The sequence below is a fragment of the Nycticebus coucang genome, chromosome 19 (genome assembly GCF_027406575.1).
Source record: "Nycticebus coucang isolate mNycCou1 chromosome 19, mNycCou1.pri, whole genome shotgun sequence".
NCBI lineage: Eukaryota > Metazoa > Chordata > Mammalia > Primates > Lorisidae > Nycticebus > Nycticebus coucang.
In genome coordinates, this window is record NC_069798.1 from 36,435,777 (window position 1) to 36,507,865 (window position 72,089).

Below are 72,089 nucleotides of genomic sequence, written 5' to 3' on the forward strand. Positions count from 1 at the left end.
CAGTAACATAAACTAAGGGTGGGGCTGGAACTGAGTGAACACCTCCAGCCTCCATCAAATGCCCGAGGTTGACAGGCCACACCACTCCCTACTGGATAAAGACAGAGAATAGCGGCCTAGTTGAGCAGACACAGACTACCCTGTGACTTAGGCAGGTGCAAACCCCTGGAGTATCTGCTTACTGCGAACAACTGACTGGGTCACAGCCCTGTGGGGCTAGCAGCGACTGGGTGTGACAGAGCAGCAAGGTGGGGAAGGAGGCATCATTCTTCCCAGAATGATCTATTTACTGGTGGCTCTTCCTGACTCCACGCAGCACTGGAGCAAGCCATTTTAGAGCAGTCACCAGACCACTGTGACCCAGTTCCCAGGGACCTCTTGAACTCTCCCACCCGAGGCAGCTGCTGACTGAGACAATTGACTTGGACCTTTTGAACTGAGTCACTCACCTGGGGACTATCCAGGTGGTGCCCTGGGTGTGTGGTTGTAGGAAGGTTTGATTTTCCTTTTCCGTTTGTTGCCTGTGGTGGGTGGGGTGACTTAATTGCTGGTATTTCTCCACAGCTGAGACTTCAACCCAGAGTAACTGTTTCACTAGGGTCACATAGAAACCAGCAGAAAACAAGTCAGAACCACTTAGGCCCTCTACACCAAACAGGGCCCCAGTTTCTCAGGCCACAGCACTGTACGGGTCCTCGACAAAACACCAGAGGAAAATCAAAGGGAGTAAAACAATCATGGGGTGGAATCAGCGAAAAAACTCTGGTAACATGAATAAACAGAATAGATCAACCCCCCCAAGGAAAGATACGGCAGATGTAATTGAAGATCCCATTCACAAACAACTGGCTGAGACGTCAGAAATTGAATTCAGAATTTGGATGGCAAACAAGATTAACAAAATGGAATTAGGAATTCATGGAGAAACTCAAAAGCTGTCTCAAGAATTTAACGAATTTGGGCGGCGCCTGTGGCTCAGTCGGTGGGGCGCCGGCCCCATGTACTCAGGGTGGTGGGTTCGGGCCCGGCCCTGGCTGAACTGCAACCAAGAAATAGCTGGGCATTGTGGCGGGCGCCTGTAGTCCAAGCTGCTTGGGAGGCTGAGGCAGGAGAATCGCTTGAGCCCGGGAGTTGGAGGTTGCTGTGAGCTGTGTGATGCTACAGCACTCTGAAGAGGGCCATAAAGTGAGACTCTGTCTCTACAAAAAAAAAAAAAAAAAAGAATTTAACGAATTTAAAGACAAAACCACCAAAGACTTAGACACACTGAAACAAGAATTTGCAGCCCTCAAAGATATGAAAAATACAGTGGAATCCCTTCGCAACAGAATGGACCAAGCAGAAGAAAGGACCTCTGACATCGAAGATAAAGCCTTTGAACGCTCCCAAACTCTCAAAGAGGAAGAGAAATGGAGAGCAAAAATGGATCACTCACTCAGAGAGCTCTGGGATAACTCGAAGAAGACAAATATCCATCTCATAGAAACTCCTGAAACAGATGAAGGGCCTCACTGGGCGCAGAGGCCCTTCCGCATGAAACTATGAAAGAGAATTTTCCAGACATGCCTAGAGAACCTGAAATTCAGATAGCAGATAGCTTCAGAACCCCAGCACGACTGAACCCCAATAAGACATCCCCCAGGCATATCATAATTAACTTCACTAAAGTTAATATGAAGGAGAAAATTCTCAAAGCGGCCAGGAGAAAGAAATCTATTACCTTCAAAGGGAAGAACATTAGAATGACTGCAGATCTCTCTGCTGAAACTTTTCAAGCCAGAAGAGGGTGGTCATCAACGTTTAATCTCCTCAAGCAAAATAACTTTCAACCCCGGATCTTGTACCCAGCTAAACTGAGTTTCATTTACGATGGAGAAATTAAATACTTTAATGACATACATATGCTAAAGAAATTTGCCATAACTAAACCAGCTCTTCAGGATATTCTCAGACCTACCCACCATAATAACCAACCCAATCCTCTACTACAAAAGTAAACTAACTCAGAAACTTCTGATCAAACTCTAACTTCCACAATGGCAAAAGGATTAAAAATGCCCACTGGACTTTCAAAAAACTCAATACCCCAAATTTCACCAAACTTATCAATGCTCTCCATTAATGTGAATGGCTTAAATTGTCCTCTAAAGAGACATAGGTTAGGTGACTGGATACAAAAACTCAGGCCAGACATTTGTTGCATACAAGAGTCACATCTTAACTTAAAAGACAAATACAGACTCAGGGTGAAAGGATGGTCATCCATATTTCAGGCAAATGGTATCTAGAAAAAAGCAGGAGTTGCAATTTTATTTGCGGACAAATAGGCTTTAAACCAACAAAGTAAGGAAGGACAAAAATGGTCACTTCATATTTGTTAAGGGTAAGACTCAATATGATGAGATTTCAATTATTAATATCTATGCACCCAACCAGAATGTACCTCAATTTATAAGAGAAATTCTAACAGACATGAGCAACTTGATTTCCTCCAACTCTATGATAGTCGGAGATTTTAACACTCCTTTGGCAGTGATGGATAGATCCTCCAACAAAAAGCTGAGTAAAGAAATTCTAGATTTAAATCTAACCATCCAGCATTTAGATTTAGCAGACATCTACAGAACATTTCATTCCAACAAAACTGAATACACATACTTCTCATCAGCCCACGGAACTTACTCCAGAATCGATCACATCTTAGGTCACAAGTCTAACCTCAGCAAATTTAAAGGAATAGAAATTATTCCATGCATCTTCTCGGACCATCATGGAATAAAACTTGAGATGAGTAACAACAGGAAATCTGCATACACATACAAAAACATGGAAGTTAAATAACCTTATGATGAATGATAGCTGGGTCAGAGATGAGATCAAGAAGGAAATTGCCAAATTTCTGGAACAAAACGACAATGAAGACATGAACTATCAGAACCTCTGGGACACAGCAAAGGCAGTTCTCAGAGGGAAATTTATAGCACTGCAAGCCTTCCTCAGGAGAACGGAAAAAGAGGAAGTAAGCAACTTAATGGGACATCTCAAGAGACTGGAAATGGAAGAACAATCCAACCCCAAATCCAGTAAAAGAAAAGAAATAACCAAAATCAGAGCAGAAATAAATGAAATTGAAAACAAAAGAATAATACTACAGATCAATAAATCAAAAAGCTGGTTTTTTGAAAAGATCAACAAAATAGATAAACCTTTGGCCAACCTAATCAGGAAAAAAAGAGTAAAATCTCTAATCTCATCAATGAGAAATAACAAAGACGAAATAACAACAGACTCCTCAGAAATCCAAACACTCCTTAAGGAATATTACAAGAAACTATACTCTCAGAAATACGAAAATCCGAAGGAAATCGACCGTTACTTGGAAACACGTCACCTTCCAAGACTCAATCAAAAACAAGTGGAAATGTTGAACAGGCCCATTTCAAGTTCAGAAATATCATCAACCATACAAAACCTCCCCAAAAAGAAAAGCCCGGGACCAGATGGTTTCACGTCAGAATTCTACTAAACCTTTAAAGAGGATTTATTACCTTTATTACTCAACCTGTTCCAAAAGGTAGAAAAAGAAGGAAGATTACCCAACACATTCTATGAAGCAAACTTCACCCTGATACCCAAACCAGGAAAAGACCCAACAAGAAAAGAAAATTATAGACCAATATCACTAATGAATATAGACGCAAAAATATTCAACAAGATTCTAACAAACAGAATCCAGCAACATATCAAACAAATCATACATCATGACCAAGTGGGTTTTATCCCAGGGTCTCAAGGCTGGTTCAATATACGTAAATCTGTAAATGTAATACAGCACATAAACAAATTAAAAAACAAAGACCATATGATTCTCTCAATCGATGCAGAAAAAGCTTTAGATAACATCCAACATCCATTCATGATTAGAACACTTAACTAAATTGGTATAGAAGGGACATTTTTTAAACTGATAGAGGACATCTACAGCAAACCCACAGCTCATATCGTATTGAATGGAGTTAAATTGGAATCATTTCCACTTAGATCTGGAACCAGACAAGGCTGCCCATTGTCTCCATTGCTCTTTAACATTGTAATGGAAGTTTTAGCCACCGCAATTAGGGAAGAAAAGGCGATCAAGGGTATCCACATAGGGTCAGAAGAGATCAAACTTTCGCTCTTTGCAGATGATATGACTGTATATCTGGAAAATGCTAGGCACTCTACTACAAAACTCTTAGAAGTGATTAAGGAATACAGCAGTGTCTCAGGTTACAAAATCAACATTCATAAATCTGTAGCCTTTATATATACCAACAGTAGTCAAGTTGAAAAAACAGTTAAGGACTCTATCCCATTCACAGTAGTGCCAAAGAAGATGAAATACTTGGGAGTTTATCTAACAAAGGACGTGAAAGATCTATATAAAGAGCACTATGAAACTCTTAGAAAAGAGATAGCTGAGAATGTTAACAAATGGAAAAAATACAATGCTCATGGTTGGGAAGAATCAACATTGTTAAAATGTCCATACTACCCAAAGCAATATATAATTTCAACACAATCCCCATTAAAGCTCCACTGTCATACTTTACAGATCTTGAAAAAATAATACTTCATTTTATATGGAATCAGAAAAAACCTCAAATAGCCAAGACATTACTCAAAAATAAAAACAAAGCAGGAGGAATCACACTACCAGACCTCAGACTATACTACAAATCGATAGTGATCAAAACAGCATGGTACTGGCACAAAAACAGAGAAGTAGATGTCTGGAGCAGAATAGAGAACCAAGGGATGAATCCAGCTACTTACCGTTATTTAATCTTTGACAAGCCAATTAAAAACATTCAGTGGGGAAAAGATTACCTATTTAACAAATGGTGCTGGGTGAACTGGCTGGCAACCTGTAGAAGACTGAAACTGGACCCACACCTCTCACCATTAACCAAGATAGACTCTCACTGGATTAAAGATTTAAACCTAAGACATGAAACTATAAAAATACTAGAAGAGAGTGCAGGGAAAACCCTTGAAGACATTGGGTTGGGCGAGTTTGTTATGAGAAGGACCGCCCGGGCAATTGAAGCTGCTTCAAAAATACACTATTGGGACTTGATCAAACTAAAAGGCTTCTGCACAGCCAAGAACACAGTAAGTAAAGCAAGCAAACAGCCCTCAGAATGGGAGAAGATATCTGCAGGTTATGTCTCTGACAAAGGTTTAATAACCAGAATCCACAGAGAACTCAAACGCATTAGCAAGAAAAGAACAAGGGATCCCATTGCAGGCTGGGCAAGGGACTTGAAGAGAAACTTCTCTGAAGAAGACAGGCGCACGGCCTTCAGACATATGAAAAATGCTCATCATCTTTAATCATCAGAGAAATGCAAATCAAAACTACTTTGAAATATCATCTAACTCCAGTGAGACTAGCCTGTATCACAAAATCCCAAGACCAGAGATGTTGGCGTGGATGTGGAGAAAAGGGAACACTTTTGCACTGCTGGTGGGAATGCAAATTAATACATTCTTTTGGGAAGAGATATGGAGAACACTTAGAGATCTAAAAATAGATCTGCCATTCAATCCTGTAATCCCCCTATTGGGCATACACCCAGAAGACTAAAAATCACACCATAACAAAGATATTTGTATCAGAATATTTATTGCAGCCCTATTCATAATTTCTAAGTCATGGAAAAAGCTCAAGTGCCCATCGATCCACGAATGGATCAATAAATTGTGGTATGGGAGAGGGAGACAAGATGGCGGACTGAAGCCAGCTTTCAACAAAGGCTCCCGTCCAGAAGGAGAGTTAAGGGACAGGAATTTAGTAAGTATCCTGGTGGACTTGAGCCTCACCAAGAGAGAAGGCTGAAGAACGCACATCAACACCGCTGAGGCAAGTTGTGATCACAAGGACGCAAACAAAAGGTACAAAATCCACCACCAAGCGGACGGGAGTCCCCCTCCCCCATGAGACCGGCTCTGGAGCCCCACAATTTAACAAGCGGGCAGAAATTAAAGGCCCTCCCACTACACTCCACAGGAAAGACCTTCTAAAAACTGGACCTACCTCCCCTACTGGGGTGCCGTGGCGTTCTCCTGCCGGACATAGGGCTGAATAAAACTTTGGGAATCCTTTGCCGGCAACCCTGAATCCCCGGCGCTCCCCTCCCGCCCACTGAGGTCTGGAGGCCTGTCCCCCAGGACTTCAGATCCTTGGGTGATTTCTCAAGGGGAGTGGACAGTCCCCGAGTTGCGACTGGTAGCATTGACTCTGAGGCCCGCGAGTGAGGAGAGGGCACCGGGCTGAGGGGGAGTCACGCCTCGCGGCACTTCCCTGCAGTGCAGTGCACCAACTCTCCCCGGGCATACGGGGCCCAAGACTGAATAAGACTCTGGCCTCCCCGCTGAGAGCTGAGAACCCCTACTCTCACTCGGGGTCTGAGGGCCTATCCCCCAGGAGTTCGGCTCCTTGGGTGATTTCTCGAGGGGAGTGCACAGTGCCTGAGCTGCGTCAGGTCAGCGCTGACTCTGGGATACGTGAGCGAGGAGAGGGCACTCCGCTGAGGGGAAATCAAGCCTTGGCGGCACTTCCCTGCGGTGCAGTGCAGGAGCCCTCCCCGGGCACAAGACTGAATAAGACTCTGGCCTCCCCGCTGAGAGCTGAGAGCCCCTACTCTCACTCGGGGTCTGAGGGCCTATCCCTCCGGAGTTCGGCTCCTTGGGTGATTTCTCGAGGGGAGTGCACAGTGCCTGAGCTGCGTCAGGTCAGCGCTGACTCTGGGACACGTGAGCAAGGAGAGGGCACTCCGCTGAGGGGAAATCAAGCCTTGGCGGCACTTCCCTGCGGTGCAGTGCAGGAGCCCTCCCCGGACCGTAGTATTGCGTGAAACTGAATGAAACTCTAGCTTCCCCCCGCCCCACTCCCAATCCGGGTCTGGGGGCCCATCCCCCAAGAGTTCTGATTCTTGGGGGATCTCTTAAGGGGTGTGGACCCAGCACAAACTGCAGCCGCTCAGTGCTGACTCTGGGGCGCGGGACAGAGGAGAAAAGGGTCGCCTGAGTGCCCACACCAGAGCAGCAGTTCCCTGGAGGTAGATCAACAGCCGTTTTTTCTTTAACGGCAGAACGCTCACTTCTGGATATTCTGAGGCCACACCCCCTGTCTCCCTGGGCAACCAGAGGAGGCCACCGGTGTCACGGCTCACAAACCCAGAAGCCTCCAGGGCGGGGCCGACCCAGAGAGGTGTTCAGACGCAATTCTCCAGCAGCAAAGACGTTTGAACTCAAAACAGCCCGTCTCCTGTAGGCGATGACAGGAACAGAGACAGAACCTCACAAAGTTGTCTGTTCTGTTCTGTTCTGTTAGCAGCATCCATCAGGGACGGGGCTAAGCCTGAGTGAACACCTCCTTCCCATCACCTGCATCAAACACTCAAAGATGTCAGGCCCCATCTCCTCCTGCTAGATAGCGGCAGTCTGCGGGGGCCTGGCAGACTTCCTCGCGATTCAGGCAGGTGCAAACCCCTGGAGTGTCTGTTCACTGCAGGCAACTGGGTTAGCCATCTGCAGAGATACCAGTGACTGGGTCCGACGGAGGGGCAAAGTGGGGAAGGAGACGTCAACCTTCCCAGACTGCTCTGTTTGCGGGGTGGCTCCTCCTGATTCCACGCTGCACTGGGGTGAGCTGTCTCAGAGGAGTCACCAGGCCCCTGTGATCCAGTTCCCAGAGACCTCTTGAACCCTTCCACCTGAGACAAGTGCCGATTGAGACAGTTGATTCGGACCTTTTGAAGTGGGCTAATAGACTGAGGACTTTTCAGGTGGTGCCCTGGGTGTGCGATTGTAGGAAGGTTTGATTCTCCTTTTCCAACTGGGGCCAGAGGTGGGCAGGCGGGGTGACTTAATTGCTGATTTTTTCACACAGCTGAGACTTCAAGCCAGAGTAGAAGTTGCAATAGGATCGAACAGAAACCAGCTGAAAACAAGACAGAACCACTTTGCTCCACCACACCAGACAGGGCCCCAGTTTCTCAGGCCACAACACTGTACGGGCCCTCGATAAAACCCCAGGGGAAAAACCAAAGGGAGTAAACCATGGGGCGGAATCAGCGGAAAAACACTGGTAACATGAATAACCAGAATAGATCAACCCCCCCAAGAAAAGATACGGCAGATGTGATTGAAGATCCCATTCATAAACAACTGGCTGAGATGTCAGAAGTCGAATTCAGAATTTGGTTTGTAGACAAGATTAATAAAATGGAATTAGGAATTCGAGGAGAAATTCAAAAGTTGTCTCAAGAATTTAACGAATTTAAAGACAAAACCACCAAAGACTTAGACACACTGAAACAAGAACTTACAGCCCTCAAAGATATGAAAAATACAGTAGAATCCCTCAGTAACAGAATGGAGCAAGCAGAAGAAAGGATTTCTGACATTGAAGATAAAGTCTTCGAACGCTCCCAATCTCTCAAAGAGGAAGAGAAATGGAGAGCAAAAACGGATCACTCACTCAGAGAGCTCTCAGATAATTCGAAAAAACATAACATAAGGGTTATAGGAATTTCGGAGGCTGATGATGTGGCAGCCAAGGGCACAGAGGCCCTTCTACATGAAATTATGAAAGAAAATTTTCCAGACATGCCTAGAGAATCTGAAATTCAGATAGCAGACAGCTTCAGAACCCCAGCACGATTCAACCCCAAAAAGCCATCTCCCAGACATATCATAATTAGCTTCACTAAAGTTAACATGAAAGAGAAGATTCTCAAAGCAGCCCGGCGAAAGAAAACTATAACGTACAAAGGTAAGAATATTAGAATAACTGCAGATCTCTCTGCTGAAACTTTTCAAGCAAGAAGAGGCTGGTCATCAACTTTTAATCTCCTAAAGCAAAAAAACTTTCAACCCAGGATCTTGTATCCAGCTAAACTGAGTTTCATCTATGATGGAGAAATTAAATACTTCAATGACATTCATATGTTGAAAAAATTTGCCATAAGTAAACCAGCTCTTCAGGATGTTCTCAGACCTATCCTCCACAATGACCAACCCAATCCTATACCACAAAAGTAAACTCACTCAGAAACTTCGGATCAAACTCCAACTTCCACACTGGCGAAAGGATTAAAAATGTCCACTGGACCTTTGAAAAACTCGATACCCAAAATTCCACCAGACTTATCCTTACTCTCCATCAATGTGAATGGCTTAAACTGTCCTCTAAAGAGGCATAGGTTAGCTGACTGGATACAAAAACTTAAGCCAGATATTTGTTGCATACAAGAGTCACATCTCAACTTAAAAGACAAATACAGACTCAGGGTGAAAGGATGGTCATCCATATTTCAGGCAAATGGTAATCAGAAAAAAGCAGGTGTTGCAATTTTATTTGCAGATACAGTAGGCTTTAAACCATCAAAAGTAAGGAAGGACAAGAATGGTCACTTCATATTTGTTAAGGGTAATACTCAATATGACGAAATCTCAATTATTAATATCTATGCACCCAACCAGAATGCACCTCAATTTATAAGAGAAACTCTAACAGACATGAGTAACTTGATTTCCTCCAGCTCCATAATCGTTGGAGATTTCAACACTCCCTTGGCAGTGTTGGATCGATCCTCCAGAAAGAAGCTGAGCAAAGAAATCTTAGATTTAAACCTAACCATCCAGTATTTAGATTTAGCAGACATCTACAGAACATTTCATCCCAACAAAACTGAATACACATACTTCTCATCAGCCCACGGAACTTACTCCAAAATTGATCACATTTTAGGTCACAAGTCTAACCTCAGTAAATTTAAAGGAATAGAAATTATTCCATGCATCTTCTCGGACCATCATGGAATAAAACTTGAATTGAGTAACAACAGGAATCTGCATACCCATACAAAAACATGGAAGTTAAATAACCTTATGCTGAATGATAGCTGGGTCAGAGATGAGATTAAGAAAGAAATCACCAATTTTTTGGAACAAAATGACAATGAAGACACAAGCTATCAGAACCTCTGGGACACTGCAAAGGCAGTTCTAAGAGGGAAATTTATAGCACTGCAAGCCTTCCTCAAGAGAACGGAAAGAGAGGAAGTTAACAACTTAATGGGACATCTCACGCAACTGGAAAAGGAAGAACATTCCAACCCCAAACCCAGTAGAAGAAAAGAAATAACCAAAATTAGAGCAGAATTAAATGAAATTGAAAACAAAAGAATAATACAACAGATCAATAAATCAAAAAGCTGGTTTTTTGAAAAGGTCAATAAAATAGATAAACCTCTGGCCAACCTAATCAGGAAAAAAAGAGTAAAATCTCTAATATCATCAATCAGAAACAACAAAGACAAAATAACCACAGACTCATCAGAAATCCAAAAAATCCTTAATGAATATTACAAGAAACTTTATTCTCAGAAATATGAAAATCTGAAGGAAATAGACCGGTACTTGGAAGCACGCCACCTTCCAAGACTTAACCAGAATCAAGTGGAAATGTTGAACAGACCCATAACAAGTTCAGAAATAGCATCAACTATACAAAACCTCCCTAAAAAGAAAAGCCCGGGACCAGATGGTTTCACGTCAGAATTCTACCAAACCTTTAAAGAGGAATTAGTACCTATATTACTCAACCTGTTCCAAAATGTAGAAAAAGAAGGAAGACTACCCAACACGTTCTATGAAGCAAATATCACCCTGATCCCCAAACCAGGAAAAGACCCAACAAGAAAAGAAAATTATATACCAATATCACTAATGAATATAGATGCAAAAATATTCAACAAGATCCTAACAAACAGAATCCAGCAACACATCAAACAAATTATACATCATGACCAAGTTGGTTTTATCCCAGGGTCTCAAGGCTGGTTCAATATACGTAAATCTATAAATGTAATTCAGCACATAAACAAATTAAAAAACAAAGACCATATGATTCTCTCAATTGATGCAGAAAAAGCTTTTGATAATATCCAGCATCCCTTCATGATCAGAACACTCAAGAAAATTGGTCTAGAAGGGACTTTTCTTAAACTGATAGAGGCTATCTACAGCAAACCCACAGCCAATATCACATTGAATGGAGTTAAATTGGAATCATTTCCACTCAGATCAGGAACCAGACAAGGCTGCCCATTGTCTCCATTGCTTTTCAACATTGTAATGGAAGTTTTAGCCACCGCAATTAGGGAAGAAAAGGCGATCAAGGGTATCCATATAGGGTCAGAAGAGATCAAACTCTCGCTCTTCGCAGATGATATGATTGTGTATCTGGAAAACACTAGGGACTCTACTACAAAACTCCTAGAAGTGATCAAGGAATACAGCAGCGTCTCAGGTTACAAAATCAACATTCATAAATCGGTAGCCTTTATATACACCAACAACAGTCAAATTGAAAAAGCAGTTAAGGACTCTATCCCATTCACAGTAGTGCCAAAGAAGATGAAATATTTGGGAATTTACCTAACAAAAGACGTGAAAGATCTCTATAAAGAGAACTATGAAACTCTAAGAAAAGAAATAGCTGAAAATGTTAACAAATGGAAAAACATACCATGCTCATGGCTAGGAAGAATCAACATTATCAAAATGTCCATACTACCCAAAGCAATATATACTTTCAACGCACTCCCTATTAAAGCTCCACTGTCATATTTTAAAGATCTTGAAAAAACATTACTTCATTTTATATGGAATCAGAAAAAACCTCGAATAGCCAAGACATTACTCAGAAATAAAAACAAAACAGGAGGAATCACACTACCAGACCTCAGACTTTACTACAAATCGATAGTGATCAAAACAGCATGGTATTGGCACAAAAACAGAGAAGTAGATATCTGGAATAGAATAGAGAACCAAGAGATGAATCCAGCTACTTACCGCTATTTGATTTTTGACAAGCCAATTAAAAACATTCAGTGGGGAAAAGATTCCCTATTTAACAAATGGTGCTGGGTGAACTGGCTGGCAACCTGCAGAAGACTGAAATTAGACCCACACCTTTCACCATTAACTAAGATAGACTCTCATTGGATTAAAGATTTAAACTTAAGACATGAAACTATAAAAATACTAGAGGAGAATGCAGGGAAAACCCTTGAAGAAATTGGTCTGGGTGAGTATTTCATGAGGAGAACTCCCCGGGCAATTGAAGCAGCTTCAAAAATACACTACTGGGACTTGATCAAACTAAAAAGCTTCTGCACAGCTAAGAACACAGTAAGCAGAGCAAGCAGACAGCCCTCAGAATGGGAGAAAATATTTGCAGGGTATAACTCTGACAAAGGTTTAATAACCAGAATCCACAGAGAACTCAAACGCATCAGCAAGAAAAAAACAAGGGATCCCATCGCAGGCTGGGCAAGGGATTTGAAGAGAAACTTCTCTGAAGAAGACAGGCGCACGGCCTTCAGACATATGAAAAAATGCTCATCATCTTTAATCATCAGAGAAATGCAAATCAAAACTACTTTGAGATATCATCTAACTCCAATGAGACTAGCCTATATCACAAAATCTCAAGACCAGAGATGTTGGCGTGGATGCGGAGAAAAGGGAACACTTCTGCACTGCTGGTGGGAATGCAAATTAATACATTCCTTTTGGAGGGATATATGGAGAACACTCAGAGATCTAAAAATAGATCTGCCATTCAATCCTGTAATTCCTCTGCTGGGCATATACCCAGAAGACCAAAAATCACAACATAACAAAGATATTTGTACCAGAATGTTTATTGCAGCCCAATTCATAATTGCTAAGTCATGGAAAAAGCCGAAGTGCCCATCGATCCACGAATGGATTAATAAATTGTGGTATATGTATACCATGGAATACTATGCAGCCTTAAAGAAAGATGGAGACTTTACCTCTTTCATGTTTACATGGATGGAGCTGGAACATATTCTTCTTAGTAAAGTATCCCAAGAATGGAAGAAAAAATATCCAATGTACACAGCCCTACTATGAAACTAATTTGGGACTCTCACATGAAAGCTATAACCCAACTACAACTTAACAATAGGGGGAAGTGGGAAAGGGGGGGGGTGGGTAGAGGGAGGGGAATCGGTGGGATCACACCTGTGGTGCATATTACAGGGGTATTTGCGAAACTTGGTAAATGTAGAATATAAATGTTTTGGCACAGTAACTGAGATAACGCCGGAAAGGCTATGTTAACCACTGGGATAAAAATGTGTCAAATGGTTTATGAAGTGAGTGTATGATGCCCCATAATCATATCATTGTATACACTTATGATTTAATAAAAAAATTAAAAAAAAAAAATAAAAAAAAAAAATAAATTGTGGTATATGTATGCCATGGAATGTTATGCAGCCTCAAAGAAAGATGGAGACTTTACCTCTTTCATGTTTACGTGGATGGAGCTGGAACATATTCTTCTTAGTAAAGTGTCTCAAGAATGGAAGAAAAAGTACCCAATGTACTCACCCTTATTATGAAACTAATGTTGGACCTTCACATGAAAGCTATATCCCAGTTAGAACCTAAGAATAGGGAGAAAGGGGAAAAGGAGGGAGGGGGGAGGGAAGGGGAAGGAGGGGGTTAATGGGATTACACCTGCGGTGCATCTTACAAGGGTATACGCGAATCCTAGTAAATGTGGAATGTAAAGGTCTTAGCAAAATAACTAAGAAAATGCTACAAAAGCTATGTTAACTAATGTGATGAAAATGTGTCAAACGATCTATGAACCAAGTGTATGGTGCCCCGCGATCATACTAATGTACACAGCTATGGTTTAATAAAAATAAATAAAAAAAGAAAGAAAGAAATCAGCGGAGGCCTCCAGTCGTATCGGCATTGTACTTAACATCTCATACCCCAGAAGACCACCTGTTGACCAGACAATATTCAATAACATATCATACTGCTTTGTTTTTGGTTGTGTTTTTTTTTTGGGGGGGGGGTTGGTTGTTTTTTTTGTTTATTTTGATGTTGTCAATGTTGTTTTGTTTTTTAAGTTCAACCTTTTCCATACAGATCCTTTTTCTTTCTCAATTGTTCTAGTTTAATTATAATTTCCCATTGCTGCCTTTTTCAATAATTAGAACTTCATTTCTGCTAGTGTTTCTACCGCTATTATTTGGTTTTCCACCCAATTTTATCCCGTAAAGTTTCTGTGTGCTTGTTTTGGTTTGATTTATAGCATTTTTGTCTTTCCTCTCTACTTGGTGGAGGTGGGGTACTGTGCCTGATCAGGTTAGCAAAGAGCTGCTGACCTCAAGAGAACCACCCAACTGGGCACCCCCAGAAGGTGGGTTTTTTTAAGGTTGTGTCAAAGTACCTACTGTACACCTACATTGCTCTGTCTCCCTGTTTCTCTGCCTCTCTTCTTTTTGTCAATATTCCTTTTACCCACCCCCTCTCCTTTCTCTATTTTTCTTTGTTTTTCTCATCACTCGGTCCTACTTTCTTTCATCCCTTTCTTCCTCTTCAACCTTCTCACCCTTCTGGTCCTGTAACCCTTAGTCCACATGCACAAGAACTTAAAGAGCAAGAGGAAGTGAAAAGAAAATTAGGGCAATGAAACAGGTAAAAGAAATCACCCATGAGGAAGAATCAGCAGAAAATCCAGGCAACATGAAGAACCAGTCCAGAACAACCCCGCCAAGGGACCATGAGGTACCTACTGCAGACGATTCCACCTATAAAGAAATGTTAGGAATGACAGAAAGGGAATTTAGAATACACATGTTGAAAACAATGAAAGAAATGATGAAAACAATGAAGGAAACTGCTAATAAAGTGGAAAATAACAAAGAGGAAATCCAAAAACAGAAACGAATAAGAGATGAACGATATGAAGAATATAAAAAGGATATAGCAGTCAATTAGGGAACTTGAAGATGCAATGGAAAGTATCAGCAACAGGTTAGACCATGCAGAAGAAAGAATTTCATAGGTAGAAGACAAAGTTCTTGAGATAACTCAGATAGCAAAACAGACAGAAAAGAAGAGAGAGGAAGGAGAACGTTCACTGACAGAATTATGGGACCTTATGAAGCGTTCCAACATACGCATTATTGGAATCCCAGAAGGGGTAGAAGAATGCCCCAAAGGAATAGAAGCCATACTAGACATATTATAAAAGAAAATTTCCCAAATATAACCAAAGATTCTGACACACTGCTTTCAGAGGGATATCGGACCCCAGGTCGCCTCAACTCTAACCGAGCTTCTCCAAGACATATTGTTATGAAATTGTCCAAAGTCAAGACAAAAGAAAAGATTCTTCAAGTTCCCACAAGTAAGCGACAGTTGACCTACAGGAGCAAATACATCAGAGTGACTACATACTTTTCTAATGAAACTTTCCAAGCAAGAAGACAATGGTCATCTACCTTTAATCTACTTAAATAGAACAATTTCCATCCCAGAATTTTGTATCCTGCTAAACTAAGCTTTAAAATTGATGAAGAAATCAAATCATTTATGCATATACAAACATTGAGGAAATTCGCCACCACAAGACCAGCTCTACAGGAAATATTTCAACCTGTTCTACACACTGACCATCACAATGGATCAGCAGCAAAGTAAGAACTCAGAAATTAAAGGACAAAACCAACCTCCACACTGAAGCAAAAGATAAAACTAAGCAATGGACTCTCACAAAATAAGACGAATAGAACACTACCACACTTATCAATTATCTCAATAAATATTAATGGCTTGAATTCCCCACTGAAGAGACATAGATTGGCTGACTGCATTAAAAAACACAAGCCATCTATTTGCTATCTGCAAGAAACACACCTGGCTTCAAAAGACAAATTAAATCTCCGAGTCAAGGGTTGGAAGACAATTTTTCAGGCAAATGGAATTCAGAAGAAAAGGGGAATTGCAATCTTATTTTCAGATACATGTGGATTTAAAGCAACTAAAGTAAAAAAAGACAAAGATGGTCACTTTATATTGGTGAAGGGAAAAATACAACAAGAAGACATTTCAATTCTAAATATTTATGCACCCAATTTAAATGCTCCCAGATTCTTGAAACAGACCTTACTCAGTCTGAGCAATATGATATCTGATAATACCATAATCACAGGGGATTTTAACACTCCTGTTACAGAGGGGGATAGATCCTCTAAACAGAAATTAAACAAAGATATAAGAAATTTAAATGAGACCCTAGAACAACTGTGCTGGATGGATGCATATAGAACACTCCATTCCAAAGATAAAGAATACACATTTTTCTCATCACCCCACCAAACATTCTCCAAAATTGATCATATCCTCGGAAACACAACAAATATCAACAGAATCAAAAGAATTGAAATCTTACCTTATATCTTCTCAGACCATAAGGCACTAAGGGTGGAACTCAACTCTAACAAAAATGTTTGACCCCACAAAAAGACATAGAAACTAAACAATCTTCTGTTGAATAACAGATGGGTGCAGGAATAAATAAAACAGGAAATTATTAACTTTCTTGAGCATAACAACAATGAAGACACAAGCTATCAAAACCTGTGGGATACTGCAAAAGCAGTTTTGAGAGGAAAATTTATCACTTTAGATGTCTACATTCGAAAAACAGAAAGAGAGCGCATCAACAAACTCACAAGCCACCTTATGGAGTTGGAAAAAGAAGAACAATCTAAGCCTAATGTCAGAAGAAGACAAGAAATCTCCAAAATCAAATCAGAGATCGACGAAATTGAAAACAAAAGAATCATTCAGAAAATTAATGAAACAAAGAGTTGGTTTTTTGAAAAAAATTAATAAAATAGATAAACCATTGGCCAGACTAATGAGAAATAGAAAAGTAAAATCTCTAGTAACCTCAATCAGAAATGATAAAGGGGAAATAACAACTGATCCCACAGAGATACAAGAGATCATCTCTGAATACTACCAGAAACTCTATGCCCATAAATTTGACAATGTGAAGGAAATGGATCAATATTTGGATTCACACCCTCTCCCTAGACTTAGCCAGGAAGAAATAGAGCTCCTGAACAGACCAATTTCAAGCACTGAGATCAAAGAAACAATAAAAAGTCTTCCAACCAAAAAATGCCCTGGTCCAGATGGCTTCACACCAGAATTCTATCAAACCTTCAAAGAAGAGTTTATTCCTGTACTGCAGAAATTATTCCAAAAAATTGAGGAAGAAGGGAATCTTCCCCAACACATTCTATGAAGCAAACATCACCCTGATACCAAAACCAGGAAAAGACCCAAGCAAAAAGGAGAATTTCAGACCAAGCACACTCATGAATATAGACGCAAAAATTCTCAACAAAATCCTAGCCAATAGACTACAGCTCATCATCAAAAAACTCATACATCATGATCAAGTAGGTTTCATCCCAGGGATGCAAGGCTGGTTTAATGTACACAAGTCCATAAACCTTATCCACCATATTAACAGAAGCAACAAGAAAGATCATATGATCCTCTCAATAGATGCAGAAAAAGCATTTCATAACATCCAGCATCCTTTTCTAATTAGAACACTGAAGAGTATAGGCACAGGAGGCACATTTCTAAAACTGATTGAAGCTATCTATGACAAACCCACAGCTAATATTTTACTTAATGGAGTGAAACTGAAAGCTTTTCCTCTTAGAACTGGAACCAGACAAGGTTGTCCTCTGTCACCTTTACTATTTAACATAGTGCTGGAAGTTCTAGCCAAAACAGTTAGGCAAGACAAGGAAATAAAGGGAATCCAAATGGGAGCAGAGGAGGTCAAGCTCTCCCTCTTTGCTGACGACATGATCTTATACTTAGAGAACCCCAAAAACTCAACCACAAGACTCCTAGAAGCCATCAAAAAATACAGTAATGTTTCAGGATATAAAATCAATGTCCACAAGTCAGTAGCCTTTGTATACGCCAATAACAGTGAAGATGACAAGCTAATTAAGGACAAAAGTCCCTTCACCATAGTTTCAAAGAAAATTAAATACCTAGGAATATACCTAACGAAGGAGGTGAAGGACCTCTATAAAAAAAAATTATGGGCAATTGAAAATAGTTTAACAAGAGAGAGAGATTAACTATGGCGGCCGTAACATCTTCCCTTGAACTGGGCACAGTGAGTCTGGGGAGATAAGACTCCAGACATCTCTGGCTGGCAGGATCTGCCTATAATCATCCCGTTGAAGATACAGGGGGTGAGAAATGGACTTCTGGACCCCAAGAGGTGGACAAAAACAGTGAGAAACTGGCAAGTGGTTGCATGTGTTCGATTGACCTAATCACGTCGGCAACTCTAAGTACAAGCAGCAGTGAGACTGCAAACCAGAAAGGCCTTACCTGTGAACTGTTTCGGTGTTTTTGAATGTGGCACTCAGTTGAACTGCCTTGGGGAGAGCTTGAGCAGGAGTGCAGCGAACTTTGGGCATTGGCTGGGGTCCTAAAAAGAGCCACTAGCTGGATTGCAAGCAGCCATTGTGAGAGAACTGCCCCGGCAAGCTCCACCATCAGGGTCCCAGAGCAAGGATCTGGTGGGACCTAGTAACCCAATGATTGAGCAGCCTAAAGGCGGGGACTGAGCTGCCTTATAGCCTTAAAGCCCAGGGGCAGAGTGAGACAGTTTTGGCACACTGTAGGCTGGGGCTGTTGCCCTGGGTAGAGTGCCGTGGTATCACAGCTCATAGCAACATGAAACCCCTGGGCTTGGTGCCGCCCAGACCTCCATAAGATCTCACCGCGATCCCGCACCAACGGGGCCTCCACATGCCCTGACCAGGAACTGCGGAAGCCACACAACCCTGCTTCCTCCCTCCTGTGTCCTCCCAGCATCCACACAGGCCCTCTCATCTGGCCAGGGATACTGGTAGCCGCGTGCCCTCTGGAGCCCTCACTGACTCGGCGCAGAACCCTTCTCCTGGCCAGAGAATGCTGAAGCCTTGGGCTCTCTGTGCCAAAGTCACTGGGCAACAGGTACTCCCAGAACCATGCACACCACATCCTGCCCTGTTGCTAGATCCAGGTGTGTCACACGCCAGAGCTGGTCCACAAGCAGAACTCCCTAGCTGGAACAGCTGCAGAAGAACCACACAGGGTCACCCCCTACAAAGATCCAGCAACAATAGAGTGATCCCCCTGGGGTCTAATCTGGGATAGACACCTCCCCAAGTCTGAGGATGGCCAGAGGCAATGGAGAAAAACAATCATGAGGTGAAATCAACAGAAAAACGCTTGCAATATGAATAATCAGAGTAGATCAACTCCCCCAAGGATCAATGGGGCAGACACAGCAAAAGATCCCATAAACAAACAAATAGCTGAGATGACAGAAATCGAATTCAGAATATGGATAGTAAATAAGATTGAATTAGAACTCCAAACAGGAACCCAAAAGATATCTCAAGAATTCAACAAATTCAAAGACCAAATGACCAAAGATTTTGACACATAGAGAAAAGAAGTTGCATCCCTCAAAGATCTGAGAAACACAGTAGAATTCCTCAGCAACAGAATGGAGCAAGCAGAAGAAAGGATTTCTGACATTGAAGACAAAGCTTTTGAATGCTCCCAAACTCTCAAAGAGGATGAGAAATGGAGGGCAAAAACAGATCACTCTCACAGAGAGCTCTGGGATAATTTGAAGAAAATCAATATTCGTCTAATAGGGATCCCCGAAAGCAACAAAGTGGCTTCACAAGACACAGAGTCTCTTCTCCATGAGATTATGCAGGAGAACTTTCCAGACATGCCAAGAGATCTGAAATTCACATAGCAGACAGTTTCAGAACTCCAGCACGACTCAACCTGAATAAGACATCCCCCAGACACATCATAATCAATTTTACTAAAGTTAATATGAAGGAGAAAATTCTGAAAGCTGCCAGATGAAAGAAAGCCATTACCTACAAGGGGAAGAATATTAGAATAAATGCAGATCTCTCTGCTGAAACCTTTCAAGCTAGAAGAGGATGATCATCAACTTTCAAACTCCTAAAACAAAATAACTTTCAACCAAGGATCCTATACCCAGCTAAACTGAGTTTCATTTATGATGGAGAAATTAAATACTTCAATGACATTCACATGTTGAAGAAATTTGCCATAACTAAGCCAGCTCTCCAGGATATTCTCAGGCCTATCCTCCAGAAAGACTAGCATAATCCTCCAGCACAAAAGTAAACTTACCCAGAAATTTTTGATCAAATTCCAACTTCCACAGTCGCAAAAGGATTACAAATGTCCACTGGACTCTCCAAAGGCTTATCAATATTCTCAATTAATGTGAATGGTTTAATCTGTCCTCTAAAGAGGCACAGGTTGGCTGACTGGATACAAAAACTCAAGCCAGATATCTGCTGCATACAAGAATCGCATCTTACATTAAAAGACAAATATAGACTCAAGGTGAAGGTATGGTCATGTATAATCCAGAGAAATGGAAAGCAGAAAAATGTAGGCATTGCAATCCTGTTCGCAGATGCAATAGGCTTTAAACCAACCAAAATAATTAAATATAGGAATGGATACTTCATATTTGTTAAAGGTAATACTCAATATGATGAGATCTCAACTATTAATCTTTATGCGCCCAACCATAATACACCTCAATTTATAAGAGAAACTCTAACAGACATGAGCAACATGATGTCCCCCACTTCCATAATAGTTCAAGATTTTAACACCCCTTTACCAGTGCTGGATAGATCGTCCCAAAAGAAGCTAAGCAAAGAAATCTTAGATTCAAACTTAATCATTCAACATCTGTACTTCACAGACATCTACAGAACATCTCATACCAACAAAACTGAATACACATTCTTCTCATCAGTACACGGAACATACTCCAAAATCGACCACATCCTAGGCCACAAATCTAAACTCAGCAAATTTAAAAAAATAGAAATTATTCCTTGCATCTTCTCAGACTATCATGGAATGAAAGGTGAACACAATAACAACAGGAACCTGCATACCAGTACAAGAACATGGAAGCTAAACAACCTTATGCTCAAGGATAGATGGGTTATAGACGAGACCAAGAAGGAAATCACCAAATTTTTGGAACAAAACAACAATCAAGAAACGAATTATCAGACCCTCTGAGATACTGCAACGGCAGTCCTAAAAGGGAAATATATAGCACTGCAAGCCTTCTTCAAGAAAACAGAAAGGAAGTTAATAACTTCATGGGACATCTCAATCAATGGGAGAAGGAAGAACACTCCAAACACAAACCCAGCAGAAGAAAAGAAATAACCAAAATCAGAGCAGAACTAAATGAAATTGAAAACAAAAGAATTATACAACAGATCAATAAATCCAAAAGCTGGTTTTTTGAAAAGATCAATAAAATAGATAAACCTTTGGCCAAGCTAACCAGGAAAAAAGAGTAAAATCTCTAATTTCATCAATCAGAAATGCTAAAAATGAAATAACAACAGACCCCTCAGAAATTCAAAAAATCCTTAACGAATACTACAAAACTCTACTCTCAGAAATATGAAAATCTCAAAGAAATCGACCAATATCTGGAAGTACGCCACCTACCAAGACTTAGCCAGAACGAAGTGGAAATGTTGAACAGGTCTATATCAAGTTCTGAAATAGCATCAACTATACAAAATCTATCTAAAAAGAAAAGCCAAGGACCAGATGACTTTACGTCAGAATTCTACCAAACCTTTAAAGGAGAACTAGTACCTATACTACTAAACCTCTTCCAAAATATAGAAAAAGAAGGAATATTACCCAAAACATTCTATGAAGCAAACATCACCTTGATCCCCAAACCAGGGAAAGACCCAACAAGAAAAGAAAATTATGGACCGATATCACTAATGAATATTGATGCTAAAATACTCAATAAGATCCTAAGAAACAGAATCCAACAAAACCTCAAAAAAATTATACAAAATAACCAAGTCGGATTTATCCCAGGGTCTCAAGGCTGGTTCAATATACATAAATCTATAAATGTAATTCGGCACATAAACAAACTAAAAAATAAGGACCATATGATACCTTCCATTGATGCAGAAAAACATTTGATAATATCCAGCATCCCTTCATGATCAGAACACTTAAGAAAATTGGTATAGAAGAGACATTTCTTAAACCGATAGAGGCCATCTACAACGAACCCACAGCCAATATCGTATTGAATGGAGTTAAATCGAAATCATTTCCACTTAGATCAGGAACGAGGCAAGGTTGTCCATTGTCTCTATTGTTCTTTAACATTGTCATGGAAGTTTTGGCCATTGCAATTAGGGAAGAAAAGGCGATCAAGGGTATCCACATAGGGTCAGAAGAGATCAAATTTTCACTCTTCACAGATGATATGATTGTATATCTGGAAAAAACTAGGGATTCTACTACAAAACTTTTAGAAGTGATCAAGGAATACAGCAATGTCTCAGGCCACAAAATCAACACCCATAAATCTGTAGCTTTTATGTATACCAACAATAATCAAGCTGAACAAACAGTCAAGAACTCCATTCCTTTCACATTAGTGCCAAAGAAGATGAAATATTTGGGAGTATACCTAACAAAGGACGTGAAAGAGCTCTACAAAGAGAACTGTGAAACATTAAGAAAAGAAATGTCTGGGAAGAATCAACATTGTTAAAATTTCCATACTACACAAAGCAATATACAATTTTGATGCAATTCCTATTAAAGCTCCATTGTCATATTTTAAAGATTGTGAAAAAATAACACTTCATTTTATATGGAATCAGAAAAAACCTCGAATAGCCAAAACAGTACTCAGCAATAAAAACAAAGCAGGAGGAATCATGCTAACAGACTTGATACTGTACTATAAATCGATAGTGATCAAAACAGCATGGTACTGGCACAAAAGCAGAGAAGTAGATGTCTACAACAGAATAGAAAACCAAGTGATGAATCCAGCTACATACCGTTATTTGATCTCTGACAAGCCAATTAAAAACATTCAGTGGGTTAGCCAGGCATTGTGGCGGGTGCCTGTAGTCCCAGCTACTCGGGAGGCTGAGGCAAGAGAATTGCTGAGGCCCAGGAGTTGGAGGTTTCTGTGAGCTGTGTGATGCCACAGCACTCTACCAAGGGCTATAAAGTGAGACTCTGTCTCTACAAAAAAAAAAAACATTCAGTGGGGAAAAGATTCCCTATTTAACAAATGGTGCTGGGTGAACTGGCTGGCCACCTGTAGAAGACTGAAACTGGACCCACACCTTTCACCATTAACTAAGATAGACTCTCACTGGATAAAAGATTTAAACTTAAGACATGAAGCTATAAAAATACTTCAAGAAAGTGCAGGGAAAACTCTTGAAGGAATTGGCCTGGGTGAATATTTTATAAGGAGGACTCCTCAGGCAATTGAAGCAGTATCAAAAATACACTACTGGGACCTGATCAAACTAAAAAGCTTCCGCACAGCCAAGAACATAGTAAGTGAAGCAAGCAGACAGCCCTCAGAATTGGAGAAAATATTTGCACATTATACCTCCGATAAAAATTTTATAACCAGAATCCACAGATTGCTCAAAGGTATTAGCAAGGAAAGAGCACATGACCCCATCTCAGGGTGGGCAAGGGTCTTGAAGAGAAACTTCTCTAAAGAAGACAGACGCAAAATCTACAAACACATGAGAAAAAGCTCATCATCCTTAATCATCGGACAAATGCAAATCAAAACTACTTTGAGATATCACCTAACCCCAGTAAGAGTAGACCACATAACAATATCCCCAAACCAGAGATGTTGGAGTGAATGTGGAGAAATGGGCACACTTCTACACTACTGGTGGGAATGCACACTAATATGTTCCTTCTGGAAGGATGTTTGGAGAATGCTTAGAGACCTCAAAATCGACCTGCCATTTGATCCTATAATTCCTTTACTAGGTTTATACCCTGAAGACCAAAATTCACAATATAACAAAGACATCTGTACCAAAATGTTTATTGCAGCCCAATTCATAATTGCTATGTCATGGAAGAAGCCCAAGTACCCATCGACCCATGAATGGAATAGCAAATTGTGGTCCATGTATACCATGGAATACTATGCAGACTTAAGGAAAGATGGCGACTTTCTTTCATGTTTACATGGATGGAGCTGGAACATATTCTTCTTAGCAACGTATCTCAGGAATGGAAGAAAAAGTATCCAATGTACTCAGCTCTACTATGAAGCTAAATTATACCTTTCACATGAAGGCTATAACCCAGCTATAGCACAAGATATGGGGAAAGGTCCAAGGAAGGGGAAGGGAGGGGGGAGGTTTTGATGGAGGGAGGGCAATGGGTGGGGCCGCATCTACGGTGCAGCTTAATGTACACAGCTATGATTTAACCATAAAAATAAATTAATTTAAAAAAATAAAATCGTTTAACACAGTAAATTGCACTTGGACTTTATGTCCACACTATATATTTATTTCCAATTAAATTTCTTGTTTGAAAAAAAAAAGAAAAGAATGAAATCCTCAGAAAGGAAATACCAGAGGATTTTAACAAATTGGAAGAAGACACCATGCTCATGGATGGGCAGAATCAACATTGTCAAATTGTCTATATTTCCCATAGCAATCTACCTATTCAATGCCATTCCTATCAAAATATCAAGATCGTACTTACAAGATTTGGAAAAAATGATTCTACGTTTTTATGGAACCAGGAAAAAACCCGTATAGCTCAGGCAGTTCTTAGTAACAAAAATAAAGCTGGCGGCATCAGCATACCAGATTTTAGTCTGTACTACAAAGCCATAGTGGTCAAGACTGCATGGTACTGGCACAAAAATAGAGACATAGATACTTGGAATCTAGCACTCTGATGTAAGTGGAAGACATTATTCTTAGTAAAGCATCACAAGAATAGAGAAGCATGAATCCTATGTACTCAATTTTGATATGAGGACAATTAATGACAATTAAGGTTATTTGGGGGAGGAAAAGCAGAAAGAGGGACAGAGGGAGGGGGTTGGGGCCTTGGTATGTGTCACACTTTATGGGGGCAAGACATGATTGCAAGAGGGACTTTACCTAACAATTGCAATCAGTGTAACCTGGCTTCTTTTACCCTCAATGAATCCCCAACAACAAAAAAAAAGAAAGAAAGAAAAAAAAAAAGAATAATGTCTTCCACTTCCAACCAGGTTAATACAAAGGATGTAAAGTCTCCATTTTTTTTTAATAGCTGAATAGTATTCCATGGTATATATATACCACAGCTTGTTAATCCATTCCTGGGTTGGTGGGCATTTAGGCTGTTTCCACATTTTGGCGATTGTGAATTGAGCTGCAATAAACAGTCTAGTACAAGTGTCTTTATGATAAAAGGATTTTTTTCCTTCTGGGTAGATGCCCAGTATTGGGATTGCAGGATCAAATGGGAGGTCTAGCTTGAGTGCTTTGAGGTTTCTCCATACTTCCCCCCAGAAAGGTTGTACTAGTTTGTAGTCTCACCAGCAGTGTAAAAGTGTTCCTTTCTCTCCACATCCATGCCAGCATCTGCAGTTTTGAGGTTTTGTGATGTGGGCCATTCTCGCTGGGGTTAGATGGTATCTCAGGGTGGTTTTGATTTGCATTTCTCTAATAGATATGGATGATGAACGTTTTTTCATGTGTTTGTTAGCCATTCGTCTGTCATCTTTAGAGAAGGTTCTATTCATGTCTCTTGCCCATTGATATATGGGATTGTTGGCTTTTTTCATGTGGATTAATTTGAATTCTCTGTAGATCCTAGTTATCAAGCTTTTGTCTGATTGAAAATATGGAAATATCCTTCCCATTCTGTAGGTTGTCTCTTTGCTTTGTTTCTTGTCTCCTTAGCTGTACAGAAGCTTTTCAGTTTAATGAAGTCCCATTTGTTTATTTTTGTTGTTGTTGCAATTGCCATGGCAGTCTTCTTCATGAGGTCTTCCCCCAGGCCAATATCTTCCAGTGTTTTTCCTATGCTTTCTTTGAGGATTTTTATTGTTTCATGCCTTAAATTTAAATCCTTTATCCATTTTGAATCAATTTTTGTGAGTGGGGAAAGGTGTGGGTCCAATTTCAGTCTTTTACATATGGATATCCAGTTCTCCCAACACCATTTATTGAATAGGGAGTCTTTCCGCCAAGGTATGTTCTTGTTTAGTTTATCGAAGATTAGGTGGTTGTAAGATGTTAATTTCATTTCTTGGTTTTCTGTTCGATTCCAAGTGTCTATGTCTCTATTTTTGTGCCAGTACCATGCTGTCTTTAGCACTATGGCTTTGTAGTACAGACTAAAATCTGGTATGCTGATACCCCCAGCTTTATTTTTATTACTGCCTTAGCTTTATGGGGTTTTTTCTGGTTCCATACAAAACGCAGAATCATTTTCTCCAAATCTTGAAAGTACGATGTTGGTATTTCGATAGGAATGGCATTGAATTGGTAGATTGCTTTGGGAAGTATAGACATTTTAACAATGTTGATTCTTCCCATCCATGAGCATGGTATGTTCTTCCATTTGTTAATATCCTCTGCTATTTCCTTTCTGAGGATTTCATAATTTTCTTTTTTTTTTCTTTTGTAGAGACAGAGTTTCACTTTATTGCCCTCGGTAGAGTGCTGTGGCGTCACATGGCTCACAGCAACCTCCAACTCCTGGGCTTAGGCAATCCTTCTGCCTCAGCCTGCCGAGTAGCTGGGACTACAGGCACCCGCCACAACGCCCAGGTATTTTTTTGTTGCAGTTTGGCCGGGCATGGGTTTGAACCCGCCACCCTCAGCATATGGGGCCGGTGTCCCACTCACTGAGCCACAGGTGCCGCCCCGATTTCATAATTTTCTTTGTAGAAGTCCATCACCTCCTTTGTCAGGTATATTCCTAGGTATTTCATTTTCTTTGAAACTATGGTGAAGGGACTTGTGTCCTTAATTAGCTTGTCATCTTGACTGTTATTGTCATATACAAAGGCTACTGACTTGTGGACATTGATTTTATATCCTGAAACATTACTGTATTTTTTGATGACTTCTAGGAGTCTTGTGGTTGAGTCTTTGGGGTTCTCTAAGTATAAGATCATGTCGTCAGCAAAGAGGGAGAGTTTGACCTCCTCTGCTCCCATTTGGATTCCCTTTATTTCCTTGTCTTCCCTAATTGTTTTGGCTAGAACATCCAGCACTATGTTTAATAGTTAAGGTCACAGAGGACAACCTTGTCTGGTTCCAGTTCTAAGAGGAAAAGCTTTCAGTTTCACTCCATTAAGTAAAACACTACCTGTGGTTTTCTCATAGATAGCTTCAATCAGTTTTATAAATGTGCCACCTATGCCTGTACTCTTCAGTGTTCTAATTAGAAAAGGATGCTGGATGTTATGAAATGCTTTTTCTGCATCTATTGAGAGGATCATGTGATCTTTATTTTTGCCTCTGTTAATATGGTGGATAATGTTTATAGACTTGTGTACATTAAACCAGCCTTGCATGCCTGGGATGAAGCCTACTTGATCATGATGAATGACTTTTTTGATGATAAGCTGCAATCTATTGGCTAGGATTTTGTTGAAAATTTTGCATCTATATTCATGAGTGTGCTTGGTCTGAAATTCTCCTTTTTGTTTGGGTCTTTTCCTGGTTTTGGTATCAGGGTGATGTTTGCTTCATAGAATGTGTTGGGGAAGATCCCTTCTTCCTCAATTTTTTGGAATAATTTCTGCAGTACAGGAATAAGCTCTTCCTTGAAGGTTTGATAGAATTCTGGTGTGAAGCCATCTGGACCAGGGCATTTTTTGGTTGGAAGACTTTTTATTGTTTCTTTGATCTCAGTGCTTGAAATTGGTCTGTTCAGGAGCTCTATTACTTCCTGGCTAAGTCTAGGGAGAGGGTGTGAATCCAAATATTGATCCATTTCCTTCACATTGTCAAATTTATGGGCATAGAGTTTCTGGTAGTATTCAGAGATGATCTCTTGTATCTCTGTGGGATCAGTTGTTATTTCCCCTTTATCATTTCTGATTGAGGTTACTAGAGATTTTACCACTCTATTTCTCATTACTCTGGCCAATGGTATATCTATTTTATTATTTTTTTCCAAAAACCAACTCCTTGTTTCATTAATTTTCTGAATGATTCTTTTGTTTTCAATTTCATCGATCTCTGATTTGATTTTGGATATTTCTTTTCTTCTACTGACTTTAGGCTTAGATTGTTCTTTTTCCAATTCCATAAGATGGCTTAGATTGTTCTTTTTCCAATTCCATAAGATGGCTTGTGAGATTTTTGTTGCACTCTCTTTCTGTTTTTCGAATGTAGGTATCTAAAGCGATGAATTTCCTCTCAAAACTGCTTTTGCAGTATCCCACAGGTTTTGGTAGCTTGTGTCTTCATTGTTGTTATGCTCAAGGAAGTTAATGATTTCCTTTTTTATTTCTTCCTGCACCCATCTGTTATTCAACAGAAGATTGTTTAATTTCCATGCCTTTGTGTGGGGTTGAGCTGTCAGAGTTGAGTTCCAACTTTAGTGCCTTATGGTCTGAGAAGATACAAGGTAAAATTTCAATTCTTTTGATTCTGTTGATATTTGTTTTGTGTCCCAGGATATGATCAATTTTGGAGAATGTTCCATGGGGTGATGAGAAGAATGTATATTCTTTATCTTTGGGATGGAGTGTTCTATATGTGTCTATCAAGCACAGTTGTTCTAGGGTCTCATTTAAAACTCTTATATCCTTGTTTAATTTCTGTTTAATGGATCTGTCCAGCTCTGTAAGAGGAGTGTTAAAGTCCCCAGTTATTATGGTATTATCAGATATCATATTGCTCAGACTGAGTAAGGTCTGTTTCAAGAATCTGGGAGCATTTAAATTAGGTGCATAAACATTTAGAATTGAAACATCTTCTTGTTGTCTTTTTTCCTTGACCAATATAAAGTGACCATCTTTGTTTTTTTGACTTTAATTGCTTTAAATCCACATGAATCTGAAAATAAGATTGCAACTCCTCTTTTCTTCTGAATTTAATTTGCCTGAAAAATTGTCTTCCAACCCTTGACTCAGAGCTTTAATTTGTCTTTTGAAGGCAGGTGTGTTTCTTGCAGACAGCAAATGGATGGCTTGTGTTTTTTTCTTTGTTTGTTTGTAGAGACAGAGTCTCACTTTATTGCCCTCAGTAGACTGCCGTGGCCTCACGCAGCTCACAACAACCTCCAACTCCTGGGCTAAAGCGATTCTCTTGCCTCAGCCTCCTGGGTAGCTGGGACTACAGGCGCCCGCCACAACGCCCGGCTATTTTTTGGTTGCAGTTTGGCCGGGGCCGGGTTTGAACCCATCACCCTCGGCATATGGGGCCGGCGCCATACTGAATGAAGCTCATGTGCCGCCCTGACTTGTGTTTTTTAATCCAGTCACCCAATCTATGTCTCTTCAGTGGGGAATTCAAGCCATTAACATTTATTGACATAATTGATAAGTGTGGTAGTATTCTATTCGTCTTATTTTGTAAGAGTCCATTGCTGAGTTTTATCTTTTGCATCAGTGTGGAGGTTTGGTTCTGTCCTTTAATTTCTGAGTTCTTACTTTGCTGCTGATCCATTGTGGTGGTTAGTGTACAGAATAGGTTGAAGTATTTCCTATAGAGCTGTTCTTGTTGTGGCGAATTTCTTCAATGTTTGTATATCCGTAACTGATTTGATTTCTCCATCAATTTTTAAGCTTAACTTAGCAGGGTACAGAATTCTGAGGTGGAAAGTGTTCTGTTTAAGTAGATTAAAGGTAGATGACCATTGTCTTTTTGCTTGGAAAGTTTCATTAGAGAAGTCTGCGGTCACTCTGATGGATTTGCCCCTGTAGGTCAACTGGCACTTACTCCTGGCAGCTTGCAGAATCTTTTCTTTTGTCTTGACTTTGGACAGGTTCATCACAATGTGTCTTGGAGAAGCTCAGTTAGAGTTGAGGCGACCTGGGGTCCGATATCCCTCTGAAAGCAGTGTGTCGGAATCTTTGGTGATATTTGGGAAATTTTCTTTTATAATATTCTCTAGTATGGTTTCCATTCCTCTGGGGCATTCTTCTTCCCCTTCTGGGATTCCTATAACTCATATGTTGGAATGCTTCATAAGGTCCCATAATTCTGACAGTGAACATTCTGCTTTCTCTCTCTTCTTTTCTACCTCTTTTACTATCTGAGTTATCTCAAGAACTTTGTCTTCTACCTCTGAAATTCTTTCTTCTGCATGGTCTAACCTGTTGCCGATACTTTCCATTGTATCTTTAAGTTCCCTAATTGACTGTTTCAGTTCCTTCAGCTCTGCTATATCCTTTTTATATTCTTCATATTGTTCATGTCTTATTTGATTCTGTTTTTGGATTTCCTTTTGGTTATTTTCCACTTTATTAGCAGTTTCCTTCATTGTTTCCATCATTTCTTTCATTGTTTTCATCATGTGTATTCTAAATTCCCTTTCTGTCATTCCTAACAATTCTTTATAGGTGGAATCATCTGCAGTAGCTACCTCATGGTCCCTTGGCAGGGTTGTTCTGGACTGGTTCTTCATGTTGCCTGGAGTTTTCTGCTGATTCTTCCTCGTGAGTGATTTCTTTTATCTGTTTCCTTGCCCTAGTTTTCATTTCACTTCCTCTTGCTCTTTAAGTTCTCTTGGCTGTGGACTAAGCATTCGATGAGTCCTTTTGGTATAGGACCGGAAGGGTGAGAAGGTTGAAGAGCAAGAAAGGGATGAAAGAAAGGAATACCGAGTGAAAAGAAAAAAAAATTGAGAAAGGAGAGGGTGTGGGTAAAAGGAATATTGACAAAAAGAAGAGAGGCACACAAAGAGGGAGACAGAGCAATATAGGTGTACAGTAGGGTACTTTGACACAATCTTAAAAAAAAAAACTCACCTTCTGGGGGTGCCCAGTTTGGTGGTTCCCTTGAGGTCAGCTCTTTGCTAACCTGATCATACACAGTACCCCACCTCCACCAAGTAGAGAAGAAAGACATAAATGCTATAAATCAAAGCAAAACACACAAACAGAAAACATTACGGGATAAAACTGGGTGAAAAACCAAATAATAGCAGTAGAAACACTAGCAAAAATGAAGTTCTAGTTATTGAAAAAGGCAATAATGGGAAATTATAATTAAACTAGAAAACTTGAGAAAGAAAAAAGATCTGTACGGAAAAGGTTGAAATTAAAAGACAAAACAACATCAACAAGTAACCAAAAAACCAACCAAACAAACAAACCAAAAAAACACAACCAAAAACAAAGCCGTATGTATATGTTGTTGAATATTGTCTGGGCAACACGTGGTCTTCTGGGGTATGAGATGTTAATCACAGTTCTGATACGACTGGAGGCTAGTGATTTCTCAAGCCCCAGCAGGTAGACACCCTAAATCTCTCTTCAGCCCACTTAAAAGGCACTTCGAACTTGTAAACTTGCTGAGCAGAAGCTTTCTGAGGAACTGCCTGTTGCTGGAATCACTGCTGAAGTGGCTATCCACTTACCCAGTGTGCCACATCTGGACCCACATCTGGACCCACATCTTTCACCATTAACTAACATAGATTCTCACTGGATAAAAGATTTAAACTTAAGGCATGACACTATAAAAATACTTGAATAAAATGCAGGGAAAACTCTTGGAGGAATCAGCCTGGGTGAATATTTCGTGAGGAGGTCTCCCCAGGCAATTGAAGCAGTATCAAAAATACACTACTGGGACCTGATCAAACTAAAAAGCTCCTGCACAGCCAAGAACATAGTAAGTGAAGGAAGCAGACAGCCCTCAGAATGGGAGAAAATATTTGCAGGTTATAACTCTGATAAAGGTCTAATAACCAGAATCCACAAATTACTCAAATGTATTAGCAAGAAAAGAACATGTGACCCCATTTCAGGGTGGGCAAGGGACTTGAAGAGAAACTTCTCTAAGAGGACAGACGCATGATCTACAAACACATGAAAAAATGCTCATCATCCTTATTCATCAGAGAAATGCAAATCAAAACTACTCTGAGATATCACCTAACCCCAGTAAGAGTAGCACACATAACAAAATCCCAAAATCAGAGATGTTGGAGTGGATGTGGAGATAAGGGCACACTTCTACACTGCAGGTGGGAATGCACACTAATATGTTCCTTCTGGAAGGATGTTCGGAGAATACTTAGAGACCTAAAAAGAGACCTGCCATTTGATCCTTTAATTTCTTTATTAGGTTTATACCCAGAAGACCAAAAATCACAATATAACAAAGACACATGTACCAGAATGTTTATTGCAGCCCAATTCATAATTGCTAAGTCATGGAAGAAGCCCAAGTGCCCAAGGACCCACGAATGGACTAGCAAATTGTGGTACATGTATGCCATGGAATATTATGCAGCCTTAAAGAAAGATGGAGACTTCACCTCTTTCATGTTTTCATGGATGGAGCTGGAACATATTCTTCTTAGCAAAGTATCTCAGGAATGGAAGAAAAAGTATCCAATGTACTCAGCTCTACTATGAAGCTAAATTATAGGTTTCACACGAAGGCTATAACCCAACTATAACACAAGACTATGGGGAAAGGGCCAAGGAAGGGGAAGGGAGGGGGGAGGTTATGGTGGAGGGAGGGTAATGGGAGGGGCCACACCTACAGTGCATCTTAGAATGGGTACATGCAAACTTACTAAATGCAGATTACAAATGCCTACATACAGTGGCTAAGAAAATGCCATGAAGGCTACGTTGAACAGTTTGATGAGAATATTTCAGATTGTATATGAAACCAGCACATTGTACCCCTTGATTGCAGTAATGTACACAGGTATAATTTAACAATAAAAATTAATTAATTAATTAAAAATAAAAGGGTCCCATTTGTGCCAAGAGAGGCAGTGCATGACTGTAGTCCCAGCTACTTGGGAGGTTGAGGCAGGAGGATCACATGAGGCCAGTAGTTTGAGGCTGAAGCAAGCTGTGATCACCACGCTGTACTCCAGCTTGGGTAACAGAGTGAGACCTATCTCAACAAAAACCAAAACAAAGAGTCCTGTTTGTTACCGCCATAAATATCATACATATTTAACAACACCCACACATACATAACAACACATTGATGTTTTCTACCTGCTATCAAATTTTGTTTTCTTTTCTTTCTTTTTTCTTTTTTTGTAGAGACAGAGTCTCACTCTACCGCCCTCGGGTAGAGTGCCATGAAGTCACACAGCTCACAGCAACCTCTAACTCTTAACTCTTGGGCTTACACGATTCTCTTGCCTCAGCCTCCCAAGCAGCTGAGACTACAGGCGCACACCACAACACCCGGCTATTTTTTTGTTGCAGTTTGGTGGGGGCTGGGTTTGAACCTGCCACCCTCGGCATATGGGGCCGGCGTCCTACTCACTGAACCACAGTCTTTCTTGATGAATGACAGCTTAAGAGTGGTGATGTGCTGGTAAATGTTTCACAACTGGTTCTCTAGGGGAGAAAAAATAAATATTAATGAGTTAAAGGAAATAATGAAACTTCACTCATTGGTCAATGATGGGAGAGACTCCTTGGCTCAATTGGGTAATAGTTTCTGAGCACTGGAAAAATATTTTCTCACATCATATTTACAATGTAATGGCTACAAAGACAGCACACTTTCAAATTGAATTTACATATGAACATCTTCACCACTTTTGGAATCTAGACAATCAACATAAGAAACCAAGCCCTGATTGTAGTGTTTGTGGATTTCCATGGGTAAAAGCACCCTAATAATCACTACACATGAGCTCATCTTTCTGGACCCTGCTCAAGCATCAAGGGCCTTTTGATCCTTTGACCCCACCCCAACTTTCTAAGCTACCTCCTCTGTATTCCCATAGCACAGAACTTAGAGGTCTGTAAATTCCATTTGTTCTAGGGTCAGGTTTAAGTCTAATATTTCTTTGTTTAGCTTCTTCTTGGAGGATCTATCCAAAACTGTCAAAGGGGTGTTAAAGTCTCCAACTATTATAGTGCAGGAAGATATCAAGTTGTTCATATCCATTAGGGTCTGCTTTATTAATTGAGGAGCATTCTGGTAGGGTGCATAAATGTTAATTATAGAAATCTCTTCATGTTGAGTGTTTCCCTTGACAAATATGTAGTGACTTTCCTTATCTTTCTTTACCTTTGTTGGTTTAAAGCCAATTGTATCTGCTACTAAAATTGCAACCCCTGCTTTTTTCTCGTTTCCATTTGCCTGTATTATACAAGTCCATCCCTTCACCCTGAGTCTATTTTTATCCTTTAAGGTAAGGTGAGATTCTTGTATACAGCAGATATCCGGTCTGAGTTTATGTATCCAGTCAGCCAGCCTGTGTCTGTTTAGAGGACAATTTAAACCATTCATATTAATTGAGAGAATTGATAAACCTGGTTGTGTTTTGGGTGTCATGATTTTCGGATGTCCAGTGGACATTTTTAATCCTTTCACCACTGTGGAAGTTGGGTTTTGTTCAAAATTTTCTTGGTGAGTTTACTTTGGAGGGAGAACATTGCGCTGGTCTGAGAATATCCTGGAGAACTGGTTTAGTTAGGGCAAATTTCTTCAATATGTCTATGTCATTAAAGTATTTAATTTCTCCATCACAAATGAAACTCATTTTAGCTGGATAGAGGATCCAGGACTTGAAGTTTTTTTGTTTTAGGAGACTGAAGTTTGATGACCATCTTCTTCTGGCTTGAAACATTTTGGCTGAGAGATCTTCACTTATTCTGATATTTCTCCCTTTGCAAATGATGCTTTTCTTACATCTGGCTGCTTGGAGAAATTTCTCCTTCATCTTCCTTTGGCAAAGTTAATCACAATGTGTCTAGGAGATGCTTTATTTGGATTGAGTCATGCTGGGGTTCTGCTATCTGAAGTTCTGTATCTCTTGCAATGCTTGGGAAATTCTCCTCCAAAATCTCTTGGAGTAGAGCAATCCTCTTCTCCTTCAGGAATTCCTATAAGACGAATGTCTGATCTTTTGGAGTGATCCCACAACTTTCTCAGGGAATAATCAGTTTTTGCTCTCCATTTGTCTGCCTCTTTGAGTGTTTGAGAACGTTCAAAAGCTTTGTCTTCGGCTTTAGAGATCATTTTTTCTCCCTCATGAACTCTTTTACTGAAGGATTCTACTGTATTTTGGAGCTCCTCGACTAACATTTTTGTTTCCTTGAGCTCTGCTATGTCTTTTCTCATTATGTTCATATCTTTGGCAACTTAGGCTTTGAATTCATTAACTTCTTGAGACAACTTTAGAACTACTCTTTGGAAATCAATTTCTATCTTTTCTCCCATTCTCTTTATCTTATTTACAATCCATATTCTGAGTTGAATTTCTGACATTGCTGCTATTTGTCTGTGCATGGCATTTTCAGTTGTATCTCCTTTGTCATTTTTTGGGAGAGCACTTGATCTACTCTGGTTATTCATGTTGCCAGAGTTCTTCTGTTTGCATCATGTTTATTTTCCACTGTTTGGTTATTAGAACTGGTAGGGTGAGATTGAATTTGGGTTCCCAGGTAGTAGAGATAGCCCCTTACCAAAGCTCCAGGCTTTGTAATTGTGGTTTATCTCGTACAACCTTACAAAGGCCTCTTTCAGGGTTTTGGCCAGAGACTCTGAGGACCTACTTGGTTAGATAGCACAGGCTAGCTCTGTTTGGATGTCATCCAACCTCTCCCATACCCTAAGAAACCACACTATTAGATTTAAATCTAGACTGTGAAGAGATACAGATAGCTGTGGTGCCCAGCCCCCACCCTTCAATTCTTTTCCACTACAGAACTTTGAAGGTCAACCTCAGAATGTCCCTGAATGAACAGCCCCAGACACAGGTTCTAACCAAATTTTCTCAGGCAGTGCAAACCCTGCCCAACAGAGAGGGATTCAAGGGTCTCCAACAGCACAACTTGAGACAGGGATCCACATTCCCACCTGCCAGACTCAGTCCACACTATTGTCTGCTTCTCTGTTCACAGGCTCAGCTGGAGCCAGGGGCAATGCCCCCACTCACCAGTCTCAGTCCACACACAGCTAGCCTCTGCTTGCCAGACCAGTTGGAGTCAGGGGACCATGCCTCTGCCTGCCAGTCTCAGTCCACCACCTGGCAAGCCTCTGTTCACAGGCTCTGTTAGAGGTAGGGCACTGCACTCCACCCACAGGTCTCAGTCCTCACCTTGTAAGCCTCTGTTCACCAGCCATGCTAGAGGCAGTGGACCATGCCCTAGCCCTCAGGTCTTGGTTCACACCGAGTAAGCCACTGCTTGAGTGTTCTGTTGGACTCAGGGGACCACGTCCTTGCTCTCAAGTCACAGTCCGTGCCTATCAAGCCTCTGCTCGCAGGCCCAGCAGGGTCTAGGGACCAGCCCTGTCTGCCGGACTCGTTCCACATAGGGCAACCACTCTCCTGCTGTTGGGTGCAGTCAGAGCTGGGGTTTCTGCACCTCATCCCACCAGACACTACCACTGGCTGGGCATAGTCATGGGCATAGGTGACGACTCCTCCTCCCGCTGAGTGTCTCTTTCTTCCTACACCTTCTTTCTTCCCTATTAGTCACAGATTCTGACCTGATGGTTCTATGCCCAGATCTCTCAGGACAAGACCAAACACTCTATGCTTTGTGGAGGGCAGAACTTCAGACTACCATGCAAGGGGGAAAGGGTGGACTGGGGGTTTGGACTTGTGACGAACAATATCTATTCAATCTTATGCCTGGTGGAGTGGTGTCTAGGTTCATAAATGGGACCTCCCTGGAGAAAGAGATGTGGAGTTTAGTAGCTCTCTCCAGCGGGGTAAAATGAGAGATTTTTTGTTCCCTGTTTGTTTGCAGATAGCCTGCGGCAGCCTCCTGCTCGGGGGAGGGGTCTCCCATCCTCTAGTCAATAGGCTTTATACCTGTAATTTGTTTGCTTGGATGCTCTTCCTTGTAGTTACAGCTTGCTGAAATTCTTTCTTGGCTCAACTCCCTGTCTTTGGCTTCATAGAGTCTGATTCCATCTAGTTTTTCTTCCTCTGCTCAGGAGTCTCTACCAAGGGTTGTTACCAGTCAGCCATCTTCCTAGAATTCTCAGGAGTTCATTAAAGACAGCCAAAATTCTAAATCTATACACTGGTCTGAACTCTAAAAATTGGTCTGAAGTGGGGGATAAGAAGCTGGTATAGATGGATTCAGTGGATTAGTAAATTCTTGGATTAGTGGGAAAGAATGTTAAGATGCATGAACTAAAGTAAAATCTTAAGGCTCCCCCTAAGTGGCTGGCTGACTGGACCTCTTCTTTGCCAAAGGGATCCCTAAAACTGAGTTGCTAGCCAGGAGAAAGAGGTCAGACAAGCTTCAACATGCCCCTTTTCCTTCGTAGAGATCTCCATGTGACACACCAACAGGCCCAAGGCTATGCAAGACCTACCTGCAGGCTCTCACATGCATGACAAGCCACTTGAATCTGTCCAGTACTCAGTCTCTGGTTAACAGACTCTTTATCTTAAGCATTCCTTTTTATCAACTCCTGGTCTTCTAGACAAAGCCTTACATTTTCAGCCAGTTGTCAGCTAAAGAATCTTTAAACCAACCTATCACCTATAAGCCCCCCTCTTTTCATATGTGAAATGTATGTTTTCCACGTATCGATTTACGAGCTTATCTGTAATCCCTGTCTTTCTCAAATGTATAAAACCATCTGTAACCTCACCGCCCTAAGTCCACTTGCTCAAGGTTTCTTGGGTGTGGTTCAGGGTCATGGTCCTCAAATTTGGCTTAGAATAAATCTCTTCCAATTATTTTACAGAGTATGGCTTCTTTCCATTGACACAATGGCAGCCCAATGACCCCATCTTTCATTGCTAAATGACTATAGCCATTCAATATTGTAAAACTTACTCTCCCCTTCTCAGAATCTTATGAAGAAGTGAAAACAAAGAATGCTTCTACCATAGGAAATGAAAAAGAAGAGAGTATCATTTCCTTTGTACATCTACTTCCAAAATTCTTATGTTTTAAAAGATCCAGAAAAGATATCTAAGATCTTTAAGAAAACAGGAATTTCTCTATCTCTAACTATAACCCAAAGTGCAAAAATTGACTGTGGTTGAAATCAGTTGTGCTTTTAATGGATCTAATATTATTTTTATCCATTACAGTTTACCACATAGCTTCATTTATGTCAACTTATTACTTTTCATCATCCGCACATAATAATTTATCTCTATTTTTCAGAGGTAAAAACAGAATCAGGAAGTTAAGTAAGATTCTCATTTATCCAGACATATGTTGATAAACCCAAAACTAGAGGGCCTTCTGATTCTTAAACTAATGTGTTTCCATCTCACTACAAATCTTTTCTCACAGAGATTTTCAATGGGGAGGGGGAGGATTTCTGACCATGCACTTGCAGAATGTCCTAATTAGGAAAAGGAGTAGAAAGACATTTAAAAATTGTTTTTAAAGCAATTTTAAGATAAATTAAGTTGTTAATAAGACAGATTGGCATAGTTGTTATACAGATGCATCCTGAAATTACCTGAATTGAAATCCCAGATCTTTCACTTACTGTAAGCATGCTGTAAGGCACATAAACCTTCCAAAGCCTCAGTAGGATCATCTGCAGAATGGGAGTCATCAGAGTATCCACCATCTCAATATTGTCACAAAGAGAACATGAGAGATGGTAATGAAGCACATGGTGGAGTAAAACATAATAAACACTTAAATATCAAGTTATAATACAGGCTAGAAAATATAAAATAGCTCAAAAGTGGTGGTTACAAATTCATAGACAGCAGATCTAAAGATGTTCTTGAGAAGAATCGGGGTATTTAGAGAATGTTCTTATCTCTAAGAAGAAGAGCCAGGGGTTCTCACAAGCTCTCCCTTTTTGTGCCTTACTAGACAAAATCCTAGGTGGATAGAACACATACGTATTTATAGAAAACTTGTGTCTAGGTTCATACATTCTTAAGACCATTGACTTATGGAGGGCAAGGACCCAGACTTCTTTAGATCCCTTAAAACTCTCCCAAAGACCAATACACTGCTCTGCACTAAATAATTTTAATTGCTTATTTATTGATGGAAAAAACATGAGGTATTTGGAGAGATTTGCCAACAGCAATTGATCTTGGAAAACAGTAATTGAACTTTATCAAGCAAAGTCAGTGGCAGACAGAAACCAGGAAAATAAACACTGAGAAAATGGGGAACTGAGACAGCAACTGTGTGATACAGAAAACACTCATACGAGAGCATTTATGCTGTAATTTTACATTAATAATTAATTTTATATTAAGTAATGCATTTGATGTTTTTGGAAAATTAGAGAGATATTTTTGCATATGATGACTCTGAGATTCAGAGAGATAAAATGGCTGACCTAGAAGCACCATTACTGAGTTAATATAAAAAGGAAACTCCAAAGTTTTGAATTTTGAAAAAAAAATGGTAAACAGTATTTGGGGAAATGATCCTGTTTCAAATATCTGTGTTTAAAAGTAATTGTACTGACAATTATTTTCTAGCACTTTTCTCTGTAATGGTAATAATGCTTCTAGATTGCAGGTGAGTTTTGATTTCTAATGGAACTAGAGATGCTGAGATGTAACACTTGATAACTTCATGGATTTAGTCCTGCAAACCTGAGCAAATAGCTTGAGATAGTTTTTATATATGTATACATATATTTTATATATTCTCATTTACTACCAATTCATCCCACTATTAACCTGGTAGAAATTAAATCATGTAATAGTATAATGCTGTGAAAAACTGAAGAGTTCCCCGGAAGCATAATCTAGTAACAAGTCCTGACTCCCTTGGGAGCCCTCCTCCCGATCCCCTCAAGCCTCTCCTCTATCTCTAAGCTTGTGTATCTCAGGTGCTGCACCATTCAGCACTCCCCCATGTGTGAGGGCCAGTACTGGTCTGAGCCCATCTGCCCGATTGTCCTGAAAAATCCCTTAAGATCAGGTACTATTGATTGGATTGGGAGACAAGATGGCTGACTGGAGCCAGTTATCCACAGAAGCTCCCATCCAGAAGGAGAGTTAAAGGACAAAAGTTTAGCAAGTAACCTGGTGGATTGGAGCTGACACAAGACAGAAGGTTGAAGAACGCACATCAACCCTGCTAAGGTGAGCTTAGACCTCAAGGATAAAAACAAAAGGTACAAAATCCATTGCCAAGTGGATGGGAGTCCCCTCCCCCATGAGAAGGGCTCATAGTACTCCATAAAAACAAATAAGCAGAGTTCAAACATCCTCCCATTTTATCCCATGGGAGAGACTCTCTGAAAAATAGACCTCCTTTCCCTTCTAGGATGCCATGGCACTCTCCTGCCAGGCATAAAACTGTATAGTACTGTATATATTCTCTACCTGCAATTCTGAACTCCCAGAACTCCCCTCCACTCTCACCCAGAGGCCTGGAAGCCTGTCCCCCATGGAGTCCAGATTCTTGGGCATTTTCTCAAGAGGTGTGGACAGGGCAAGGCCTGTTCCTTGTCTGTGCTGATTCTGCAACATGGGAGTAGGTAGAAGACAGTCAGCTGAGAGGGAACCATACAGGAGAGGCAGTGCCCTTAGGCACAGAGCAGCAGCCACAGTGGAAACAATAGTGCCCACACCCCTGGAGATATTCTGGACAGAATTTCCCTGTCTCTCTGGGCAACCAGAGGAAGCCGAGCATCATCTATGGTGGCAGCCACTGGTGGAAAAGATCTAGAATGGAAATGCAGGCCCCATGAGTAAAGGGTATGCCTGAGGCAGTATGGGCCTGGATGGAGGCCCATCTAGGCCCATACTGGATGGAGCACGGAGACTACCATAAGTGTGTGCATAGATAGCAGACTTCCAGTGTGGGGCTGTCCCAAAGGACTGTTTTACCGAGCCTAAGATGCATCCAGCCCTCAGGGGATCATAGCTGAGAAAAAGGCAGACAGGCAGAGGCTGTAACTGACAGCTGAGTGTGAGCTCTAACCACATCCACCCCAACACAAACTGCAGCTGAGACCGAGCAGTGGCACAGACTGGGGCTAAGTCACAGTTTCTATGAACTCAAACACTGTCTGATCCACAGGGGAATATAGCCAGGACAGAAACAAATTTTGCAAAGTTGTTCTGTTCTGTCAGCAACATCAATCAGGCGTAGGGCTGGAACTGAGTGAATCACCCCAGTGTCTATTAAGCACCCGAGGTTTTCAGGCCTCACCTCCACCTGCCGGATAGTAGCAGAATACAGTGGCCTGGCTGAGGAGACATAGATCTTCCTGGGACTCAAGCAGGTGCAAACCCCTCGAGCATCTGCTCATTGGATGGAACTGGGTCACAGCCCTGCAGGGTTACCAGTGACTGGGTGTGACAGACGTGCAAGGTGGGGAAAGAGGCATCAACCTTCCCAGACTAATTTATTTGCGGGGTGTGTCATTCTGACCTCATGGAGCACCAGAGCAAGTCATACTTGAGCTGCCAGTGGACCCCTTCTATCTATGTCCCGGAGACTTTTTGAGCTCTCCCACCTGAGACTGGTGCTGATTGGGAAAATTGATTTGGACCTCTTGAACTGGGCCAATCACCCAAGGACTATCCAAAGTGGTACCCTGGGTGTGTGCTTATGGGAAGGTTTGATTTTCCTTTTCCAATTTTTTCCTTTGGGAAGAAGGGTGACTTAATTGCTGGTATTTCTCCACAGCTGAGACATCAACCCAGAGTAACCGAGTCACTAGGGTAGGACAGAGACCAGCTGAAAACAAGACAGAGTGATTTAGACCCACCACACCAAGGAGGCCCCCAGCTTCTCAGGCTGTAGCATAGTACAGGTCATTGCCAAAGGTCTAGTGGAAAAGATACAGTCACCAATCCCCACTTTTGGGCAAGGGCTGGTTAGTCACTACTCCTGGAGCCCCCAACACAACTTCTTATCTGCTCATCTAGCCAAACGATTGTAAAATAATCAAGGGGACTGAATCAGAGGAAAAATTCTGGTAACATGAATAAACAAAGTAGATCAACCCCCACCACCCAGGAACAATATGGGGCACACAACTGAAGATCCCATTCATAAACAGATGGCTGATTTGTCAGAAGAGAATTCAGAAGTTGAATTGCAAATAAGATTAATAGAATAGAGGTAAAGACACAATTAAAAATTCAAGGAGCATTTCAAAAGTTGTCTAAAGAATTCAACAAATTCATTGGATTAAAGATTTAAACTTAAGACATGAAACTATAAAAATACTAGAGGAGAGTGCAGGGAAAACCCTTGAAGAAATCGGTCTGGGCGAGTATTTTATGAGGAGGACCCCCTGGGCAATTGAAGCAGCTTCAAAAATACACTACTGGGACTTGATCAAACTAAAAAGCTTCTGCACAGCCAAGAACACAGTAAGTAAAGCAAGCAAACAGCCCTCAGATGGGAGAAGATATTTGCAGGTTATGTTTCTGACAAATGTTTAATAACCAGAATCCACAGAGAACCCAAACGCATTAGCAAGAAAAAAACAAGGGATCCCATCAAGGCTGGGCAAGGGATTTGAAGAGAAACTTCTCTGAAGAAGACAGGTACACGGCCTTCAGACATATGAAAAAATGCTCATCATCTTTAATCATCAGAGAAATGCAAATCAAAACTACTTTGAGATATAATCTAACTCCTGTGAGACTAGCCTATATCACAAAATCTCAAGACCAGAGATGTTGGTGTGGATGTGGAGAAAAGGGAACAGGTCTGCACTGCTGGTGGAAATGCAAATTAATACATTCCTTTTGGAAAGAGATATGGAGAACTCTTAGAGATCTAAAAATAGATCTGCCATTCAATCCTGTAATTCCTCTGCCGGGCATATACCCAGAAGACCAAAAATCACATAATAACAAATATATTTGTACCAGAATGTTTATTGCAGCCCCATTCATAATTGCTAAGTCATGGAAAAAGCCCAAGTGCCCATTGATCCACGAATGGATTAATAAACTGTGGTATATGTACACCATGGAATATTATGCAGCCTTAAAGAAAGATGGAGACTTTACTTCTTTCATGTTTACATGGATGGAGCTGGAACATCTTCTTCTTAGTAAACTATCTCAAGAATGGAAGAAAAAGTACACAATGTACTCAGCCCTACTATGAAACTAATTTGGGGCTTTCACATGAAAGCTATAACCCAGTTACAACCAAAGAATAGGGGGAAGTGGGAAACGGAGGGGGGTTGGGTAGAGGGAGGGGGATTGGTGGGATTATACCTGCAGTGCATCTTACAGGGGTATATGTGAAACTTGGTAAATGTAGAATGTAAATGTCTTGGCACAGTAACTGAGATAATGCCAGGAAGGCTATGTTAACCATTGTGATGAAAATGTGTCAAATGGTCTATGAAGCTAGTGTATGATGCCCCATGATCATATCAGTGTACACACCTATGATTTAATAAATAAAAGAAAAAAATAAAAAAGTTAAAAAAAAGAATTCAACAAATTCAAAGACAAAATCACCAAAGATTTTGACAAATTGAGACAAGAATTTGTAGCCCTTAAAGATTTGAGAAATAGGGCAGTGCCTGTGGCTCAGTCGGTAAGGCACCGGCCCCATATACCCAGGGTGGCGGGTTCAAACCTGGCCCCGGCCAAACTGCAACCAAAAAATAGCCGGGTGTTGTGGCAGGCGCCTGTAGTCCCAGCTACTTGGGAGGCTGAGGCAAGGGAATCACTTAAGCCCAGGAGTTGGAGGTTGCTGTGACCTGTGTGAGGCCACGGCACTCTACCGAGGGCCATAGAGTGAGACTCTGTCTCTACAAAAAGAAAAGATTTGAGAAATAATCTAGAATCCCTTGGTAACAGAATGGACCAAGCAGAAAAAAGGATTCCAGACATTGAAGACAAAGCTTTTGAATGCTCCCAGACTCTAAACGATGAAGAGAATTAGAGAGCAAAAATGGATCATTCTCTCAAAGAGGTCTGGGATAAGTCAAAGAAAACCAATGCTTGCCTTATAAGTATCCCTGAAGGCAACAAAGTGGCTTCACAATGCATGGAGGCTCTTCTTCATGAGATTATGAAAGAGAACTTTCCAGACATTCTGAAATTCAGATAGCAGACAGTTTCAGAACCCCAGCATGACTCAACCCAAATAAAACACCCCACAGGCACATCATAATTAACTTCATTGAAGTTACTATGAAGGAGAAAATTTTATAAAATCATAACCTACAAAGGGAAGAATATGAAATGAATACAGATCTCTCTGCTGAAACCTTTCAAGATAGAAGACGGGTGCTCATTGAGTTTTAATCTACTAAAACAAAATAACTTTCAACACCCTGGATCCTTTATCCAGCTAAACTGAGTTTCACTTATGATGGAGAAATTAAATACTTTCATGTCATCAACATGTCGAAGAAATTTGCCATAACTAAGCCAGCTCTTCAGGATATTCTCAGACCTATCCTCCATAATGACCAGCACAATCCTCTACCACAAAAGTAAACTCACTCAGAAACTTTTGATCAAATTCCAACTTCCACACTGGTGAAATGACTTTCAAAAAATTCAATACCCAAAATTCTACCAGACTTATCAATATTCTCAATTAATGTGAATGGCTTAAATTGTCCTCTAAAGAGGCAAAGGTTGACTGACTGGATACAAAAACTCAGGCCATATATCTGCTGCATTCAAGAATCTCATCTTACTTTAAAAGATAAAGACTCAGGGTAAAGGGATGGTCATCTATATTCCAGGCAAATGGAAAACAGAAAAAAGCAGGTGTTTCAATTTTATTCACAGAGACTATAGGCTTTAAAAACCAACAAGAGTAAGGAAGGGTAAAAAGGTCACTTCATATTTGCTACAGGTAATACTCAATATGATGAGATTTCAATTATTAATATATATGCACTCAAACAGAATGTGCCTCAATTTATGAGACTCTAACAGACGTGAGCAATTTCATTTCCTCCAACTCCATAATAGTTGAAGATTTTAACACTCCTTTGGCAGTGTTGGATAGATTCTCCAATAAGAAGCTAAGCAAAGAGGGGCGGAGACAAGATGGCTGACTGAAGCCAGCTTTCCACAGAGGCTCCCATTCAGAAGGAGAGTTAAAGGACAGAAATTTAGCAATTAACCTGGTGGATTAGAGCTGCACCAACACAGAAGGTGTTGAGGCATCAACCCTGCTGAGGCAAGCTGTGACCCCAAGGATACAAACAAAAGGTACAAAATCCATAACCAAGCAGACGAGAGTCCCCTCCCTCATGAGAACTGCTTGGAATGCCCCGCAAACAAACGAGCAGAGTTCAAAGGTCCTCCCACTAAACTACATGGGAGAGACCCTCTAAAACTGGACCTACCTCCCCTACTAGGGTGCCATGGTGCTCTCCTCCCAGGCATAAAACTGTATATATTCTCTATCTGATATTCTGAGCTACCAGCACTCCCCTCCATTCTCACTCTGACGTCTGGAGGCCTGTCCCCCAGGAGTCCAGATTCTTGGGTGATTTCTCGAGGGGTGTGGACAGGGCCTGGATGGCAGGTGTTCAGTGCTGATCCTGCGGCACGGGAGTGAAGAGAGAACAGTCAGCTGAGAGGGAACCACACCGGAACGGCAGTGCCCCGAGGTGCAGAACAGCAGCCGTTTTTGGCAACAATAAGGCTCACCCCCAGATATTAAAGTCACACCCCCTGTCTCTCTGGGCAACCAGAGGAGGCCGGGCATCTTCTGAGGTGGCAAACACTGTGGAAAAGATCTGGGACGGAAATGCAGGCCCTGTGAGTAAAGGGTTTGCCTGAGGTGGTACTCGTCTGGGTGGTACTAGTCCACAGTGACTAGGAAATGCACAGGCAGAGCCTGGAGATTCCCAGGGCAGGGCTGACCTGGAGGACAGCTTTACTGAGCCTAACATGCACCTGGCCGTCAGGGGATCGTCAGCCTATAGACAAAGGAAGGCAGGCTAGAAATGACGGCTAACCATGCTGTGAATACAAACCTGCAGGAGCAAAGACAAGGCCTGAGGCACAGGTTCTGGGAACACAAAACAGCTTCTCTTCAGTGGGGGAATTTAGCAGGGACAGAAACAAATTCCCACAAAGTTGTTCTGTTCTGTCAGTAACATCAATCAGGGGTGGGTCTGAAACTGAGTGAACACCCCCCAGCCTCCATCAAGCACCTGAGGTTGTCAGGCCTCACGTCCCCCTCCTGGATAGAGGCAGAGAACAGCAGAGTGGCTGAGCAGATATATATTTCCTTGTGATTCAGGTGGATGCAACCCCTTGGAGTATCTGCTCATTGGAGGCAACTGGGTCACAGCCCTGTGGGGTTATCAGTGACGGGACATGACAGAGGTGCAAGGTGGGGAAAGAGAAATCAACCTTCCCAGAACAATCTATTTGATGGTGAGTCCTCCGGACTTCATGGAGAACTGGACCAAATCATATTTGAGTTGTCAGCAGAACCCTGCAATCTAGTTGCCAGAGACCTTTTAAACTCTCCCACCTGAGACAGGTGCTGACTGAGACAATTGATTTGGACCTTTTGAACTGAGCCAATCACCTGAGGACTATCCAAGTGGTGCCCTGGGTGTGTGGTTGTAGGAAGGTTTGATTTTTTCTTTTCCAAATGTTACCTGTTGGGGGAGAGGTGACTTAACTGCTGTTATTTCTCCATAGCTGAGAATTCAACCCAGAGTAACTGTTTCACTAGGGTCAAACTGAGACCAGCTAAAAACAAGACAGAGCCACTTAGCCTCACCACAAAAAACAGGTCCCCAGTTTCTCAGGCTATTCTGGCTATTCTCAGGCTATTCTCCAGGGGAATAGTCAAACGGTATAAAATAATCATAGGGTGGAATCAGTGTAAAAACTCTGGTAACATGCATAACCAGAATAGATCAAACCCCCAAGGAAAGATGTAACTGAAGATCCCATTCATAAATGGCTGGCTGAGATGTCACAAATTGAATTCAGAATTTGGATTGCAAACAAGATTAACAGAATGGAGAAAAATTTGGAATTAAAAATTCGAGGAGCATTTCAAAAGTTGTCTCAATTATTTAACGAATTTAAAGACAAAACCACCGTAATTTTGATGCACTGAAGCAAGAATTTGCAGCCCTCAAAGATCTGAAAAATACAGTAGAATCTTTCAGTAACAGAGTGGAGCAAGCAGAAGAAAGGATTTCTGACATTGAAGACAAAGCTTTTGAATGCTCACAAACTCTCAAAGAGGAAGAGAAATGGAGAGTAAAAATGGATCATTCTCTCAGAGAGCTCTGGGATAATTAGAAGAAGGCTAATATTCGCCTCATTGCAATCCCTGAAAGTGAAGAAGTGGCCTCACAGGCACAGAGGCCCTTCTCCATGAAATTATGAAAAAAATTATCCAGACATTTCAAGAGATTCTGAAATTCAGATAGCAGACAGTTTCAGAACCCCAGCAAGACTCAACCTGAATAAAACATCCCCCAGGCATATCATAATTAACTTCACTAAAGTTAATATGAATTATAAAATTCTGAAAGCAACCAGAAGTAAGAAATCCATTACCTACAAAGGGAAGAATATTAGAATAACTGCTGATCTCTCTGCTGAAACTTTTCCAGCAGAAGAGGGTGGTCATTGCCTTTTAATCTCCTAAAACAAAATAACTTTCAACCCCAGATCCTGTATCCAGCTAAACTGAGTTTCATTTATGATGGAGAAATTAAATACTTTAATGACATTCACATGTTGAAGAAATTTGCCATAACCAAACCAGCTCTTCAGGATATTCTCAGACCTATCATCCATAATGACCAGCATGATCCTCTACCACAAAAGTAAACTCTCTCAGAAACTTTTGATCAAACTCCAACTTCCACAGTGGTGAAAGGATTAGAAATGCCCACTGGAGTTTTGAAAAACTCGATACCCCAAATTTTACCAGACTTATCAATATTCTCCTTTAATGTGAACTGCTTAAATGTCTTCTAAAGGGGCACAGGTTAGCTGACTGGATACAAAAACTCAGTCCAGATATTTGCTGCATGCAAGAATTACATCTTGCCTTAAAAGATAAATATAGACTCAGGGTGAAAGGATGGTCGTCCATATTACAGTAAATGGTAATCAAAAAAAAGGAGGTGTTGCAATTTTATTTGCAGACACAATAGGCTTCAAATCAAAAAAAGTAAATAAGGATAAGGATGGTCACTTCATATTTGTTAAGGGTAGTACTCAATATGATGAGATTTCAATTATTAAAATTTATGCACCCAAAAGGAAGGCACCTCAATTTATAAGAGAAACTCTAATAGACATGAGCAATTTGATTTCCTCCAGCTCCATAATAGTTGGAGATTTCAACACTCCTTTGGCAGTGTTGGCTATATCCTCCAATAAGAAGCTGAGCAAAGAAATTTTAGATTTAAACCTAACCATCCAAAATTTGGATTTAGCAGACATCTACAGAACATTTCATCCCAACAAAACTGAATACACATACTTCTCATCACCCCACAGAACATACTCCAAAATCAATCACATCTTAGGTCACAAATCTAACCTCCGTAAATTTACAGGAATAGAAAGTATTCCTTCAATCTTGTCGAGCCACCATGGACTAAAAGGTGAACTCAGTAACAACAGGAATCTGAAAACTCATACAAAAACATGGAAGTTAAATAGATAGCTAGGTCATAGATGAGATTAAGAAGGAAATTGCCAAATATTTGGAATAAAAAACCATGAAGACATGAATTATCAGAACATCTGGGATACCACAAAGGCAGTCCTAAGAGAAAAATTTATAGCGTTACAAGCCTTCCTCAAGCCTTCCTCAAGTTAACAATGGGAAATCTCAAGCAAATGGAAAAGGAAGAACACTCCAAACCCAAACCCAGTCGAAGAAGAGAAATAACCCAAATTAGAGCTAAATTAAATGAAATTGAAAACAAAAGGATTATACAACAGATCAATAAATCAAAAAGTTTGCTTTTTAAAAACGTCAATAAAACAGATGAACCTTTGGCTAAGCTAATAAGGAAAATAAAAGTAAAATCTCTAATTTCATCACTCAGAAAGGACAAAGACAAAATAACAACAGACTTCTCAGAAATTCAAAAAATCCTTAATGAATATTATAAGAAATTTTATTCTCAGTATTATGAAAATCTGAAGAAAATTGACCAATACTTGGAAGCACATCACCTTCCAAGATTTAGGCAGAATCAAGTGGAAATGTTGAACAGGCCAATATCAAGTTCTGAAATAGCATCAACCATACAAAATCTCCCTACAAAGAAAAGCCCGGGACCAGATGGCTTCACATGAGAATTCTACCAAACCTTTAAAGAGGAATTAGTACCTCTATTACTCTACCTGTTCCAAAATATGGAAAAATAAGGAAGAATACCCAACACATTCTATGAAGGAAACATAACCCTGATCCCCAAACCAGGAAAAGACCCAACATAGAAAAGAACCAATATCACTAATGAATATAGATGCAAAAATATTGAAAAAGATCTTAACAAACAGAATCCAGCAAGACATCAAACAAATTATACATCATGACCAAGTGGGTTTTATCCCAGGGTCTCAAGGCTGGTTCAATATATGTAAATCTATAAGTATAATTCAGCACATAAATTAAAAAACAAAGACCATATGATTCTCTCAATTGATGCAGAAAAAGCTTTTGATAATATCCAGCATCCCTTCATGATCAGAACACTTAAGAAAATGGGTATAGAAGGGACATTTCTTAAAGTGATAGAGGCAATCTACAGCAAACCCACAGCCAATATCATATTGAACGGAGTTAAGTTGAAATCATTTGCACTCAGATCAGGAACCAGACAAGGCTGCCCATTGTCTTCACTGCTCTTTAACATTGTAATGGAAGTTTTAGCACTCACAATTAGGGAAGAAAAGGCAATCGAGGGTATACATATAGGGCCAGAAAGATCAAACTTTCACTCTTCGCAGATGATATGATTGTATATCTGGAAAACCTAGGGACTCTGCTACAAAACTCTTTGAAGTGATCAAGGAATACAGCAGCGTCTCAGGTTACAAAATCAACATTCATAATTCGGTAGCCTTTATATATACCAACAATAGTCAAGTTGAAGAAACAATTAAAAACTCTAATCCATTCACAGAAGTGCCAAAGAAGATGAAGTATTTGGAAGTTTATCTAACAAAGGATGTGAATGATGTCTATAAAGAGAACTATAAAACTCTAAGAAAAGATATAGCTGAAAATGTTAACAAATGGGAAAACATACCATGATCATGGCTGTGAAGAATGAACATTGTTAAAATGTCCATACAACCCAAAGCAATATACAATTTTAATGCAATCTCTATTAAAGCTCCACTGTCATTCTTTAAAGATCTTGAAAAAATAATACTTCATTTTATGTGGAATCAGAAAAAACCTTGAAGGGCAAAGACATTATTCAGAAATAAAAACAAAGAGGGAGGAATCATGCTACCAGACCTCTAACTATACTATAAATTGATAGTGATCAAATAGCATGGTACTGGCACAAAAACAGAGAGGTACATGTATGGAACAGAATAGAGAACCAAGAGATGAACCCAGCTACTTACAACTATTTGAACTTTGATAAGACCAATTAAAAACATTCAGTGGGGGGCAGCGCTTGTGGCTCAGTTGATAAGGCAACAGCCCCATATACTGAGGGTGGCGGGTTCAAACCCGGCCCCGGCTGAACTGCAACCAAAAAATAGCTGGGTGTTGTGGCGGGCGCCTGTGGTCCCAGCTGCTCAGGAGGCTGAGGCAAGAGAATCGCTTAAGCCCAGGAGTTGGAGGTTGCTGTGAGCTGTGTGATGCCATGGCACTCTACCGAGGGACATAAAGTGAGACTCTGTCTCCACCAAAAAAAAAAAAAACATTCAGTGGGGAAAAGATTCCCTATTTAACAAATGGTGCTGGGTGAACTGGCTGATAACCTGTAGAAGACTGAAACTGGACCCACACCTTTCACCATTAACTAAGATAGACTCTCACTGGATTAAAGATTTAAACTTAACACATGAAACTGAAAATACTAGAAGAGAGTGCAGGGAAAACCCTTGAAGAAATTGGTCTGGGCGAGTATTTTATGAGGAGGACACCCTTGGGAATTGAAGCAGCATCCAAAATACACTACTGGGACTTGATCAAAGTAAAAAGCTTCTCCACAGCCAAGAGCACAGTAAGTAAATCAAGCAAACAGCCCTCAGAATGGGAGAAGGTATTTGCAGGTTATGTCTCCAACAAAGGTTTAATAACCAGAATCCACAGAAAACTGAAACATATAAGCAAGAAAAGAACAAGTGATCCCATCACAGGCAGGGCAAGGGACTAAAAGAGAAACTTCTCTGAAGAAGACAGGCGCACAGCCTACAGACATATGAAAAAATGCTCATCACCTTTAATCATCAGAGAAATGCAAATTAAAACTGCTTTGAGATATCATCTAACTCCAGTAAGATTAGCCCATATCAGAAAATCCCAAGACCAGAGATGTTGGCGTGGATGTGGAGAAAAGGAAACACTTATACACTGATGGTGGGAATGCAAATTAATACATTCCTTTTGGAAAGATCTTTGGAGATCTCTTAGAGAGCTAAAAAAAGATCTGTCATTCAATCCTATAATTCCTCTACTAGGTATATACTCAGAAGACCAAAAATCACATTATAACAAAGATATTTGTACCAGAATGTTTATTGCAGCCCAATTCATAATTGCTAAGTCATGGAAAAAGCCCAAGTGCCCAACGATCGACGAATGGATTAATAAATTGTGGTATATGTACACCATGGAATATTATCCAGCCTTAAAGAAAGATGGAGACTTTACCTGTTTCATGTTTACATGGATGGAGCTGGAACACATTTTTCTTAGTAAAGTATCTCCAGAATGGAAGAAAAAGTATCCAATGAACTACTATGAAACTAATTTATGGCTTTCACATGAAAGCTATAACCCAGTTATAACCTAAGAATAGGGGGAAGAGGAAAAGGGAAGGGAGGGAGGGGGGGAGTGGGCAGAGGGAGGGTGATTGATTGCATTACACCTGCGGTGCATCTTACAAGGGTGTATGTGAAACTTAGTAAATGTGGAATGCAAATGTCTTAACACAATAACTGAGAAAATGCCAGGAAGAATAGCTGGGCGTTGTGGCGGGCGCCTGTAGTCCCAGCTGCTCGGGAGGCTAAGGCAGGAGAATCGCGTAAGCCCAAGAGCTGGAGGTTGCTGTGAGCCGTGTGACGCCACGGCACTCTACCGAGGGCAGTAAAGTGAGACTCTGTCTCTACAAAAAAAAAAAGAAAAGAAAATGCCAGGAAGGCTATGTTAACCAGTGTGATGAAATGTGTCAAACAGTCTATAAAACCAGTGTATGGTGCCCCATAATTGCATTAATGTACACAGGTATGATTTAATAATAATAAAAAAAGAAGCTAAGCAAAGAAATTTTAGATTTAAATGTAAACATTCAACATTTGGATTTAACAGACATCTACAGAACATTTCATCCTAACAAAACTGAATACACATTCTTCTCATCAGCCCACGGAACATACTCCAAAATCGATCACATCTTAGGTCACAAGTCCAACCCCAGCACATTAAAAAGAATAGAATTTATTCCTTGCATCTTCTCAGACCATCATGGAATAAAAGTTGAACTCAGTAATAACAGGAATCTGCATACTCATACAAAAACATGGAAGCTAAATAACTTATGCTGAATGATAGCTGTGTCATGGATGAGATTAAGAAGGAAAGTACCAAACTTTTAGAACAAAGATAATGAAGACATGAATTATCAGAAACTCTGGGATACCGCAAAGGCAGTCTTAAGAGGAAAATTTATAGCACTGCAAACTGTCCTCAAAGAGAGGAAATTAACAACTTAATAGGACATCTCAAGCAATTGAAAAAGGATGAACACTCCAAACCCAAACCCAGCAGAAGAAAAGAAATAACCAAAATTAGAGCTGAATTAAATGAAATTGAAAACAAAAGGATTATATAACAGATCAATAAATCAAAAAATTCATTTTTTGAAAAGGTCAATAAAATAGTAAACCTGTGGCTAACCTAATCAGGAAAAAAAGAGTAAAATCTCTCATTTCATCAATCACAAATGGTAAAAATGAAATAACAACAGACACCTCAGAAATTCAAAATATCCTTAATGAATATTATAAGAAACTTTATTCTCAGTATTATGAAAGCTAAAGGAAATTGACCAATACTTGGAAGCACGCCACCTTCCAAGACTTAGCTGCAATGAAGCAGAAATGTTGAACAGGTTTATATGAAGTTTTGAAATAGCATCAACTATACAAAATCTCCCTACAAAGAAAAGGCTGGGACCAGATAGATTCACATCAGAATTCTATCAAACCTTTAAAGAGCAACTAGTACCTATGTTACTTAACCTTTTCCAAAATATAGAAAAATAAGGAATACCCAACACATTCTATGAAGCAAACACCACCTCGATCCCCAAACCAGAAAAAGACCCAACAAGAAAACAAAATTATAGAGCAATGTTACTAATGAATATAGATGCAAAAATATTCAGTAAGATCCTAACAAACAGAATACAGCAACACATCAAACAAATTATACACCATGACGAAGCAGGTTTTATCCCAGGGTCTCAAGTTTGGTTTAATATATGTAAATCTATAAATATAATTCAACACATAAACAAATTAAAAAACAAAGATTGTATGATTCCCTCAATTGATGCAGAAAATATCCAGCATCCCTTCATAATTAGAACACTTAAGAAAATGGGTATAGAAGGGACATTTCTTAAACTGATACAGACTATCTACAGCAAACCCACAGCCAATATCGTATGGAATGGAGTTAAATTGAAATCATTTTCACTCAGATCAGGAACCAGGCAAAGCTGCCCATTGTCTCCACTGTTCTTTAACATTGTAATGGAAATGTTAGCCATGGCAATTAGGGAAGAAAAGGTGATCAAGGGTATCCTTGATCAAAAGAGATCAAACTTTCACTCTTTGCAAATGATATGATTGTATATCTGGAAAACCCAGGGATTCTATTACAAAACTCTTAGAAGTGATCAGGAATACAGCAGCGTTTCAGGTTTCAAAATCAACATTCATAAATCGGTAGCCTTTATATATACCAACAATAGTCAAGCTGAAAAAACGGTCAAGGACTCTATTTCATTCACAGTAGTGCCAAAGAAGATGAAATATCTGGGAGTTCACCAACAAAGGACATGAAAGATCTCTATAAAGAAGAAAAGAAATAGCTGAAAATGTTAACAAATGGAAAAACATACCATGCTCGTGGCTGGGAAGAATCAACATTTATAAAATGTCCATACTACCCAAAGCAATATACAATTTTAATGCAATCCCTATTAAAGCTCCACTGTCATTCTTTAAAGATCTTGAAAAAATAATACTTCAGGTCCGCACCACGTGCAGCAGCAGCAGCCGCGAGCTCGGACCCAGGCGGCCCTGCTCGAGCCCCTCGGAGGGGCTGCTGGACCCCGTGTATCCAGGCACGCACACGGCCCTGCTGAAGGTGGCGCAGATGGTCACACTGCTGATTGCCTTCATCTGTGTGGGGAGCTCTCTGTGGACCGACTACAGTGCGTACAGCTACTTTGAAGTGGTCACCATTTACGACTTGATAATGATCCTTGCCTTTTACCTGGTCCACCTCTTCTGCTTCTACTGTGTGCTCACCTGTATCAGCTGGCCCCTGTCGGAACTTCTCCACTATTTGATCGGTACCCTGCTCCTGCTCATCACCTCCATCGTGGCAGCCTCCAAGAGTTACAGCCAGAGCGGATTGGTAGCCGGATTGATCTTCGGTTTCTTGGCCACCTTCCTCTGCCTGGACATATGGCTTGTCCTACAAGATCTCGTGTGTAACCCAGTCCACAGATGCAACCGTCTGACCAGGCCACAGCCTTCCAGCCCCTCAGGAGCTCTGCAGACAGGAGGACCTCAGGCCAGTCTCCTGGACCTGTGACCCGGTGCCAAAGACCTGCCCTGGCTGGTGGACGCCAGGAAGGGCCTTCAGTTTCCTCTGGCCTTTGCAGGAGGTGGTTCCCTGAGCTCCCGAGCTGCCCAGATTTCTCCAGTCCTCCTCTTCTGCCAGAAAGGAAAGCAGTCTCAGGGGCTCCCTTCTTTTTTAGAACCTCCTCAGGTACTGATGGTCCCACTTAACACAGGTGGGAGTTTGTGATTACTCCTTCAAGAATCTGCTTCAACTTCACATTCCTCAGGGCAGTGCCCAATGCCTTAAATTCCTCTTACAAAAACAAAGCCTCCTCCTAATTTATCTAGCTTGTCAATCTGATCTCTAAAATATTCTCTTTCTGAAAGTGGTCGGCCTGTTCCCACATAGGACATCTAGTGTCTCCTTTCCTTCTCTCTGCCTTTGTTACTATGGGGTGTGTGTGTGTGTGTGTGTGTGGGTGTGTTGAGTTTTTTTAAATAAAATATTGAGTTGGCCAATCACAAAATAATAATAATAATAATAATATTTCATTTTCTATGGAAAAGAAAAAACCTCCACTAGCCAAGACATTATTCAGAAATAAAAACAAAGCAGGAGGAATCATGCTACTAGGAATCATGCTACACCTTTTACCAATAACTAAGACAGATTCTCACTGGATTAAAGATTTAAACTTAAGACATGAAACTATAAAAATACTAGAAGAAAGTGCAGGGAAAACTCTTAAAGAAATCGGCCTTGTGAATATTTTATGAGGAGAACCCACCTTGGGCAATTGAAGCAGCATCAAAAATACACTACTGGGACCTGATTAAACTAAAAAGCTTCTGCACAGCCAAGAACACAGTAAGTAAACCAAGCAGACAGCCCTGAGAATGGGAGAAGATATTTGCAGGTTATATCTCCAACAAAGGTTTAATAACCAGAATCCACAGAGAACTCAAATGTATTAGCAAGAAAAGAACAAGTGATCCCATTGCAGGCTGGGCAAGGGACTTGAAGAGAAACTTCTCTGAAGAAGACAGTACATGGCCTACAGACACATGAAAAAATGCTCATCATCCTTAATCATCAGAGAAATGCAAATCAAAGCTACTTTGAGATATCATCTAACTCCAGTAAGATTAGCCCATATGACAAAATCTCAAAACCAGAGATGTTGGCGTGGATGTAGAGAAAAGGGAACACTTCTACACTGCTGGTGGGAATGTAAACTAATACGTTCCTTATGGAAAGATGTTTGGAGAACACTTTGAAAACTAAAAATAGACCTGCCATTCTATCCTACAATTCCTCTACTAGGTATACATCCAGAAGACAAAAGAATCACACTTTAACAAAGATATTTGTACCAGAATGTTTTTGCAGGTCACTTCATAATTGCTAAGTCATGGAAGAAAACCAAGTGCCCATCGACCCACGAATGGATAAATAAATTGTGGTATATGTACACCATGGAATATTATGCAGTCTTAAAGAAAGATGGAGACTTTACCTTTTTCATGTTTACATGGATGGAGCTAGAACTTATTACTCTTAACAAAGTATCTCAAGAATGGAAGAGAAAGTATTCAATGTACTCAGCCCTACTATGAAACTAATTTATAGCTTTCATATGAAATCTATAACCCAATTATAGCCCAAGAATATGGGGAAAGGAGAAAGGGAGGGGAGGGCAGGGGAGGGGAAGGATGGGTGGAGGGAGGATAATTTGTGAGACCACACCTACAGTGCATCTTACAAGGGTACATGTGAAACTTACTAAATGCAGAAATTAAATGTCTTAATACAATAACTAAGAAAATGCCAGGAAGGCTATGTTAACCAGTTTGATGAAAATATTTCAAATTGTATATAACACCAGCATATTGTACCCCATGACTGCATTAATGTATACAGCTATGATTTAATTAAAAAAAAAGATCAGGTACAATTACTTCTCCTTGTGCTTATGCAAAAGCAGGTGCTTGGCAAATATTTACTGGTGGATATAGTTGAGTTGGGGGATTGTCATGCAATTTAGTAACTGTTTGAAGATAAATATAAAAAATTTCATAGAAATACAGAGAAATAAAAGTTATTTCTGACTGGAAATGTCAGACTAGACTTTACAACATAACATTTGTAGTTATGGATCCACTCATGATGGATGAGTGGATCTGTACAGAATTAGGATAGTTACAGTGACAGAAGCACAGAGCTGGATGAAAGTTAAGTGATGATGTGGCTCAGCAATCCTTTTGGTACAGTAAAATCCCTCCATAATTTGAAAAGTGGTTTCAAAATTTTCAATCACACAAAATGCCTAGATGCATTATTGTGAAATTAATGAAATGACAAGTGCAGCATTTCATTTGGTGGTTCAATCTGTGTCTATCCAGATCCCAGTTATGGTTTTGTGCCACCTGATGGTAGTTATCTATTCCCAATTAATATTAATGGGGACCACTGAGGACGTTGGGGCTGGCAGAGACATCTCAGACTGCTGTAGCAATTCCAAGAATTATTTAATCAAATGGCACCTGTTTCATAAGCCTGGTTGGGAGCAATTGGGCCAGGAGAGTACAGGCCTGCTTCCTCGTATGAGTTGCTTGCTATTTCCCTACTTAACTTTACTCCTTAACATGTTGCAGGAAGTTGCTATATCCCCCCCCACCCAAGGAATATGACAAATTTAGCCAGCAACTTTTGAAGAAGAGAACGGATAAAGGAGCCAATTGTTAGATATGTCATATGAGAATCCCTATTGTCAAGATGCTTATTATCACAAGATTTTACTATCTTTGACCCTCTCTTGTGGCCTGTAAGAGATCAATCATTTTATGCTCATGTACCCTAGTTGCAAAGTCAACTCATTCCATTTTGGGGTGCTTTTAATTGGTGGAAAGTCATGGCCCAGACACTATTCTATTTTTACATGCACTGGCTCTGTGATCATCCAGGAGAATCCTATCCCCTTAAAATGCTGGAAAATAGAAGATGCATATTTATGAAGTTTTCTTTTTTACAGGCTAAATTTCCTGAATTCCTTCAGACATTATTCATCTGCCTTGATTAATACTTGTATCCTGAATGCCAAGGGAGATATCTGTGGGCAGATATGGTGGGCACTCAGTAAAGATGTCCTTGAATGAGTAAGTGATTAGATGAATGAATAGTTCCAAGAGCTTTTGTCCCCTACATGAACATGTCTTGATACAGCTCTGTCCCTCTTTAAGGGAAGCCCCCAGACAGGTGTACAACTCCTGGTATTGTCCAGAAAGCACAAAGAACCAGATTGATCACAACACTCATCCAGGATGCCAAACATCCATGAAGGCAATCCGTGACTGACTTCTCTTTCTGAACAATTCTATTATTAAGGATTTATATGAAGTTTAGAGTCAGCTAAGGCACCCCCTGAGATTTTTCTAGCAGATCTACTTGCTGGTAAGCTACATCACTCCGAACTGAGTTTTCAGACTGAAGTACAAGACCTCACATTCTTTCCTGTAAATTTTGTCTTATTGGATTTAGGCCATTACTCCAGCATCTAAAGACCTCTTTGAGCCTTGATTCTGACCTCTGACATATTGGATATTTAACCTAGCTTTGTCCCACATAACTTTTTTTTTTTTTTTAAGAGACAGAGTCTCACTTTGTCACCCTCGGTAGAGAGCTGTGGCATCACAGCTCGTAGCAACCTCCAACTCCTGGGCTTAGGCAATTCTCTTGCCTCAGCCTCCTGAGTAGCTGGTACTACAGGCACCCGCCACAATGCCTGGCTATTTTTTTGTTGCAGTTTGGCCAGGGCTGGGTTTGAACCCGCCACCCTTGGTATATGGGGCCAGTGCCCTACCTACTGAGCCACAAGCGCTGCCCTCCACTTACAAATTTATGATCATTCTCTCATTATCCTCATAAAAGTTTTTAAAAAGTAGCTGTACCCAGTCTTGGATACAGCCCTGAGATTTGCTTCCAGAGACTTTCCTCCAGTTTAATAGTCTTTTATCTTGCAGTTGCATTATTGCCTGAGGCCACATGGGAAGCAACAAGAAAACGAAACAATATACTATTAGAGCTTAGGCAGACCTATGTTGTAACCCCAGCTTATCATTTACTAATTGTGTTCCTTCTACCAAGAGACGTATGCTAAACTAGACTGAGGAGTGAGAAGACTATTCCAACAGATACACACAACAAAAAGCAATGGCACAGGGCTGAGAAACTAAGGCATGCCCAGGGGACTGAAGAAAAATAAAGATATGATATAATGGTGCTTTGAAAGGATGATAAACTACAAATGTATAATTTTTTGCTTTTATGTGTGTATAGAGGTTGCCTAACTCCCTTCTTCATCTTCTATCTGGGACTTATTAATTGGAGAAAATAACCATTTTAAGTGATAGCATTAAAGTAATTTCTCTCCGAACAAGTATTGACATGCAATTTAGCATAGCAAAAGAGGACTGGGAATCCTGGTTCTTCACAAACTTGCTTTGTGACATTGGTTAGGTCATTTAATTAGCCTCTTGGGTCTCCCTATCTCCAAAATAAAGGATTTGGACTCAGATCTCTGCCATTTGTACTGGGGTGGGATAGGGGTGGGCAGTAAAGGGAATAGTCCATGGGACCCAAAACCAATAAGTTATATTTTACTTCATGCTAATTCTTGTTTTTCCTTCCTCTAATTTCATCACAGCTAGGCTAAAGCTACCTTAAAACTCCAGGAAAAATTTTTCCTAGTCCACTTTTGGTTCTTGTTAAGAGAAAACATAAGATAATGTCCAGGCCAGCACTCTACCAGTCATTTCAGTATTTAAGAAAAAAGCCCAGGGGCTGATGAAAAACCCATTCACCATGAGTTCCCCTGTAAACATGTGGCAAATTATTACAAATATTATTTGATTCTGCCCTAAATAATACCTCTTGCAGAGAGAAGTAATACTTGTGCTTCAGGTCATAAAATAATCATGAGTTAGGATGATCAAAATTTGAATCATGATTATATTTTCTTACAAAGATACCATCGTCCCTATTTAGACTCAGATGACAAGCTGAGCTAGAGATGGAAAATGACTGAATTAATGGAATTCCTAGTAACAACACATGTGCCATATTAGGAAACTCGAATGGATTGGTCAGGGAATATACAGTATAAAACAGTTGGCTATTTTTTTTCCTTTTTTTTCTTTTTATTGTTAAATCATAGCTGCGTACATTAGTGCAATCGCCTGTACCCATTCTAAGATGCACCATAGATGTCGCCCCACCTATTACCCTCCCTCCACCAAAATCTCCCCCCTCCCTTCCCCTTCCTTGGCCCTTTCCCAATAGTCTTGTGCTATAGTTGGGTTATAGTCTTCATGTGAAAGCTATAATTTAGCTTCATAGTAGGGCTGAGTACATTGGATACTTTTTCTTCCATTCCTGAGATACTTTGCTAAGAAGAATATGTTCCAGCTCCATCCATGTAAACATGAAAGAGGTAAAGTCTCCATCTTTCTTTAAGGCTGCATAGTATTCCATGGTATACATGTACCACAGTTTGCTAGTCCATTCGTGGGTCGATGGGCACTTGGGCTTCTTCCATGACTTAGCAATTATGAATTGGGCTGCAATAAACATTCTGGTACAGATGTCTTTGTTATATTGTGACTTTTGGTCTTCTGGGTATAGACCTAGTAAAGGAATTATAGGATCGAATGGCAGGTCTATTTTTAGGTCTCTAAGTATTCTCCAAACATCCTTCCAGAAGGAACGTATTAGTGGGCATTCCCACCAGCAGTATAGAAGTGTGCCCTTTCCTCCACATCCACGCCAACATTTCTGGTTTTGGGATTTTGTTATGTGGGCTACTCTTACTGGGGTTAGGTGATATCGCAGAGTAGTTTTGATTGCATTTCTCTGATGATTAAGGATGATGAGCTTTTTTTCATGTGCTTGTAGATTGTGCGTCGGTCTTCTTTGGAGAAGTTTCTCTTCAAGTCCCTTGCCCACCCTGAGATGGGGTCACGTGTTCTTTTCTTGTTAATACGTTTGAGTTCTCTGTGGATTCTGGTTATTAGACCTTTATCGGAGGTATAACCTGCAAATATTTTCTCCCATTCTGAGGGCTGTCTGTTTGCTTTACTCACTATGTTCTTGGCTGTGCAGAAGCTTTTTAGTTTGATCAGGTCCCAGTAGTGAATTTTTGACACTGCTTCAATTGCCTGGGAGTCGTCCTCATAAAATATTCACCCAGGTCGATTCCTTCAAGAGTTTTCCCTGCACTTTCTTCAAGTATTTTTATAGTTTCATGTCTTAAGTTTAAATCTTTTATCCAGTGAGAGTCTATCTTAGTTAATGGTGAAAGGTGTGGGTCCAGTTTCAATCTTCTACAGGTTGCCAGCCAGTTTACCCAGCACCATTTGTTAAATAGGGAATCTTTTCCCCACTGAATGTTCTTAATTGGCTTGTCAAAGATCAAATAACGGTAAGTAGCTGGATCCATCTCTTGGTTCTCTATTCTGTTCCAGACATCTACTCTGCTTATGTGCCAGTACCATGCTGTTTTGATCACTATGGATTTATAGTACAGTCTCAGGTCTGGTAGCGTGGTTCCTCCTGCTTTGTTTTTATTGCTCAGTAATGTTTTGGCTATTCAAGGTTTTTTCTGATTCCATACAAAACGAAGTATTATTTTTTCAAGATCTTTAAAGTATGACAATGGAGCTTTAATAGGAATTGCATTAAAATTATATGTTGCTTTAGGCAGTATGTACATTTTAACAATGTTGATTCTTCCCAGCCATGAGCATGGTATGTTTTTCCATCTGTTAACATCTTCGGCTATTTGTTTTCTTAGAGTTTCATAGTTCTCTTTGTAGAGATCTTTCACGTCCTTTGTTAGGTATACTCCCAAATATTTCATCTGCTTTGGCACTACTGTGAAAGGAACAGAGTCCTTGACTGTTTTTTTGGCTTGCTTATTGTTGGTATATATAAAGGCTACAGATTTATGGGTGTTGATTTTGTAGCCTGAGACATTGCTATATTCCTTGATCACTTCTAAAAGTTTTGTAGTAGAATCCCTAGTGTTTTCCAGATATACGATCATATCATCTGCGAAGAGTGAAAGTTTGATTTCTTTTGACCCTATGTGGATACCCTTGATCGCCTTTTTTTCCCTAATTGCAATGGCTAAAACTTCCATTACAATATTAAAGAGCAATGGAGATAATGGGCAACCTTGCCTGGTTCCTGATCTAAGTGGAAATGATTTCAATTATCTCCATTCAATACGATATTGGCTGTGGGTTTGCTGTAGATGGCCTCTATTAGTTTAAGAAATGTCCCTTCTATACCAATTTTCTTTCTTTTTTTTTTTGTAGAGACAGAGTCTCACTTTATGGCCCTCGGTAGAGTGCCATGGCATCACACAGCTCACAGCAACCTCCAACTCCTGGGCCCAAGCGATTCTCTTGCCTTAGCCTCCCAAGTAGCTGGGACCACAGGCGCCCGCCACAACACCCAGCCATTTCTTGGTTGCAGTTCAGCCGGGGCCAGGTTTGAACCGCCACCCTCAGTATATGGGGCCGGCGCCTTACCAACTGAGCCACAGGTGCCATCCACCAATTTTCTTAAGTGCTGTGATCATGAAGGGATGCTGGATATTATCAAAAGCTTTTTCTGCATCAATTGAAAGAATCATATGGTCTTTATTTTTAAGTTTGTTTATGTGTTGAATTACATTTATAGATTTACATATATTGAACCAGTCTTGAGACCCTGGGATAAATCCGACTTGGTCATGGTGTATAATTTTTTTGATGTGTTGTTGGATTCTGATTGTTAGGATCTTATTGAGTATTTTAGCATCTATATTCATTAGTGACATTTGTCTATAATTTTCTTTTCTTGTTGGGTCTTTCCCTGGTTTGGGGATCAAGGTGATGTTTGCTTCGTAGAATGTGCTGCGTAATATTCCTTCTTTTTCTATATTTTGGAAGAGGTTTAGTAGTATAGGTACTAGTTCTTCTTTAAATGTTTGGTAGAATTCTGATGTAAAGCCATCTGGTCCTGGGCTTTTCTTTTTAGGGAGATTTTGTATAGTTGATGCTTTCAGAACTTGATATAGGCCTGTTCAACATTTCCACTTCGTTCTGGCTAAGTCTTGGTAGGTGGTGTACTTCCAGGTATTGGTCGATTTCTTTCAGATTTTCATATTTGTTAGAGTAGAGTTTCTTGTAGTATTCGTTAAGGATTTTTTGAATTTCTGAGGGGTCTGTTGTTATTTCATCATTAGCATTTCTGATTGATGAAATTAGAGATTTTACTCTTTTTTTCCTGGTTAGGTTGGCCAAAGGTTTATCTATTTTATTATCTTTTCAAAAAACCAGCTTTTGGATTTATTGATCCGTTGTATAGTTCTTTTGTTTTCAATTTCATTTAATTCTGCTCTGATTTTGGTTATTTCTTTTCTTCTGCTGAGTTTGGGGTTGAAGTGTTCTTCTTTCTCCAGTTGCTTGAGATGATCCATTAAGTTATTGACTTCCTCTCTTTCCATTTTCTTGACGAAGGCTTGCAGTGCTATAAATTTCCCTCTTAGGACTGCCTTTGCAGTATCCCAGAGGTTCTGGTAATTCGTGTCTTGATTGTTGTTTTGTTCAAAAAATATGGTGATTTCCTTCTTAATCTCATCTATAACCCACGTATCCTTCAGCATAAGGTTGTTGAGCTTCCATGTTTTTGTATGGGTATGCAGGTTCCTGTTGTTATTTAGTTCAACTTTTACTACATGATGGTCTGAGAAGATGCAAGGAATAATTTCTATTTTTTCAAATTTGCTGAGGTTAGATTTGTGGCCTAGGATGTGGTCGATTTTGGAGTAGGTTGCATGGGGCTGATGAGAAGAATGTGTATTCAGTTTTGTTGGGATGAAATGTTCTGTAGATGTCTGTTAGGTCCAGATGTTGAATGGTTGGGTTTAAATCTAAAATTTCTTTGCTTAGCTTCCTTTTGGAGGATCTATCCAGGACTGCTAAAGGGGTGTTAAAATCTCCAACTACTATGGAAGTGGAGGAAATCGAGTTGCTCATGTCTGTTAGAGTTTCTCTTATAAATTGATGTGCGTTGTGTTTGGGTGCATAAATATTAATAATTGAGATCTCATCATATTGAGTATTACCTTTAACAAATATGAAGTGTCCATCCTTATCCTTAATTATTTTGGTTGGTTTAAAGCCTATTGCATCTGCAAACAGGATTGCAATGCTTGCTTTTTTCTGCTTTCCATTTGCCTGTAATATAGATGACCACCCCTTCACCTTGAGTCTATATCTGTCTTTTAATGTAAGATGCGATTCTTGGATGCAGCAGATATCTGGCTTGAGTTTTTGTATCCAGTCCACAAACCTATACCTCTTTAGAGGACAATTTAAACCATTCACATTAAGTGAGAGTATTGATAAGCCTTTTGAGAGACCGGTCGGCATTTTTAATCCTTTTGCAACTGTGGAAGTTAGAATTTGATCAAGAATTTTTGGGGTGGGTTTACTTTTGTGGTGGAGAATTACGCTGGTCTTTATGGAGGATAGGTCTAAGAATGTCCTGGAGAGCGGGTTTAGTTGTGGCAAATTTCTCCAACATGTGAATGTCGTTGAAGTATTTAATCTCTCTGTCATAAATGAAGCTCAGTTTAGCTGGGTACCAGGATCCTATGTTCAAAGTTATTTTGTTTTAGGAGATTAAAAGTCGATGACCATCCTCTTCTAGCTTGAAAGGTTTCAGCAGAGAGATCTGCAGTTATTCTGATATTCTTCCCCTTGTAGGTAATGGTTTTCTTTCGTCTGGCAGCTGTCAGAATTTTCTCCTTCATATTAACTTTAGTGAAATTGATTATGATGTGTCTGGGGGATGTCTTCTTTGGGTTGAGTCATGCTGGAGTTCTGAAACTGTCTGCTATCTGAATTTCAGAATCTCTTGGCATGTCTGGAAAGTTCTCCTTCATAATCTCATGGAGAAGAGACTCTGTGCCTTGTGAAGCCACTTCGTCACTTTCGGGGATCCCTATAAGACGAATATTGGTTTTCTTCAAATTATCCGAGAGCTCTCTGAGAGAGTGGTCTGTTTTTGCTCTCCATTTCTCTTCTTCTTTGAGGGTTTGGGAGCGTTCAAAAGCCTTATCTTCAATGTCAGAAATGCTTTCTTCTGCTTGCTCCATTCTGTTACTGAGGGATTCTACTGTGTTTCTCAGATCTTTGAGGGATGCAACTTCTTGTCTCAATGTGTCAAAATCTTTGGTCATTTGGTCTTTGAATCCGTTGAATTCTTTTTTCTTTCTTTTTTTTTTTTTGTGGTTTTTTTTTGGCCGGGGCTAGGTTTGAACCTGCCACCTCCAGCATATGGGACTGGCACCCTACTCCTTGAGCCACAGGCGCCGCCCGAATCCATTGAATTCTTGAGATAACTTTTGGAATTCTTCTTTTTTTTTCTTTTTTTTTTTGTAGAGACAGAGTCTCACTCTATGGTCCTCGGTAGAGTGCCGTGGCCTCACACAGCTCACAGCAACCTCCAACTCCTGGGCTCAAGCGATTCTCCTGCCTCAGCCTCATGAGTAGCTTGGACTACAGGAACCCGCCACAATGCCCGGCCATTTTTTGGTTGCAGTTTTGGCCGGGGCCGGGTTTAAACCCGCCACCCTCAGTATATGGGGCCGACGCCTTACCGACTGAGCCACAGGTGCCACCCCAACTTTTCGAATTCTAACTCGATCTTATTTGCTATCCAGATCCTGAATTCAATTTCTGACATCTCAGCTATTTGTTTGTGCATGGGGTCTTGTGCTGTTTCTGCCCCATTGATCCTTGGGGGAGTTGATCTACTCTGATTATTCATATTGCCAGAGTTTTTCTGTTGATTTTGCCTCATGATTGTTTTTCACCATTGCCTCTGGCTGTCCTCAGGGTTGGGGAGGTGTTTCTCCAAGATTAGACCCCAGCGGGATCACTCTATTGTTGCTGGATCTTTGTAGTGAGTGACCCTGTGTAGTTCCTCTGGGGCTGCTCTAGCTAGGGAGTTCTGGTTGTGGAAGCAGCTCCGGTTTGTGACACACCCGGATCCAGCAACAGGGCTGGGGGTGGTGTGCACGGTTCTGGGAGTTCCAGGCACCCAGTGACTTTGGCACAGAAAGCCCAATGCTCCAGCAATCTCTGGCCTGGAGAAGAGCTCTGCACAGAGGCAGGGAGGGTTCCAAAGGGCACGAAGCTACCAGAGTCCCTGTCCAGATGAACAGGCTATTGTGGAAGCTGGGAGGACACAGGAGGGAGGACGCAGGGTTGTGTGGTTCCCACAGTTCCTGGTCAGGGAATGTGGAGGCCCGGTGGGTGCGCGTCACCGGTCGGGGGTTGCTGCACAGCATTTATGGAGGTCTGGGTGGCGCCAAGCCCAGGAGTTTGAGGTTGCTATGAGCTGTGACGTGACGGCACTCTACCCAGGGCAACAGCCCAAGGCTCCAGTGTGTCAAAACCGTCTCACTCTGCCCCTTAGGATTAAGGCTGTAAGGCAGCTCGGTCCCCACCTTTAGGCTGTTCAGTCATTAGGTTACTTTGACCTGCCCAATCTTTTCTCTGAGACCCTGAGGGTAGAGCTTGCTGGGGCAGTTCTTTCACAATGGCTTCCTGTGCCCAGCTCAGTGGCTCAGTCTGGGGCCCCAGACAATGCCCAAAGATCTCCACACTCCTGCTCAAGCTCTCCCCAAGGCAGTTCAACTGAGTGCCAAGTCCAAAAACACCGAAACAGTTCACAGGTAAGGCCTTTCTGGTTTGCAGTCTCACTGCTGCTTGTACTTACGCTTGCCGATGTGATTAGGTCGATCGAACACACGCAACCACTTGCCAGTTTTCCACTGTTTTTGTCCTCCTCTTGGGGTCCAGAAGTCCCTTGCTGGCTCCCTATATCCTCAAAGGGATGATTATAGGCAGATCCCACCGGCCAGAGATGCCTGGAGTCTTGTCTCCCCAGACTCGCTGTTCCCAGTTGCAGGGAAGCTGTTACTCGGCCGCCATCTTTAATCTCTCCTCGAGTGAGACAACAGTTGGCTATTTTTAAATGCACATGAAATTTATGAACACCCTGTACTAGTTGAGAGTCTCATGGTTTGCCAATAACAGGGACCCAGCTCAAAATGGTACAAGTTAAAAAGGAAATGTAATAGGTCATTTAGCTGGGAGCCATTTCATCCTCTCTGCCTCTTCTCAACTCTCATTTCTTTGCCTGTTGGTCTCATTCCCTACATCATTAGATCGTCTATCTCCACATAGTGAAAAGAGGAGGCAACAAGCCTACAAGAGTTGTAGGCTAGAATCATTCCAGCTTTTCTACTCCAGAGAAAAAGATAGCCCTTTTCCATATATAAAATCCTAGGGAAGAGCTTGGCAGGGTGGGGAGGGTTGGATTATATCTGTAACCATAAGACTGAGAGACTAAGTTTGGCAGAACCAAAAGAGACACTTAAAGTAGAATAAGGTAAACAGACATATTCATAGCAGAAGAAAGGGGGAAAAAATAGACAGAAAACATAACAAAAAACAGAAAGCTACTGAGCCTGCAGATGACCATTTCTCAAAGACAATCAAAATCTACTTCATTCTACTAAGGAATCTTCCGGTCATCTCTTTGGCCCCCTAATACAGAACCAAGAATCACCCAATGCTATGATCTGAATATCTTTGTCTTCCAAAACTCATATGTTAAACCTAATCCCCAATGTAAGTAAGTAAGTGTATTCAGAAGCAGGGCCTTTGTGATGTGATTAGGTCACAAGGCAAAGCCCTCATAGATGGGATTAGTATCATTATAAAGGAAGCCCCTCACTTCTGGCATATGAGAGCCTAATGAGAAAGGCTGACTGTGCAGAAGGGGCTGGGCCCTCACCAGATGTCAAATATGCCAGCACCTTGATCTTGGACTTTCCAGACTCCAGAATGCTGAAAAGTATATTTCTGTTCTGCACAGTCTGTGGTATTCTGTTATAGCAGACCCAACAAGCTAAGACAGAAAATAGGTACCAAGAAGTGGGACTGCCACTGTAACAAATAACTTAAAGATGTGGAAGTAGCTTTAAGACTGAGCAATGGGTAGAGACTGGAAGAGTTTTGAGGTGCATTCTAGAGAAAGTCAACATTGCCAGGAGGGACTTCCAAAAGCAATTCTGGGCTCTGAAGAAAAGAGTGGAGAGTTGTAGAGAAGCCTTGCTTTATTTTTTAGACAATACTTAAGTAATCTTGAACAGAATGTTTGTAGCAATATGGATGGTAAAATGCTGTTCCAGTGAGGTCTCAGACAAAATAAGTAGCATGTTGTTAGACAATAGGGGAACGGCCATCCTTGTGGGTTGTTTGGCAGAAAGTAAAACTTGCAAACAATGGAAGTGGATATTTGGCTGAGGAAATATCTAAGCTCAGTGTTAAAGGAGCAGCCTGGTTCCTTTTGATGGTTTATATCAGTGGTTCGCAACCTTCCTAAAGCCTCCTAATGCCGCAACCCTTTAATACAGTTCGTCATGTTGAGGTGACCCCCAACCATAAAATTATTTTCGTTGCTACTTCATAACTGTAATTTTGCTACTGTTATGAATCGTAATGTAAATATCTGATACGCAGGATGTATTTTCATTGTTACAAAGGGGTTGCAACCTACGGGTTGAGAACCACTGGTTTATAATAAAGTGAGAAATGAGAAAAATGATTTAAACATGGAATTGCTAATCAGAAAGAAAGCAGAACTGTAAAGATTTGGAAAATTCTCAGTCTATCCATATTGAAATGAATGAGAAAGGCTGTTGCAGAAAAAACATGAAGGGTGAGGCCAAAGACCATTTGATAGGGATAGGCAACTACCTAAATAGAAGCCTATTGGACCTATTGTCTAAGGCAATGAAAAAATGACCCTATAGATGATTGAGAAATAACTAGGCCTGCTCCTCACACCCCCAGAGCGTAAAAGCCCCAGGGAGCACAGGGCCACCACAGAAAGCCCTCCTCAAGGCATCACCCAGAGGAACTATAGACTCTCCCATCCACCATTCCCAGCACAGCGGAGCCGTGGGCATGTGACACAGACATAGAGCCACCCTGGAGGTGAGGCCCACTGCAGGGGCAGGGTTCAGGCACAGATCCCTTGTGGGGAATTAGGGTCCCCCCAAGCCAGAGTGGTGGGACCCCAGCCCCAGTGGGCCTCAAGGGCAGAGCATCAAGCCAGAGGATAATTCCTGACCCTTAAGGTTCAATGTTGTTTGCCACAACAGTATCTGTTACTGTTTCTTTTCTGTTTTTTCCTTTGGCAATGACCAGGTCTAATCTATGTTTGTCCTCTCATTGTATTTTGGAAGCACTGGAAGTACAAACATGTCTGATTTCACAAGTTTACAGCTAGAGAGCAATTTGCCTAAGAACAGAGTATCCCTAAAGTCTCATACATACCTGATTTAGAAAATATTCAGATAAAACACTGAATTTTAGACTTTTGAGTTGATTCTTGACTAAGTTAAAACTTTTATGGCTCTTGGGATAAAATGAATGTATTTCGCACCCAGCAAGGACATGAATTTGGGGGACTAAGGTCAGAATGCAATGAACTCAATGTGTCCCCTCAAATTTATGTTAAGCCTAATCCCCAACGTAAGGATTGGGGAGAGGGGGTCTTGGGAAGTTATTAGGTCATGAGGCTGAGCCCTTATAAATGCAATTAGTACTTTTAACAAAGAGCCCCCAGGCTCAGTGCCTGTGGCTCAAGTGGAGGTACCAGCCACATACACCTGAGCTGGCAGGTTCGAATCCAGCCCAGGGCCAACCAAACAACAATGAAGCTGCAACCAAAAAAATAGCCAGGCATTGTAGCAGGCACCTGTAGTCCCAGCTACTTGGGAGGCAGAGGCAGGAGAATCGCTTGAGCCCAGGAGTTAGAGGTTGCTGTGAGCTGTGATGCCATGGCACTCTACCCAGGGCGACAGCTTGAGGCTCTGTCTCAAAAAAAAAAAGAAAACCAAAAACAAAAAACAAAGAGTACCCAGAGAAATCCTTTGCCCCTTTTCCCATGTGCAAGTGCAACGAAAAGAGGCTTTGTATGAAACAGAAACCAGGCCTTCAACAGACATCAAATCTATTAGCATCTTGAGTTTAGACTTCCCAGCCTCCATGAGAAATATTTTTTTGTTATTTATAAGCTATCCAAACTATGATTTTCTGTTTTAGATGCACAAACAGATTAAGATACCCAAATCCTCAGTTTCTTCTGGTGATGATTAGGAAGAATAACACCAGGGAACAAATGAATCCCTACTCCTAGGTAAGTTCATTGTGTCTGGTGGTGCTTTCCCTCAGTGGGGCTCTACTTGATTCTGACTGTGTCCTCTCTGGAACCTGGCAGCTTTGGGGGCATGTAGTTCTTTGCTTTAACTCTCTACAAACACTACTTCTTTCTTTCGTGGTGTTTAAGAATCTTTCATCTGCCCCTCAGTTCAGCCAGACTCCAAGCCCTGCGCTGTCTTTACCTCTAAATGATCCTCTAGTTTCTCATTCATAATTATCAAAGTATTTCCCTTTTTTTCTCACATATAGCCTTCTCCCAAATTCAAACTCCAGCACTTTAACAATCATTCAGACCCCATTTGTTTTCTCTGCAAATTGAACACATTTGGTGCTGTCAAAACCAGGAAGCTAATGAGGCTTCTGGTCATACATTATGTGGTCTGGGCTAGTTTTTTAAAAAAAAATCACAAAAGTAGATAGCCTAAATGGTGACTTCATATATGAGAGGAACAAATCTTTGACACTGCTTGCCAAAAGGAACTCAAAACTTGAGTCCCTACCATTATAATTTGATTCCATTGCTTTTCAAATTCATATTTTGTCTCTTGTTCAAATGACAGTCGGCCATTGTAATTATTTATCAATCCTCTTCCAGAGGTAGCATTAGATAAAGACACTTAGAAAAGATCATACGTGGGAGGCACCTGTGACTTAGTGAGTAGGGCGCCAGCCCAATATACAAACCTGGCCCCCACCTAACTGCAAAAAAAAAAAATCATACAAGTTCCCTGGGACCAAACAGAAGACCCAGAGATGCCATCCTGAAGGCCAAAGACCAGAGACATCAAAGAGGGCTTCTATGTCTGGTCTTACACTTCCCCACCACATACATTTCTTTTTTTTGTTTGTTTGTTTTTTTGAGACAGAGCCTCAAGCTGTCACCCTGGATAGAGTGCTATGGCATCACAGTTCACAGCAACCTCCAACTCTTGGGCTTAGGCGAGTCTCCTGCCTCCACCTCCCAAGTAGCTGGGATTATAGGAGCCCGCCACAATGCCCGGCTATTTTTTGTTTGCAACCCTCATTGTTGTTTGGCGGCCGGGCTGGATTCGAGCCCGCCAGCTCAGGTGTATGTGGCTGGCGCCTTAGCCGCTTGAGCCACAGGCGCCGAGCCACCACATATATTTCTGTTTCTGATTTCCTTTTACTCTTATGACCCAGTCTGCTGTTTTCTTTCTGCCCTTTTGGGATTTCCTGACCCTGCCCTAATCTTCTCTTAAGGACAGATATCCCTTTTATATCAGATCTAGTGGTGCTTCAAAATGTGTGTTTACAACAGCTTAGGCTAAACAGGAGAAAGCTGAGGCTACCGAAAGGCCAGGTCAGCCAGCCCTGAAGGAAAGAGGCATCAGCGCAGGGGCAAAAGCTAATGGGTTTGACAAAGCTGCCACTGGAAGATTGCCAGCATCTCACATCCCAGAAAGAGAGTCACGGTTTGCTGGGTGGTTCTGTTGATAATAGTTTTGGGGTCAGAGAAATGACGTGCTTGATTAGGCATGATTGTCAGTTCCTCTAAACTTCCACCAGGATGTCTTGATTTATTGGGATTTTTTTGTTTGTTTCTTTTTTTTTGTTTGCTTGCCTGATTATTTGCTGTTTTTGTTTTTCTCCTTTTGAAGATCTCTCATACACTCATCTCAATACAACAGTTGTGTGTGATGTTCACAGCTGCTATCAACCTTTGCATCATCTGAAAATGTCTGGATGAGTAGGAGGCAGCTGCAAACAACCACCATCTAACTCTCATACAGATGAATCAAACTATGGTCATCTGATAAGACTTGTGAGATCCATTT

General features: G+C 40.8%; 1 pseudogene; it reads left to right on the forward strand.

Moving 5' to 3' along the window:
* Positions 1–39,494: 39,494 nt before the first annotated feature.
* On the forward strand, positions 39,495–55,008 carry LOC128571701 (CKLF-like MARVEL transmembrane domain-containing protein 7; annotated as a pseudogene).
* The last annotated feature ends 17,081 nt before the right edge of the window (positions 55,009–72,089 follow it).